Here is a 60,948-nt window from a genome sequence, read left to right on the forward strand (position 1 = left end):
GGTCACTTATGTGCTCTGTGTGCCTCAATTTTCTTCATCTTTAAAATGGGGATAATAATAGTACCTACCTCTGGGGGAATTGTTGGGGGTTTAAATGAATTCGTACAAATAAACCCTTTGAATATTGCCTGGCTCATAAGAAATGTTAGTGACTGTTAATTACTATTATTTTTCTGGTTTTTTAAAATTTTATTTATTTATTTTGAGAGAGAGAGAGAGAGAGAGAGGCAGAGAGGGAGAATCCCAAAGAGGCTCTGCACCCGCAGCATGGAGCCCAGTGCAGGGCTCAATGCGGGGTTTGAACTCATGAACCATGAGATCATGACCTGAGCCAAAACCAAGAATCAGGCAAACGCTTAACCGACTGAGCCACCCAGGTGCCCCTATTTCTCTGTTTTTTGAAGTCTTCCCTGTTTCTTCCCTCCAGTGAGGCTCTCTCTTTCACTGTCCCCAAATAGAAGGTTGTGGTACCCCAAAGTCATACTGCAAGTCCATAGGATTAAAACCCAGACCTCTCCCCCAAATCCAGTGCTGGCTCCAGGGCCTTGAGGCTCCCGTGCCTCCCCTCATCCCTGGTCTATACACTGCTCACTCTCTTCTGGCTCCTTTCTGCGATCCCAAATTGTTCCAAGGTTGAGCCATGAAACTCTTCATTTTCTAAAAATCCTAGCTTCCAATCTGAGCTAAATGTGCTCTAAGTGTTAGCAGCCGTTGTTCTGTTTCATGTTAATTTGTCACTCGGGGATACGGAGGGGACAGGAGAAGCCTTGAGCGCCGGGTAATGGATTTCTCCTGAGTTTGCCCCCAGTCTTCATCAGCACCCTAATTATTCCACACCTTTTTAATAGAGGAAGCATTAGCAGTCCTAAACTGCGCAGGGGTCTGATTGAAATAATGTCTCCTGAATTATCTTTTCATAAACTGAAAAAATAAGTAAATAAGTGTGACGCTTCACAGACACAGCCCCCTTCTGGGTTGGTGGCTGGCCAGGGTCTCAGGGGGCGTGTGAGGGGACAGTGCACAGGATGTGACTGCGTTTGACCCACTGAGGGTTAGAGATGTTGCCTGTTTCCTTCACCCCTCCTCCTCCTCCCCATCCTCCCTCACTGTGCTCATCCCTCATGGCCCAGTTTACACTACCCCCCCTCCTTCAGGAAGCCTTCCCTGACTTCCTGTCCTGGTTATGTGTGGAATATATGCCACCAGACCCGGTTCTTAATTCTCTCAAGTACCACTGCTGTTCTTGCCAGCTTGAGTGGGAACTTCTCAAGGACAAAGCCCTGTTGGAATCTCCTTTTGTCCTCCCTTGTGGCTGCCAGCACAAGCCCAGACCCTAGTAAGGCTTAGTTTATAGCTATTGACTTAACAGAAAGGAAGACAGTGTGCATCTCAGTGTATCCTGGCCCCCTCCAGCTGTCTTCCATTCCAACCACCTCTCTAGGTAGGACTATTCCAGAAGACTCAGCTAGTGTCAGTGAAATGCAGAAAGGAGCTTAATGAGCAAGGAAGATCATCCCAACAGCCAGTGGTCTTGGCAGGGAATGGGCTGTCTTGTAAGATACAAAGCTCACCATCTCTAGGAGCATCCGAGCCGCAGATGGGAGACCTTCCATGGTTCAAAGACTCTAAGGTTCCATGGCTCCAACGTCCCATGGTTCCAGGGTCCTGTGCCATTAGGGTTCCTTTCTGTTTCATGTCATTCTTTGCAGGGGGAAGACCAGCCCCTTTTATGAACTCCCAGGCCACGTGTTAAGAAGGAAATGTGTAGCCAAAACCCGCCACTTTGTTAAAATTGGTACAAACAGAACATCTCACATTTCGGAGCTGTCACTCCACTGAGAGTCATTCACATAAACAACAAGGTCCTCGTGGGTTTGATGGCAACACAAACACCACTTGTGACTCAATTAAGGAAGCAGTAATTAAAAAGGGGGAACAGCATGCAGTCTCTCCAATCATACCTTCCCGCTGGGGCCTGGCCCACTGGCTGTCGTGGGATCCAGGGTACTTAGGGGGTCTGCCCTGGGGCCTGTGCTCCTGGCCCAGGCAGAGCTCACAGGGTGAGGCGCAGAGGGAGGGAAGATTCGGGGATGTGCCTCAGGGAGCGACCCATGTCTCACACCAGCAAGTGGCGGAAGGTAATAAAAATTATTGTAAATTAACAAAGTGCATCCAAAGGGAAGCAGCGTTGCCCCCTAGAGATCAGTCACGATTCCTTGGTTCTCAGATCATCACAGCCAATAGTTTTTATTTTTACCGTCTGAAGAACTTGGAGGTATTAAGTCATACCATTCTCATGAGATACACTGCTGTTATTGGCTTCGTATTTGCAGATGAGGAAACAGAGGCACGGGCCCCAGGTCATTCAACGCGAAGAGGCAAAGCTAGGATTTAAATTCTGGAAGTCTGGCTCTAGAGTTCACTCCCTTAATCACTATACTCAGATGCCTCTCACCTTTACGAAATGTTCTTTCCTAGGCATGGGCCCCCCTCATAATAGTCGGCTTTGCCATTTGTTAAATGCCTACTCTGTTCTAGAAGCTATGCCGTGCAGTTGACATAAAGGATCTCATCTTATGAAATAGGTGTCATAATTAGCCCCGTTTTACAGATGGAGAAACTAAGGTGCAGAGAGATTAAATGCTGTCTTTTATCCAGCTGAATGACAGAGCTTGGAATTAAATCCGTATCTGCTTGCCTCCAAATATTCCATCCTGCTCTTCTTACTTCCCATTGTATTTGGGATAGAATTGGTCAAGGCCAAATAGTAGGTGAGCAGATGTTTTTTTCATTTGTATCCTGCTCGGCTATGAGCATGGGAAGAGAGGACTTAACAAGATACTCCTTGAGGGTTGCTATGGTCTGAATTGTGTTCCCCCCAAATTTGTGTTGAAGCCCCAATCCCCAATGTGACTGAACTTGGAGATAGGATTTTAGGAGGCAATTAAGGTTAGATGAGGTGATAAGGGTAAGGTCCTGACCTGATAGGATTGGTGGCCTTATAATTATGAAGGGGAAGAGAAAGAGATCTCTCTCTCCTCATGCACATGTACTGAGGAAAGGCTGTGTGACCAGGAAGAGAGGAAGCCAGGAAGAGGGAACAGAACTCAACTATGCTGGCACCCTGATCTCAGACTTCCAGTCCCCGGAACCGTGAGAAAATACATTGCTTAAACCACTGAATCTGTGGTATTTTGTTATGGCAGCCCAACCTGACTAATACAAGGGTCTCATAATCCTTTTGAAGCATTCAGGCCAATGAATTGCAAACAGGAACTGCAGCTGACCCATCATCCATCTTGTGAGTGGCTGAATGGCTGGATAGGTGGTTAGATGGGTGAATGAGTAGATGCGTGGATGGGTAGATGGGTGGATGGGTGGATGGGTGGATGGGTGGATGAGTGGGTGGATGTATATATGAATGGGTGGAAAGTTGGGTATACATGTTATTCACCCAGAGTTAGAAGCAATGCCCATGGACTAACACTGTTCTGACAGTTATTCCGTATTCATTTTGGTAGCTTTTCCACCATTTCTTCTCACCTTTCATGGATGACTGAAATCATGGAAAGAAGCCACCACAGGCTTTAAATAATCTGGATGCCTCTCAGTGAGCTGCGGCCCTGACTGCATGACCAGTGGATTAACATTGAGTTCTACCTCATGAGGCAGCTCTCAGTAGTATTCGTCACTAACACAAATACACTGAAAGACCACATTCTGAAATTACTCCAGTATATGCTTCTAATTCTATAAATCACATCCCCTGTGTCCAGGGCAAGATGTTGTTTGGCAAGATTAACTGCTGGGGGAACCACACTGGGGGCCCTGGGTCCAGGCTTAGCTGGGGGCTTGGCAAACATTTTCTGGACACCTACTGTGTGCTGAGCCCCTGAAGGGCTGCCAGAAACAGAGAGGTGAACCCTGTGCCTGTCTTGGAGGAGCACTTGGTCTGGGGGAGGCTTATGAAGCGTCCAGCCTCTATCCTCAGAAGCTCACAGGTTCATAGAGCGTCTGTTGACCTCCACCCCCACCCCTGCTCCACCCAGGCAAAGCAAAGGAAGACACATCTGTTCTCTGCCAGGGAACAGAGCACCAAACACAGTGGGACGGAAGGCAGTGTCCCTGAGTACAGCAGGCTGCACACCAAAGGGCGGTCTCCACGGTCACATCCAAAGGGCTGAAGAAGCAGAAGAAAAGTAAAAGGCAACACTAGAGTAGAAAATGAGAATGAGTTTTATTGGGGGAGGGGGATGGGATGGGGAGGTTAAGCGGGAGCAGAAGTGGGGAGGAGGGGTGCAGAACCCCCAGAAGCAAGGAGGCAGAGGGAGGGAGCTTTTGGGATGGCGGACTTGGGGTGGCCAGGAGGGCAGTTCAGCGGGGAAGGTGGCAGCCGCCATCTGCTGAGTACCACGTCCCAGGCACAGCGTGACATCCACACGCACAAGGTCAAGTCTGAAAATGCCTGTGCAGTGTTTAGTCCAGTGCCAGGTCCACGGAAGGAATAACTTTATGATATAGGTGGTATTCCCCCCCCCCCCCCATTTTTTCCCTGAAAAGAAATCAAAGGTCAGACAGCCAGAGCTTCGGTCCCCTGCTTCTGCCACAGAATGGCCAGAGCCGTGACTCCTGTTCAGGTCTCTGCGCCCCAATGACTGCACCCCTCATCTTCACTTCTGCTGCCTCCCCGAGGGGTGCTCTGAAACCGCCAGACCCTCCGCCACACCTCTCTGACACTTCTTTTTCCTTGTCTGTAAAATGGGTTGTTTGGGAATTAAGGACTGGATGAATCTATGTGACAGAGAAGCATGTGTCAAGTTTGTGGGGGGTGTGGCTGCTAAGCCAAAGTCGCACAGGGAACACAGTGGTACTAAAACAGTGCTCAGCTCTGACTCTGTGCCAGGAACTGCTCTGAGCATCCTTCATGGTATGAACTCATTCAGTCCTCAGCCCAACCCTATGAGGTAGGGACACTGGTCATCTTCATTTCCCAGGTACGGGGCACCGGGAAACCTTTGCAGCACCACACAGCTGCACGTGGAGAACACGCTCTCCCCCTCAGTCATCTGCCTCCAAGGCCCACGCTCTTTTCCTGTCCTGTCTGCGTGGCGGAGCCCAAGGAGTATGGGCCTGGTGCCCAGAGAGGCGGTGAGAAGCCTGGCTCTCCCTGATGGTTCTGTGCCCTTTGGCAACTCACTGAACCTCTCCAGGACGATTTATCTCCTAAATGGAGATTTAAATGCAAGTGCCCAGCTCACCGGGGCTGTTGGGAGGATTTCAGGACGTGATATGCATAAAACGCTCAGCCCCATGCTTGGCACATGCACTTGGAGGTGAACGGCAGCCACGATTACAGCCAGGAGGAGGAATAGGAGGAGAAGGGGAGCCGGATAAGGGGAAGAAGAGGAAGGAGAGAGGAGAATGAGAACAGAGCTTACCTGTTACCTGTTCCAACTCGCCTCTATTTCGGGCCTCCCCACTTGACTCAGGTGAGCCAACCCGCGGTAGCAGCTGTGGGCAAGAAGGGCAAGAAGTCTCAGTCACCAACGCAGGGGCTTCTCCCAATGCTGTCCTGTCTCCCCGAAAGTTCCTTCCTTGATTTCAACAGCCCCAGAGCCTGCAGCGCAAGGAGCCCCATAAACAAATATGTTTCAGGCAAGGCCATCATTTGGGCCTGTAAATCAATAGGCTTTCCTTGGCCATTTGCAGAATCAAAGGCACAGTCAGCTCTAGATAATGCATCATGCCAGAGGGGCCAGGGGGCGGAGCCGTCATCTCCAGGCAGCGAGAAGGAAAATCTATGTCCTCTCCAGGGGCCCAGAGCTGGCGTTACTGGGGGCTGCCCGTCCTGTTTCCTGCGTGAGCCAACATGGGGCAAGTGACATGGGACAGGTGACAGTAGCTGCTGCATGTGCATGTATGTGTGTGTGTGCGCGTATGGAGAGAAATCCGTTGGGTTTCTGTTTGTGTGTATGTGTGTGTGTGTGTGTGTGTGTGTGTTTTCCAAGAGGCCATCAGCATTCCGGCAGCGTCCTGAGAAATTCATCAAATTATTTAACCTTTGCTGGAATAAATAATACATGTGCTTTCTCAGGATTTATTCTGATTAAGCCGTTCTGGAGTGGTGCCAGGCCTGAGCCCGCCCCAGGAAAGGCAGGAAGGAGGCTGGTGGCACAGGATGGGAAATCAGGAGGCCAGCTGAGGGCTGGATGGGAGGGGGCCAATGAGGCCCGAGGGCTCGTGTGGCAGAGATGGACCCCTGTGGGCCCCTCTGGGATGGTGGGACAGGGAAGAAGAGGATGAAAATTCTGCCAGCCCTGTCTCTCAACCTGCAGGCTGTCTGCCTCCATCTGGGCACGAGGAGGGAGGTACAGTGGAGAAGGAGCTGGACTGGGGGCTCAGAGATGTGGCTCAGGCTGCCAGGGACGTCTGCGTGTCCAGGAGGCTGAGAACCAGGAAGCCTGGGTTTGAATCCCTGCACTGTTCTCTCTCTCTGCCAGGTGTGGCCTGGCCCTCTCTGGGCGTCTCCGTCCGTATGCACTTACCCTAGTGGCGTCTGTGACATGCAGCATCTAATATCTATTGAGTGTTCAACAGATATTCGGTTGGAACGTATGTAGCTGCAGCTTAAACCTGCAGAAGGACTGTGTCATACAGCTCAGCCCAAGCATTTGTGCAGTGACAATGACCATGCTTCCATAGAGGGTTTACTCTGTCCTCTAGTCTATGTGCTTTCAGTGAGTAACCTGATTTAACTTCAATCCCGTGAGGTCTGTACAATTATTACCATCCCCATTTTACGGATGGGGAAACTGAGGCCCAGAGAGTTACAGATGGGGAAACTGAGGCCCAGAGAGGTCAGTGAAGTTACTCAAGGCCACCCACCTGACCAGGGGGCTGAACTGGGATTTCAACCCAATGTAGCCCCAGAGTTCCTCTTGGTGATATGTGCCCCCGTCACTTCTGCTTTGCCGTCCCCTGGAGAATGCTGCCACGATGCATGGAGTAAGAAAGAGAGAAGGCTCTAGGTTTCCAGATTTGATTGCCTGCGTGGAGGATAAATGGGAGATAAAGATACACTAAAAAATCTGAGTGCATCAGTGACATGGAATTTGCAGAAACTCCATTTCAGTGAGAAACTCTAGATAAACTGCAGAGGCACGGAAGGGGGGAAGTTGTAATGTGTGGGATTTTTGTGCTCACAGTGGTGTTGGAGGGTCTGGAAAGGTTTTAAAGACGATCCAGCCATAGCAGACACATCTGTAGGAAAAGCCTGTGGATTCCAGGAAAAGGAGTCCGGCTGCCATACAAAATGCCACAGACTGGGGGCTTCCACAACAGAAACTCATTTTCTTGCATGTCTGAAGGCCAGACGTCCAAGATCAAAGTGCCAGCTGGTTTCTGGTATGACCTCTTGTCCTGGCTTGTAGATGACCACCTTCTCACTCTGTCCTCACGTGGCCTTTTCTCTGTATGCACACACGTCTGGTGTCCCCTCTTCTTATAAGGACACCAGTCCTGTTGGATTAGGGCCCCACCCTCATGACCTCATTTAACCTTAATCTCTTCCTTGAAGACCCCCATTTCCAAATACGGTCATATTAGGGCTTATGGCTTCAACATCTGAACTGGTGGGGGTGGGACAAAATTCAGTTCATACCGGTCAGTACAGAGGAAGGCTGGACAGAGCTGGTCTGACCCCAAGTAGAGGGGCTGGGGAGCCAGGCCTACCTCAGACTGGAGGCTCTGTGGCCCCAGACACTTTCCTCTGCTGCTTCAGTTTCCACTGCTGCTGAGTGGGATGGTCACCCCTCTCCACAGTCCCTCTGAGATGTAACACTGTGATTCTCGGGCGTCTGAACAGCCAGGGGGAGTAAGCTGGGGCTCTGGAGCCACACGCATGGGTTCAAATACAGATCCACCACTGAGTGCTGTGTGGCCCTGGATAAGTGACCTGAGCTCTTAAAGCTCATTTCATTATCTGCCACCACGAAGGTAATAGCAAATCCTACCTCTGGGCTGGTAGGTCTGGATTCTGTGGAGCTCCTGGCTGGCAGTGGGGACTCTGAAGTAGCAGCTGCTACCCTGGTGGTCTGGAAGGTCTGGGCAGGGCTGGTAGGAAGCTGGCCTCAGAACTGGGGAAACAGAGGCACCTGGGCGGCTCTGTTGGTTGAGCATCCGACTTCGGCTCAGGTCATGATCTCACAGTTCGTGAGTTCAAGCCCCACACTGGGCTCTGTGCTGGCAGCTCAGAGCCTGGAGCCTGCTTCGGATTCTGTGTCTCCCTCTCTCTTTGCTCCTCCCCCATTCATGCTCTGTCTCTCTCTCTCTCAAAAATAAATAAACATTAAAAAAAAAAAAAGAGTCAGGGAACAGAAGAGAGTGTGAGTCCTGGGAGCCCAGAGGAGTGTCCCAGGGGAGGTGGTGGCTGAGCCCCAAACCCACCTGGGATTCCAATCTCAAAGCTCATCAGGCAGAAATCCCAGCATTTCCATAACCTCCCAGTCCACTCCAGTCCCTTGCCCAGGAGCAGAAACCTGAGATTGGAAGGATTCACAATTGCCCACCGATAACCCCAAATAATCTCTCTTGAAACCACATATCATTTTCCTCTTAAAGAACCGAAATCTCTAATTAGAGTTTTCTCTGAACGTTTTCTCTTTGAAAAAAAAATTAAAAATGTATAAGCCCTCCTGTATCACGTATGTATATTTCATTGCTGCATAATTGGGATCTTTGTCAGTAACCGGGGTAGCGGGCGACAGCCTTTTAACGGGCTACAGATGCTAATGTGGAGAGAGACGTTTTCCTCTTCTTTGCTCAACTGTCCCAGCCACAGCCTAGAGTCCTCCCTAATAAGTATTTATGTCAAAATCCTTTTTGGGGAGTGGGGGAGAGAAAGAGCAGCTGTACCACAGTTGAAAGACGGGGCTCTGATTACAGTATGCCAGCAAAGGGAGGGGGGATCATTTTTAGAGTGAAACACTGTTAATCAAGTTAATCACAAAACCCGCGCTATAATTGCTTCTGCTCTCAGACAAAATTTTACTTTTATCTAAATTACGAAAGTGAGGAGAGTGCAATCCACTCTAATTTAGCTTTTGAGCTAAGGAGAAAGCGTGTGTGGAAGGCTGGAGAGGTTTTTAAACATCAGGAGAACTCATGCTATGGAATTCAACTCTCCTCCTCTCCCTGCCTCCCCCTCCCACTCCCTGCCTCCCTCTTCCCACCCTCCCTTCCCTCCTTCAAGATAGCTCAGCCCTGGAGTTGAAAGCTCACAGGTAGTCCTGGATCTACTACTTAAGCTTTGTTAGCAAGTTGCTTAGCTTTTCAGAGTCTTCAGTTTCCTCATCTGTGAAATGGGGCTGATAATGGTACCTACTTCAGAATTATGGGGCAGATTAAATGAATTAACAAGGATGAGGTACTTAGAACAGTGCTTGGTGTGTGAACACACACACACACACACACACACACACACCACAAAAAAGTATAAGTTGCTATTCTTACTCCTGTTTTTCTTCCTCTGCCACCTCTCCTCCTCCTCCCCCTCCTCCTGTTTCCCTCCTCCTCCTCCTGTCTCCCCCTCTGTCCTGATTCCTGCCTTCTGTTGCTAAGCACTCTCTCTGGAGGAGGCATGACCTGTCTTCAGGGAACTCATATTTTGGTTCTCAGTTCAAATACAAGAAAGAATGTGGGCATGAACTCAGGAGTATACAGAGAAGTTCTGGGGGTTTAGACCAGAGAGGACCTTTTCTTCCAACTGGGAAATCAAGAAAGTCTTCGTGGAAAAGGTGGCATTAAATGACACTGCAGACGTGGAGTTAGAGGGTGGAGGGTGCCAAGGACTGGGACCCTTACTCCAGACAGAAGGACCAGCCTCAGCAGAGGTCTGGAGGGAAACCTGCAGGCACAGCCAGTGAGGGATGCAGTCAGGAGGGACTCAGCATCCTGAGTCCTGGCCTTTGGAGCCCTCCCTGGAGTCTCCTCCAGGTCGTCTTCCTTTCCTCAACTTCCAGGAGACCCGGGCTGGCTCCTGTGAACCACACAACAGTCCCGTTGTCTTTGGCCGCCCTTCCCCACCCGCCCTCCACCAGCCTCACTTTTCCCCCGCAGCGGCCTCTGCGGGTCTTCCAAATTCATGCTTAGTCCAACGAGGAGCTGATGTCATCCAACTTGCCCGGAAACACAGATTAGAGAAAACACACACAGTCAATTTAACTGGCAATTAAACAGGCTCCCCTATGTAATTAGCGTCAAGACAACTCACAATTACTACAGGGCGCGCGTTCGCTGCCGAGGCTCCACATTTATATAGAGCGACAATTACTGGGCGCTAATATCTTAACAGGAAGCGGAGGGAATTTGTGAAACTGTTTTGAGGAGGCAGGCCATCCTGTCCCTCTGCACTGTAAATAACTCTTTTGTAAGTGCGACTGTAAAATTAAGGCGAGAATGCTTGAAACGAAGCAGCGGAAGAAAAGTATTTACTCTGTTGAAGGTAACCGACTGCTCTCTTGAGATGACTGATTACAGGAGACTAACCGGTTGTACCATGTTCTTAACACACGCCACTGATGGAGGGCCTCACTGTGGCAGGCCCATTATGTACCTTACCGCATCCAGGTTTCACAGTGACTCCCTTACAGAGAGGAGAACTGAGATCAGAGAGGTGAAGCAGCTTGCCCGAGGTCACACAGCTCACAAAGCCAGCAGCAGGACAGAAAACCTGGTCTGTCACCAACGCCTTTGTGCAAAACCACCTTACACATGGCTGCTCTATGCCAGCCGTCAGAGCTCACGTCCAGTCCCAAATGCTAGCTAGCCGTGGGGAGGCGGAAGCCTAGAGAGGGAGGAGCTAGCCCAGGGCCAGCAACAAGTCCATGTAACTTGACCAAAGCAAGAAACGCCTAAAAGCACTGACTGAACTGGGCACACAGAAAGCACCCTTCTCCCTCTTCCCTTCTAACCCTCTAGAAACACCCCTGAAAGGAATAGCAACCATCCCCTAAATTAAAATCCCAGCAATCAGGAACACTTAGGCAGATGTAATGCATAAGCTTAGCTCATCAGACAACTTTAGCAGCAAATCTGCGCATCCACACCATGATGGCCAGTTGGTGGATGTATCAGTCAGCCAGGGCTGTGTAACAAACCTCAAATCTCAGGCACTTAAAAATAATTATCTATTAGCACAATTATTTATGAACACATACCCATCTGCGGGTCAGCAGGCGTTTGGCTGATGGAAGCTGGTCTTGTCTGGGCACCTCTTCTTCTCATTGCAGGGGTGTGACTCAGCTAGGCAGTTCTGCCCTGTGCTTCTCCCAGGCTCCTTGGACCAGCAGGTTGGCCAGGGCATGCTCTTCTCAAGGGGATGGGAGAGGCTCAAGAGGATGAACAGAAACATGCAAGGAAGGCCTGAGATTGGTTCTGGTATGGACACTTCTGTCCACGTGTTATTGCCCAAAGCAAGTCACATGGCAAGGGTGTGGCTGCAGAGAGGAGTGAAGAATCTGGAGGAAGCCAAGCATTCAACTTACTGCAGTGCAGCAAACAACAACTAAGCCATCTCTTTGTTTAGAAATCAGTATTCTAAGGGGACAGAGCTGGCGTCCAAAGGGATAGGACAAAGCTCTCATTTCTGCCTCTGTAAAATGAGATAATGACAACTAGCTCACAGGGCCGCTGTGAGATTTAAGCGAGATAATCCACATAAATTGCCCGGCACCGTTCCTGTCAAGTCGTCCACACTCGGGTATCACCACCATCTCAAGGGTGACCAGCTTGTCCAGGTTCGCCCAGACCTGTCCATCTGGGAACCCTGCAGTCCCTGGCAAACCAAGGTGGCTGGTCACCCTAACTGTCCCCATCACTAAACTAATACAAGCTAACCTTCCTTTGCCAGGTTTACAGGCAGGGGTGGGGATAGACTTGCTCATCTAATCCCTGCAACCATTCTTCTCAGCAAGTAGCACCAGCTTGCCGCGGCTGCTGGACGCAAGACTCAGGGAACCCTAGGAAACAGGAGGGGTGAAAGATAAGTGGTTTAATGGACTCTTCCCTCAAGGGGCTGACAATCTAGAAAGAAAGAGAAGGAGCACATGTACAGTAACAATCGTAACACAAGGGAAAAAGTGGTTCTGGCAAATCCAACTTCCCCAAGGATGGTGAGGTTGAGATTTTTCAAAATTAACATTCGTGTTTTTTATAGCGACTCTGTCTTAATAGCCAAGGTTAAGAGCCTGGCTTTGGAAACTCTAGGAAAAATATGTCTGACAACAGTTTCCTTGACAAAAGGAATTTGACTTAGTTCTCCCACTGGGGGTCTTTTTCTAAATATATTTGTTTACAAATTGGAAAACCTTTAAATCAACCAAGGGTTGGTAGGGGCTGTTCAACCTTCTGTTCCCTGAAATCTTGGGAAAGAAGAGGAATCTGTATTCAGGGTGCTCTGGGTAATGTCAACACTCCCTCATTTTCTTAGAAATGGGTACTAAATCAAACTTATCAGTCCTGATCATTCATCTTTCTCCTTGTAGCTGGGCCCTTTAATTTTACATTTTCATTGTTTTAAAAAGTCATGGGTGAAGCACTATATTACTGGGAGCACAGCAAGCAAATGGAGTGTTATTGGAGGAAGCCAATTTTGGCCTCAGTTTTGGTATCTTCTGGAAGAGCCAAGCCCAAAAGGTATGACCAGGCACCATGTTGTGATTCTTGAGAATATCTTAAGGTGAGCTTGGGGGCTCAGTGCCCCATGGTCTTGCCCTTGTCTGCCAGATTTCAATTCACTTTCACTTAAGTTAGGTAGTGAGTGCTCACTTCCTGCCCCCCACAGACCAGAGCTCCAGTCCATTCCTTGGATCTCCAGGTTCATCCACCATCTACCAAACTTTCACCAAGGACTCAGTGGCAGAGATAAACCGATCAGTCTTGGAGAGACTAAACCAGACATGTGCATAAACAATGGCAAGGCAGTGTCAGCCTTATCGAGGTCCAAAGAGGGGGTCATGACATGTGTGATCAGGGCAAGGGGGTTGGGGGCAGGAGTCTAGAAAGACTTCTCAGAGGAGCTGGTATTTGGGCTAAGCCCAGCACACCCACAGCACCTTCTTGAAAGCAGGCATGGCACAGAGGAAAATTAGGCTCTGAATCCCAGGCCTGCTTCTCACAGCTGGGGGGGCTCTGGGCAAGTCAGCTCGACTTTCTGCGTTCAGTTTCTTCGCCGACAAAATGGGGGGATGATGATCGTACCTAATTCACGGAGTTATCATGAGAATTAACTAAGATAGCGTGTATTACACACTCAAAAAATTCAATCGTGTATGTAACCCTGACGTATCCAACACTAAATTGATGCTGGGCACTGTGCTGGGCAGGGGAATTCTCTGATAGGCAGAGGCAGACCCCAGCCCCACGGTGACTACAAAGTACCTTGGACATAGTTATGGGTCCATTAAATGGTAGTTGCTGTCTCTATCATTGCACACATCTTGACCCACGGAGTTGAAACAGGGCACAGAAGGAATACCATCAGATGGCCAGTTCCACAACGCCCGCTGCCCTCAGCTAGGAGGCACTGACTCAGAGTTTTAGCCCCGTCATCTCTAAATGGCAGTGAGGAAAGTGAGCTTTCTGAGGCCGGAAGTTAACCCAGTGTTCCGATGGCAAAACCCAAACACACGTCAAGTTCTCGGTTTCAAAGAAGTTTGGGGGCCCGAGGACCCAACTCATCACATTCCTCCCCCACCTCAGTGGTTCCACCACCTCCCTCGTGATGACAGGGGTGATGGCCACAGGCCACTGAGGGCTCACAGAATGCCAGGTGCTCACCTGGTCTGATGTGGCCTCCTGCACCCTGCGGGTACTTTATATCAGTGACTCTTAAATTTAGCAGGCATTACACTCCCCAGAAGGGTTTGTAAAACAGCTCCAGAGTTTCCAATTCCATTGGTCTGGTGTAGGATGGCAGAATTTACATTTCCGGCAAGTGCCCAGTCAGTACTAATGCTGTGGGCTCCAGGGCCACTGGTGTATAACATTCTCTTCATTGTACAATTGAGGAAACAGGTCTGAGGGGTAAGGTGACCCTCCCACTCGTGCAGTCAGAAAGGAGCAGGACTCCCAGTATGGTGCGTTGGCCCGATTTGCTTGGGAGTGAGGAGTTTTCAAAGACATGAGACTTTCAGTGTTAAACCAGGACAATGCCAGGCAAACCAGGGAACTGGTCACCCTGATTTCAACCCAGACCTGAAAGATTCCATGGTCATGTCCTAGGAGCACTGTCCCATGTGCAGTTTACAAAGGGCCTTTATACCCATTAACACTATTGTGTAATTATTAATAACCACTATTTGTTGGAAACTAATTATATATTGTCAGGGACTATCTTGAGTGCTTTGTATCAAAATAACTCTGGATTCTCAGAACAGCTCTGAGAAGCTGGAATTATTCCACGTTGCGGTGGTAAATTGGGGCATGAAGAAGAGGTGATTTGTTCAGGTCATATGGCTATTAAATGGCAGAGAGGAGACCCCATGCTATGCCCCAGGCCTCCCCTGGTGGAAGGGTGAGTCTGAGAGGCTAGGTGTAGAATGGAGTGTGGTGGTTCCCAGCCCATGTTCTAGAACCAGAGTGCCCAGGTTCAAGTCCCAGCACTGGTGTTTGTTGGTGATGTGACCTTGGGTAAGTCACTTAACCTCCCCGGGCCTCCATTTCCCCCTTATTTTCTTTTAAAGTTTATTTATTTTGAGAGAAAAAAACACAAGTAGGGAAGAGCAAAGAGAGAGAGAGAGAGAGAGAGGGAGAGAGAGAGAGAGATAGAATCTCAAGCAGGATCCCCACTATCAGCGCAGAGCCCAATGTGGGCTCGAACTCACGAACTATGAGATCATGACCTGAGCTGAAGTTGGATGCTTAACTGGCTGGGCCACCCAGGTGCCCCCTTCCCCCGATTTAAAATGGATATCATAACATCATAATGGGGTGTTGTTGGAGAATTGCATGGCTAAATCTAGATGAAGTCTGCAGACCAGGGCTTGGCACTGAAGGTATTATCATCAGCTATTATCATCTCCCTACCTTTACTGAGGGCAGAGGAGGGACTAGGGTCTGTCTTCCAGGGAAAGAGAAGCCCGCTCCCTGGACACAACCATTCCAGGGCCCTTGAACACAAAGCAATGAACACTCTGGTGGCTATATATCTATATCTATATCTATATCTATATCTATATCTATATCTATATCTATATCTATATGTATCTATATCTACATCTATCTCTATCTCTATATCTAGATCTAGATCTTAACAATAATTTCTATCACTGACTTTAATTCCTTCCTGAGCCCCTGTCAGTTTCCTACACCCTCTTTTTCTGAGGCTGGTTCTGAGTCCCAAGGCCCTTATGGAGTGCTGAGGTTATTATGGGTACCTGCCGGGGCAGCCATCCGTTCACCCCACCCTCAGCCACGCCCCACACCAGGGGCCACTGAGTCAGCTCCATTACCCCTCTATGAGAAAACCCCTCAGGGGCCTCTTCTTCTGTGCCACCTCTGCGGCACACCTTGCTGGGTGCAGGGGCCTCAGGGAGAAAGTTGAGGCCCTGCCTGAATCTCTGGGGTCCCCTCTCTGGGGATCCAACAGCCCTCCGAGGGTCCCCTTGGGATGTGAAGCCCAGGACCCATTGGTTCATGTCCCACACGTTTTGGGGTTTACCACCCACCACGCTTTTTATTTTTCAATTCAAGTTGTCACCTATTACGTTGACTTCATTGCTTGCTGATGGGTCACACCCCACAGAATACTAGCCAAGTTGACTGAAATGAGGAAAAGGTCGAGTGGTTAATGGAAATACTCTTCTAAAATATTCATTTCTGAGGCAACTGGGTGGCCCAGTCAGTTAAGCATCTGACTTTGGCTCAGGTCATGATCTCACTGTTTGTGAGTTCAAGCCCTGTATCAGGCTCTGTGCTGACAGCTCAGAGCCTGGAGCCTGCTTCGGATTCTGTGTCTCCCTTTCTTTCTGCCTCCCCTGCTCACACTCTGTGTGTCTCAAAAATAAATAAGCATTAAAAATAAATAAAATAAAATAAAGTAAAATATAATATAATATTCATTTCTGGGGGTACCTGGGTGGCTCAGATGGTTAAGCATCTGACTCTTGATTTCAGCTCAGGACATCATCTCACGGTGACTGAGATCGAGCCCCGTATCGGGCTCTGCACTGTCAGCACAGAGCCTGCTTGGGATTCTCTCTCTCCCTTGCTCTCTGCCCCTCCCCCCTCTAAAAAGTAAATAAATAAACTTAAAAAAATATTCATTTCTGTTTCAGAATATTGTCCCACCTGAAACAAAATAAGCTCTTCGTGACCACAGGCCCGTTTCGCGGCCACGGCACCGTGAGGCCGGGAGTGGAGGAGCACCTGTTCTCACGGTTGTCCACAAGTTCATAGCACTAACAAACTAGGATGGGCCTGACGTGATGCATCTGTGCTCTTAATAAAATTCCTATTTGAGAAGACTTGGTGCTCAAGCCACAGCTGACTTGATAAGATGAATAGGCCTTGATCTAGAGCAGGTTGGAGAGAAACATGGCCCATTCCTGTGTCCCCGTCACTCTGCCTCTCCCTTCTAGGGGGACCAACTGAGGCCTGACAAAGGAGGGGGAATTAGCCAGCCCAGAAGTGAGAGGAATGGGATGGAGGGAACAGCATGTTTAAGAGCTCTGAATCAGGGAGGAGTTGAGAGAGAAAAGATAGTCCAGAGTAGTAGGAAGGGAAGAGAAAGAGGCCAGAGGGGTAGGCTGGCACTGAACCCACAGTCTGTGGTTCTCTGTCAGGACTTGAGATTTTATCCTAAGGGCGATGGGAGCCATCAAAGGTTTGCAAGCAGGGGATGATAGGGTCTGCCTGAGAGCTGCTTTTTGTCTCCAAGGTACCTGGATGTTACTGGGGTGGAGGATGGGGTCCCTAGAAAAGGGTCCCTGGGTCCTTGCTTTACTTTTAGCCAGCTCTCCCAGGCGCTCAGGGTGGGGAGACTGAGGCAGCCCCCAGCAGGGGGATGATGTGCAGCAGCAGAAGGGCATTCAGGTGGGGGGAGAGCTGGAGAACCTGGAGCCATCAGATTCTCCACCACCTCCCTCCCCAGCCCCTCTGTCATCGGGCCTGGCCCAGGGATTGAGTTGTGGCATCTGCCTGTGCATGGCCAGTTATTGTAATTAAAGGTCTGTCAGTGTTTCCTCTGGAAAGGCAATTTTCCGAGGCATCTGGGTTTTTTTTCTTGCTTTCCTGGGTATAAAGGAGCCTGGGCAAGGCATACTGATTGTGCATGCGAGACAGGTCTTGAGGTCGTTATGTGAGTGTTAATGTTCCGTTACAATATACAGTAATGAATTGGGACTTTCAGAGTAATAGCAGTTTGTGCTATTGGCCAAAATGAGTGTATTCATCTTAATTTTTAACATCTATTGCCTTGGAGAAGCTTTTATAATTAAATGTTTGGTTGCACCAGCAAATAAAAGGAAAGAAGTTTCCTTCACTGGATAGGAAAGACTTTCCCACTCTGATCCAGCAACAATGCTGGCCCTATTGCCTTCCCCACGGATGTAGGGAGAGTGAGATTTCAGCCCATGATAAAGAGGAGCTTGATTATGACAATCGTCTGGCAATGGACTGAACTACTTTTTGAGATAGTGAGTCCCCCATTGCTGGTGGTATTCAAGCATAGCTTGTAAACTGCTGAGCTGTAAAGGGGATTCCAACGTTAGGGAAGGGATTCACGTTTTCAAGGTGCAGGGATTTGTGTATGGGACCTGCAGAGGGACACGTTTTAACAAGGGCAGCAAGGAAGGTTATGTGGGGAATTTATCACTAATTTACAGGATTTTAATGGCACCTTCCTGCTAACAGAATATGTCTCCTCTTAGATGACTCATCCACTCTGCTCTTTTCCGGTCACTCATTCCTGCAGGCCTGGCGATGTGAAGGGGTTTTCTGAGTCAATGAATATGGCTTCAGAGTAAGAGAGTTAAATCTTTTTTTTTTTTTTTTATGTTTATTTCATTTTTGAGAGAAAGTGTGAGCAGGGGAAGGGCAGAGAGAGAGGACAGAGGAAGTGGGCTCCGTGCTGACAGCAGCGAGCCCGATGTGGGGCTCGAACTCACAAACTACGAGATCATGACCTGAGCCGAAATCAAGAGTCCCAACGCTTAACTGACTGAGCCACCCAGACACCGCAAAGCTGAATCTTCTTCAATGTAATTCTAAACTTCAGACTTGTTGCTTCTCTGATTTGCCTTCTCAAAGAAAGTGGTCAGGAGAGCTAAGAAGGACTCGGTGGAGTAAGCCCCTTCTGTGTCTACTACAAGCAGTGACCTGACCTTGTCACAGGATTGGCATCTCTGCCTCCTTCTATACATCAGGAATCAGAATTGAACAAACATCCTGGAGCGGGGGGGGGGGGGGGGGGGGGGGGGGGGGAGGGGCAGGGGGGAGGGTGGTTTGGAGCTACTTCAGGGATTTCTGGAATTCCTTGTAGAAAGTTTGGGACTCTCGGTGGCTCCCTGGCTGAGTGTAGAAACTAAAAGGCAAAGTATGGCTCATTTGGGGAAAAGTCTCCATGATCCTATGCTGACCTTTGCTCAGGGGGCCCCAGTGCCCTCATCCAGTATATCCTCACTGAGCGCTGCTTCTGGCAGACCCTATCCTTGAGTGTCCTGCCTATTTCTTTCCTGTCTTTCTCCCACCAGACTGTGACTTCTCCACTCTCTGTGCCTCCACTCTCTAAGCTGCCTGGCTCAGTGCCCGGCACATGGTGCACATCCGCGAAACGTTGGTGGGATGAACCAATGAATGAATGTCAACAGAGGCCGGAGATCCCTGTCTCCTGAAGTCAGTCAAGACAGAGTTTTCCAGCTCCTTCTCCTCTTCCCCTTTAAAGGGCATCCAGCTGCCCCAAAGCCATAATGTTTGGTGTGTGTGCCACACTTTGTAGCTGACAAAACTCTTTCATATTCATCATTTCATCTGGCGTGCCCATTTTCAGGTGAGGAAACTGAGGCACAGAGCCTCCAGAGCAATAGATGTCAGAGGGAGGACTCTAAACCTGGTCCTCTGATTCCAAGACCCAGGCTCTGGCCACGAGGCATCTGCAGGTCCTGCCATTTCCAGGACGTGTCCTCAGAAAGTATCTGCCTCAGAGAGGTCCACCCCTCATTTCCGGCTCACTCAGACCACGCAGGCTTTGGCCCTGGCCTTCCCCTTCTGATGTCCTCATAACTGCTCCACGACTCGTTCATAAGGGCTTTTTCTCGGTAGGCAATTACCTGAGTTCATATGGTTAATTGAAATATTCCTTTTCCTAGAGTTTTAATTCATCCAGCGTGGTTTCAGGAGCCACAGATAATAAGACCTAATTTATAATTAGGGCTTATCAAGAATCAGCTAATTTCTAGACCCCTCATTCCCAAGGAGGGAGCTGGCAGGGTGGGGGCTTCTCTTCTCTTTCCAGGGAGTTGCTACCCACAAAGCTCAGAGAGGCACCAGGGAGACAGGAGGACTAATTGGGAGCTGGCCCTCCATCTTGGACAATTTATTAATTGGATTATGGGAAATCTCAGGCCCCAGGCAAATCCCAAGGAGGCGCCACTGCCTCCCCTGGTTTACTGTGAGAATATTCGGCACAAAGACATGAGCCCTAGGCTTCGCTCAGTCTTTCAGGAGATGAGAGTCTTTAAATAAGTCATTGAACCCTGTCTCACCTCAGTTTCCCTGTCTATACAATGGCCAGGATCATCTGCCCTCCTGGCCTCTCAGAGCGCTCTCCTGGGAATTTCATAAGGTGATGGGCAGGTGCATTTCAGGAGCTGTCATGATTTCTTCTGCGGCCTTTGTGCCTGAAAAACAATCAGACAAAGGTGTCCCATCCCAGGAAACTGTACCTCAGAGAGCCTGAGATGGGCCCAGACCCAACAGGCAGGAAGATTTGGGGCCTGCCTTTGACCCCAGCTATCCTTGTGCCCGGTTTCCTGGGCCTTTGCTGATGCTTGTATGTCTCAGGGGACTCGAACTCCAGTCTCCTTGTTGCTTATATACTGCAACATTCATTTCCCCTGGAAGCCACTCAAACATCCACTCAACCAGTTTCAGTGTCAGGAAGGGGCATCGCAGGCAGTGGAGTGAGTGCAACTTTGGAATCATATAGGCCTGGCGTCAAAGCCATATGCTGCCCTCTACTAGCATGTAAGTTAGGATTCTTTTCACTAAAAGAATGTGACATGAGACAGAAACCCAATTCAAATGATCTTTTTAAAAAATTTTACTTGAGAGAGAGAAAGAGACAGAGAGACAGAGAGAGAGAATCCCAATAAGGCTCCATGCTCAGCTCAGTGCCCAACCCGGGGCTCAATCTCACAACCCTGGGCTCATGACCTGAGTCGAAACCAGGAGTCGGACACTCAACCAACTGAATCGCCCAGGCACCCCCCAATACAAATGATCTTAAGCTAAAAAAATAAGTAGCTAATGAATCTAAAAACTGTAGAGGTCTGGCTTTAGGTATGGCTGGATCCAGGTGCTCAATGATGATGACAGAACTCTCTTTCTCTCCCTAACTCTTAGCTGTGATTTCCTCCATAGACTTCATTCTTCAGCATGGTTTAACCAGTGGTGGGAACAGATGGACATAGCCCATCCCTGGAGTGAGTGAGAGGAGGTAGAATGAACCTGATACACAGAATGAGTAGGATTTTCACCAAGCAGGGAAAAGTGGCTTTGCAAAGAGAGAGATTGGGAAGACAAAAAACCATGTAATCTTAAGTCATTCACTCACCCCATCTGGTCTTCTGTTTTCTCATCTGTAAAATAGTGCCAATAGCAATGTTGCAGGGTTAATGTACAAGATTAATGTACAAAAAATCAATTGTATTGCTGTATGTTAGCAATAAACAATCCAAAAAGAAAATTAGGAAAACAATTTCATTTATAATAGCTTTAAAAAAGTGTAAAATTCTTAGGAATACATCTAACAAAACAAGTGTAAGACTCATACACCAAAAACTACAAAAAATGTTTTTAAAAGAAATTAAAGAAGACGTAAATAAATGTAGACATTCTATGTTCGTGGAAGACTTCATACTGATAAGATGGTAATCCTCACCAGTTGAGCTACATCTTTAAGGCAATGTCTGCAAAATCCCACCTGCCTTTTCTTCAGAAATTGACAAGCCAACCCGAAAATTTATATGGAAATGCAAGGAACTGAGAATAGCCGAAACATCTGGAAAAAGAAAAAAGTCAGAGAGCTCACAACTTCAACTACAGATTCCCAATGGCAAAACTTTCTACAAAGCTACAGTAATCAAGACAGTGTGGTCCTGGCATAAGGAGAAACATATAAATCAATAGCATAGAATTGCGAGTGCAGAAAGAAATCCATACATCTATGGCCAACAGATTTTTTAACAAAGGTGCCAAGACAACGAAATGGGGCAAGAATAGTCGTTTGAACTTAGGGCACTGGGACAGCTGGCTATCTGCATGTAAAAAAAATGAAGTTGGGGGGGTGCCTGTGTGGCTCCATCAGTTAAGTGTCTGACTCTTGATTTCAGCTCAGGTCATGATCTCCCGGTTTGTGAGTTTGAGCCCCATGTTGGGCTCTGCACTGGCAGCATGGAGCCTGCTTGGGATTCTCTGTCTCTCTCTCTCTCTCTGTCCCTCCCCCACTCACATGCTCTGTCTCTCTCAAAATAAATAGATAAACTTTAAAAAAAATGAAATTTGACCCCCTACCTCACACAGTATTCAAAAATTAACTGAAAATAGATCACAGATCTAAATGCAAGAGCTAAAACTATAAAGCTCTTAGAAGAAAACAGAAATGTAAATTGTCATGACCTTGGATTAAGCTATGATTTCTTACATAGGGCACCAAAAACAAAAACAGGAGTGACAAAAGGAAAAGAATTTGGACTTCATCCCAATTAAAAACTTGTGCTTCAATGGACATCACCAAGAAAGTTACGGAGAGAATAGGAGAAAGTATTTGCAAATCACGTATCTGATAAGGGACTGTGTTAAAAAAAATCTCACAGTTCAACAATAAAAAGATAAATAACCCAATTAAAATTGGATTTTTAATCAGATATCAAAAGGTTTGCAATATACATTTCTCAAATGCGCACATCCTCAAAAGAAGGCATAGCAATGGCCAATGAGCGCATAGAAAGGTGTTCAACATCGGTAGTCATCAGAGAAGTGCAAATCCCAGCACAATGAGATACAATTTCACATCTGCTAGGGTTGCAGCCCTCAAAAAGATAGGCGGGGCATTTGGGTGGCTCAGTGGGTTGTGTCTGACTTCGGATCAAGTCATGATCTTGTGGTTCATGAGTTTGAGCCCCATGTTCGGCTCTGTGCTGACAGCTCGGGGCCTGGAGCCTGCTTCAGATTCTGTGTCTGCCTCTCCCCCGTTCACACCCTATCTCTTTCTCCCTTTCAAAAATAAACATTTAAAAAAATCTAAAAGGCAATAACCAGCACCGTTGAAGATGTGAAGAAAACGGAGCCTTCCAGTGTTGCTGGTGGGAAAAACAATGCCGCCATTTTGGAAAGCGATGTGGCAGTTCTCCAGAAGTGAAAGAGAGTTACCATCTGACTCAGCACTTCTGCCCCCAGAGATTCTACTCCCAATTTGAAGAGAATTGAAAGCACATGTCCACACCAAAACGTGTGTGTGAATGTTCACCACAGCATTATTGGTAATAGGCAACAAGTGGAAACTGCCTAACTGTCTACTGACCGAAAGTCAGAGAAACAAGATATGTTAGATCCACACAATGGAATATTATTCAGCCATAAAAAGGAACAAAGTGCTAACGCATGCTATAACGTGGGTGAACTTGGGAAACATCATGCTAAGTGAAGGAAATCAGTCACTGAAGGCCACATACGATCTTCCATTTACAAGCGATGTCTAGATTTGATAGAGGCAAATGGACAGAGGGTAGATCAGTGGCCACCAGGCGCGGGGGGAAGGGGGAATGCTACGTCTGCACAGCTTGGTAAATATGCGAAAGCCACTGACCTATATACTTCAAAAATGTGACTTGATGGTGTGGTGGCTAATTGCGTGTGTCAGCGTGACCAGGACAAGGTGCCCGGATAATAATAAACAGTATTCTAGCGTATCCGTGAAGGTGTCTCTGGCAGAGATTAGCATTCAAATTGGTGGACTGAGTGAGGCAGAGTGCCCTCCCCAGTGTGGGTGGGGATCATCTAACCCACTGAGGGTTTGACTAGAACGAAAAGGAGGAAGAAGGTTGAATTCTCTCTCTCTCTCTCTCTCTCTCTCTCTGCCTGACCTCTTGAGCTGACACGTCCATCGTCTCCTGCCCTTGGACCAGAACATAAACCATTGGTGCTCCTGGTTCTCAGGCCTTTGGAATGGGATTGCAGTTGCATCACTGGCCCTCCTGGCTCTGTAGCTGACAAATAACAGATTGTGGGACTCAGCCTCCATAATCATGGGAGCCAATTCCTTATAATAAATCTCTTTTTTTATATTTCTCTTAGATATATATATATCCTAATATATATATACATATATGTATATGTGTATATATATATATCCTAACGTATATATACATATATATGTATATGTATATATATATATATATTATATATATATATATACATATACATATATATGTATATATATGTATATATACATATATATATATATATATCCTATTGGTTCTGTTTCTCCAGAGACCCCTGACTAGTACAGATGGTTTGTGAATGATCCCTCAATAAAGCTGTTATTTTAAAAACTGGTATCAGAACGTCCACCAAAGAGGGTAATTGTGGAGAAGAGATGAATTGTCACATCTAAAGCTCCCAGCACAGGGCTAGGCTCAACACTAAGTGCTAAGTGTTCCTTTTCTTTCATTTTCAAATAAATCCTCCCTACTCTTCCCCCCACCCCGCCCCTACCCCTCTAAGCAATTCCACTCCCCACCCCCCCACCCCCGCTCCTAAGGTAGAACTTTGAGGCATTCCACAAAGAAGCCTGGGCTATGCTCGGCTACTCACAGAGCAGCCAGGGTGGTTATTAAGACAGCTGGGCTGGTCTTCCTGATATTAATGAATAAGATATTCATTTCCCTAAGAGTGCATCAAGCTCTCTAGCAATCCCGGGAACACAGGGGGAAGCTGATGCGGCTCTATTAATCCAAGCAGGCCTCACATCCACTTTGATTCAGAGGTTTCATTCCGGTTGGTTTCCATGAGGGGGATGGTTTATTAGTTGGCGATGACAGGCTAAGTGAACTCAGGTACGGGGTGTTTGGCTAAGGATGACGACGAGGCTATTTTAAGTCACTGGAGTTCAAGGGTACCTGCCTCAGCGCTTTTGTTTAAATTGATTTGTAGTCCTGCTCACTTGACCTTGCTGCATAAAATAGTTCCACGGGGGAAAAATAGAAGAGCGTAATTCTAGCCAAGGGAGCAGATGTGTCCCAGCCCGCCCACCCCTCCTACATACCAGCGAACCCACCGCCAAGCTGACCTTGAGTGTGGGCTTCGACTGGGATGTGGTCACCACACGGCAGTCATGGGAGTCAGAGAATGGCCCGGCAGGGTGGTCCAGGTGGAGAAGACCCAGAAAGAGGGGAGGGCTGTACAATGTTGCAAAATGAGTGAGAAAGTGGGATTTTAATCCAAGTCAGGGTAACTCAAACTCATCCTCTCAACTCTTATAAAAATATTTAATATTTATTAAGTGCCTACCACAGTCCAGTTACTCTCTAATGCTTTATCTACATTAACTCCTTTAGTTCATACAACAGCCAGTGAGCTAAAGTACTATTGGTATCCCCATTTTACAGACAAAGAAACTGAGTAATTTGACCAAGGTCACATGGCAAGTGAAATGGCAGAGACAGGATTTGAACCCACGGACTATGACACTAGGACCCGCCCCTTAACCATCACACCACGTCGCCTCTATTTGCTTATTACATTGTGAAAAAAATGAAATCAGACTCTGCCAGGGTCTAAGCTGGACAGTTCACCTGTCTGCATGGACCAAATTTACCTGACATTGTCACATTCCCAAAACACCTCAAACAGAATGAAGCTAGATGACGTTGCTTTGGAATCACGCCTCTGTCTAGGTTTTTGGAGAGCACAAAGAAAGACTGGCCAACCAGGATGAAATGTGCCGCACCTGACAGTATTTCCTGGCACTTCCCAAATAAGCTGTCTTGTTCCCCCTCCCCCCTTCTGATCAGTCAGAAACCTGCACCTCTACTCCTCTCTTTAGCCTTTAGCTAACCACCATGCTGGGGTTTGTCACTCTGTATGAGCTGAAGGTGCACTGAACTGGGAATCAGCGCATCCGTGTGAAAATCCTGTGTGTCCTTGAGTGAGTCACTTAACCTCTCTGACCCCCAAATTCTTCAAATGTAAGATAAATACAAGGATATCAGCTTTTCTCAGAGAGTTGCTCTGAGGATTCAGAGAACTTTCGTGACGGGTGGGTTTTGGAAGGGACCAAGCATTTCGAGGTAGAGCCCTCAAGAAGTGATGGGGTGTAATGAGAGGGAGTGACCAGTAGGTGGCAGTGCTTCAAAGCAGCCTTGGGATGCCTGAAGGAACTTCTATTAACCCTTCCTCATCAAGTATATGGACTCCCCCCCCACCCCCAACCCCATACACACATCCAGAAAAGGAAAAGCAAACCCCAGAGAGCAGAAGTGCCAGCTCCAAGGACCCATCATAAGACAGTAGTAGAACCAGAATCATACCCCAGGCCGAGGTGGTCTGTGAATGTCTTCTGTCCCTCAGCCCTATTTACTAGATTCTTGGCAGATACGATTCCTAGATTCCTAGCAGATACAAATGCTCTGTGCTCTGCCATGAAATGCATTGCCCCAGCCCGGGCGATTCCCAGCCCTGTCCCAGCTTTCATGTCTGTCCCGTCCCACTGCTTCCTGGGCCGTGCACACTGGGATGGGCACTCACCCAGCCTAAGCTGGATACTGGCCAGGAGATCTGGTTCTAGCCTGTTTCACCTCAAACTTGCTATGTGACCTTGGCCAACACCCTCATTAGTAGGTCATGACATCCATTCAGGGGGTGTTTAATTGGAAAAGAAAAACTTTTTTTAAAATACTAGCAAATATCTGCCATAGTACAGCTAAACATTTTATTAATTGTTCCAATTCTATATACACAGACACGTGGATATCCTGTGGTTCCTGGTGTATGTCCCTGTGTGTGTGTGTGTGTGTGTGTGTGTGTCTACTGCCCAAAATGCCTGATGTCAAAGGCGTTTTGTCTTCTCCATCATAGTCTCACAGTTCTGAGAACCCCATCTGAGGGGGATTCCGATTCCATATTCTGCTGTCCAGTATCCCCTGCCCTTTGCCACCTGCACATCTGCAAGCTGACCCCCACACCGCCCAGGCATCTCTACCCAGGTAGATTTGAACTTGTGGCAATCTGCCCCCCCAGCCGCATGAAAGGTCTACTAAACCCATACCTTCCATTAAGTGATATGCTGATAGCACGCACGACGCCATTTTATGTCGATGGTACCCCACCTACAGATGAGAAGGTGGAGGCCCAGAGGGAATGTGACTTGCCTGCCCCCCCCAGGCCTCACAGCTCGCAAATGCTGGAGGTGAGACTTGAACCAGCCTCACCCTGACACTTCCCTGACTCCGCTGCCTGGAGCACAGGGCCATGGACCCCTTCTCCAAACAAAAGTAACAACCGCTTACCAGTGCCTCCATTTCTCTTCTTCTGAGTCACTTTTATTTTCTCTCTCACTCTCAAGTTTGATTGAATTTACACTTAATGAATCCAACTTTGTCATTTAGGGGATGTCGGAGCAATAAGATCTGACAAGGGGTGAGTGATGATGCAATCAGCCGCTCTGGGAGCCTTGGCAGGCGCAGCCCGGAGCTGGGAGCCATCCCCGCTCCCTCCCTGGAGTGCTGGCCTCCCGCTCAGGCTCCGGGGTGGCAACCTGACGCCCTGCAAGAAGCAAGACTGGGTGTGGGGGTGTGTCCTTTTATTTAGGCGGAAAGAAGGGGAACCTTGTGGATTCGGATGGGTAAATGGCGTGGAAGAGGCGGCCAGCAAGGTGGGAGAAGGCGGTGCCAGCCCTGCCACTGACCTGCTGGCTCCGTGCCCTCGGGCAAGTCGCTTCACTCTCTATCCTCTACCCCTCCCTCTGTAAAATGGGACAGCAGCCCAAGGTTTTTGCTTTGTAAGTTGCATGGTGGGGGCTCAGGCTCTCCTCCGAATCTCAGAGGTGCTTGTTTGACAGTAAGTTAAGCTACTTGGAAGTCCATCTCAGTGCCCTTTCACTCGCCTGATGAAGGGCAGCCCACCATCCAGGGCCCGCCCAGGTGCTAGGCTGGCGGGAGGGCCCCTGGGAGAAGGGCACGTAACAATCTTTGATGAGGGAACAAAATGAAACATCAGAATTTTATTATGGTGTGATCTCCTTTTTGCTAGGAAAAACAATATATGCACAGAAAAAAGTGACTGGAAGAATATACCCAAAGTGTTCACAGTCAGGGGTAGAATCTTGTGGATTTTCCCCTTTGTTGTTATTGTTGTTGGCCTTTATTTTATTTTATCTTTCCCCCTTCTTCTTATCTGAAATTTTAAACCTTTTTTTTTTTTTTTTTTTTTTTGGTGAAAGGGCACACACATACAGAAGACTGCATAAATCATAAATGTGTAGTTGGAAGAAATAATTCTAAAGTGAACACTTTCATTGCCACCCCTTAGACCTCACAAGTGCCCTGCTCCACAAACCATTCCTGCTTCTGGACAGGCAGCTGATTGCCAATCGTCTCTCCATTTTTATTTTTCATAGTTTTACTCCCGGAGCAGACATCCCAAAATAAGAGCCCTTTTTTTTTTTTTTTTTTTTTTACTATTTTTGAAATTTATAAAAATGGAATTCTACGGTCTGTACTTCGTGCATATGCGTCTCTCTCCTTTAAAGCAAGATTATGTCTTTAAAATGTATCCTTGTTTTGCATGTGGCTGTGCTTCGTGCATTTTTATGTTAGGCGGTAGTAAATTTTGTGTCTCTATTACAATTCACCTACCCATTCCAGTTCTGGTGGACATCTGGGCTGTCTTCTTTCTACACTTTTCTACAATGGACGTGTCTTTACAGGTGGAGGGCCTGGCACATAGTAGGTGTTCAATTAAAATGTTTTGAACAAATGCATGAAGTGTGACAAGTTTTTTTTCTTTCAATTGAAGAAAAGTTTCAGTGGTACTACAAGGATTGAGAGTGAACAAAGATAGATCAAAGGGAGAATTTTCCAGATTTGTAGATTTTCCCTGGAGCTCAGAAGAGACATATTGGGTTAAAGCAGAAGATTGGTGGGTGTTGTCTCCATTACCTAGAAAAGCCTCAAGCATATTTGGGCGTCCCATTTAAACTACGAATGGAGTAATATTGAAAATGAAGAAAAATTCCCACAATCACCGCGTTACTTGTACGAGTAGAGAAAATTAAAATTTACAGGAAGCATTGCAGCAAAGCAGGCAAAGCACCTCACTGGGAATCAGAGGAGCTGAGTTTAATTCCCAACACCTTCATCAATGAGCAATGTGGCCTTGAATAGTCCTAATATCTCAGAGCCTCAGTTCTCCCATCTGTAAAATGGGACTAATTCCTCAGAGGGTTGGTCAAGTGAGATGGCGTTTTGTAAAGTGATTGCGTTTTGTGAAGGTTTCATGTGAAACCAGAGGACAGAGAGCAAACCTTTTAGAAGGTCCGTTTCCTGACGCAGAGCATCCACTTCCTCACTGCCTCCTCCACACCACCCCTACTCGGGATACAGAAGATACAGAAGTGTCTCGAGGAGACACAGCCTGCCTGTAAAACTGGAAGAAGAGACCAAGTTGAAATAAAAGTCACTGCCATGATTATTAGAAATCTGGGAACGCCAGGGCCAGGGGCGGGCGCAGGTGACTCCCTGGGAATCCCTACTATCCTGTTCACACTAGCAGGGACAGGACTCGAGCTCTGCCACGCACATAGCAGGCACTGCATTTTGAAAGAAAGAATAAAAGTGGCAGTATTTTTAAATCACATTTTGGAAGAACTCCCCTCCCCTTGTGGGTGGTATATGCCTTCAAAGAATTGGCAAAGTTCTCTAAATCCGTCCTGAAAGCCCACCGAGGTCCAGGAAGGCCCTGTTCCAACCATGCATCAGAGCAGAGTACCTGACCATTTTTGTTTTTTTGTTTTTGTTTTTTTTTTTTAGAAAGAGAGAAAAAGAGACAGACAGTGTGGGGGTTGGGGAGGAGGCAGAAGGAGACAGAGAGAGAAAAATCTCAAGCAGACTCCATGCTCAGCATGGAGTCTGACTTGGGCCTGATCCCACTACCCCAGGATCATGAGCTGAGCCGGAATCAAGTCCTATGCTCAACTGACAGAGCCACTCAGGTGCCCCCTTGACCATTTTTTTTGAGGCATTGACGTCTTTGACAGTCTGGGGGAGCCCACAGATCCCTTGTCAGAATAATGTTTAAAACATTTTTTTAAAACGTTTATTTTTGAGAGAGAGAGAGGGAGAGGGAGAGAGAGAATGAGTAGGGTAGGGGCAGAGAGAGAGGAAGACATAGAATCTGAATTAGGCTCCAGGCTCCAAGCTGTCAGCACAAAGCCTGACGCGGGGCTCGATCATGACACGAGCCTAAGTCAGACGCTTAACTGACAGAGCCCCCCAGGCACCCCAGAATAATGTTTTTAAATGGAAATAGTGTGTGTGTGTGTATTTAAGTGCATATGCATTTTTGATGAAAATATTTTGTAAGATAGCAAAGAAAATCAATTATATTGAAATACAGTTTTCAACATATTAAAAGAACAAATATGGAAAATAGTAATAGATAGGTTGCCTTATTAGCGCATTAGATAACCAGCTGTAGCAACGGGTCTAACAACTAACATGATTCTGAAATAATGATGGCTCTAAATGATATTTCAAGATGTGTGCAGCAACTGTATTGTGCTAGAAAGACTTCTGTGATTTTTATTGGTGGCATATCCTGGCACTGCTGATGTGACTGTGGTTTGTTGCCTATTTTCCGAGGGGAAGAAAATGCTATATTTCAGTTATAAAATTAGTGAAAGTAAAGAAAAATAAACATGTTTTTTTTTTTTCTTATCCAAGTTTAGGGACCTCCTGAAAAATTTTAAAATGTTTTATTTATTTTTTGAGAGAGACAAAATGTGAGCAGGGGAGGGGCAGAGAGGGAGGAGACACAGAATCTGAAGCAGGCTCCAGGCTCTGAGCTGTCAGCACAGAGCCCGACGTGGGGCTCAAACCCACAAACAAGGAGATCATGACCTGAGCTGAAGTCAGATGCTCAACCGACTGAGCCGCCCAGGTGCCCCGGAAGCTGTTTTTATTAGTAACAAAGTGTCCCATACTGCATCACTCTGACTTTTTAGGAAAGATTTCTCTTTTTACAAACACATGAACACAAAGAGCCAGCACCTATGGAGCCCAAGATGATGAAGGGGACACAGGGTAGGCATAAAAGAGTCCCTACAAGGGTACCTGTTTCAGTCAGATACCCTTACCACTCTGGTTGTGACACCACAGCCTACCGCAAGTCCCTACCATATTATACACTGGACCAACAGACTGGGTCCAAAACATGGCATTTTAAGATCATGAGAAGCAACTAGTTAGTACAAGGGATAAATTCTGTTTTAAATGCTTTTTAGATTAAAAAAAAATAAATAAAAAGACCAAAGCTTACTGCTTTAGATCTTGGAAAACAGATTTCCTTGCCCCACCCCCACCATACGCACAAACTTGAAGGACAACAGTAGGCAGGAAAGAAAGATAATAGCAGGAATAAACAAATTGGGAAACACAAAAATAGTAGAATCAGTAAATAAAACCAAAAGCTGATTCTTTGAGAGAGTTAATAGAAAAGGCCAACCTCTGGCAAATACAATCAAGAAAAAAGGCCCAAATGAAATCAGAAATGAGGAAGTGATTATAATGACAGGTCCAAAAGATTAATAATAGTGAGGGGGGACGTGGTACGTAATTCTTTAGCAAATTTATTTTGTTATCAATTAAACAGACAGGAGGTGACAAAAATATAAAATAATCCAGTTGCTACAAGAAATGTTAAGTTAGGTCAGCAAACAAGGAAGACTCAGAGAATGTGCATTTTATTTAAGAATGACCCTCCCCACCCCTGCCCAGGACATTTGTACCAACGCTGAAGTCTGTAGAGAAATCTATCCAAATTTTACAGGAGAGTGCATTTCCATGTTACATAAATTATTCTTTACCATAGGAAAAATAGGTTAAAAAAAACCTGCTAATTCATTTTGCAAGGCAAATGCAGTCTTGATTTTAAGCCCTGATACAAAATTTGTTTTAAAGGAAACAGGATCCAATATCATTTGAGAGTACAGGCCCAGCAAATAGCGTTCAGCAGCACATTAAGGGACTAAAACACCATAACCACAAAGGGTTTCTCCAGCAATGCAAAGAAAGTTCAGCACAAGGGTATCTATTAATACAACACATCAGATCAATAGATTAAATAATACGAACCATATGCTCATCCTAATGGTTGCCAAAAAATGCATTTCAATAGATGTCAAAACATTTTTAAAAATAGGAAGAGAGTGACACTTCCTTAACATAATAAGGATCTATTTAAAACCAAGCCAGCATCCTTTTTAATGGAAAAACATTACAGATTTTCCCATTAGAAAAGGGAACAAAATAAATAAGCTCTCTATCACCATTATTATTTAATATCGTATTGATAAATCTGGCTGATGTAATAAGACATGAAAAAGAAACCATGAGAGTAGTTATTAGAAAGATAGAAAGCTTCACTCGCAGATGATATAATTATAGCCTTTAAAAATCTGATGTTCTCATCTAAACTACCATTAGCAGTAATCCAAAAGTTCAATAACTGGCTCGCTATGGATACATGATAAGTATTTTAAAAATCAATAACTTTCATAAATAAACAAGATAGGAAACAAATTACAGAATGAGATCCAATTCATAATCAAATGTAACTGGGGTGCCTGGGTGGCTCAGTTAGTTAAGCATCTGACTCTTAATCTCAGCACAGGTCTAGATCTCAGGGTCATGAGTTCGAGCTCTACCCTGGGCTCCATGCTGGGTGTGAACCCTACTTTAAAAAAAATGAAGCATAATCAAATATAACCAATTACATACACAGCCATAATCATGGGATAAAAAAAAAAAAAAAAAAAACTTCAAAAATTTCCTGGAAAGCACAGTAGAGAATATGAGTAATAGAAAAACATCATGTTTCTCAAACAGAAAATCTAAATATTCTGATTTTCTGATTTAGTGATTCAGGATAATATCAAAATGATGCAAAAGGATTTCTTATGGAATTTGACAACATGCACTTAAAAACAATTTTGAATACTACAGGCAAAATGGCAAAGGATATTCTGAAAAAAGAGCAATGATGATAGATGACATTTAAATAAGTCACTGAAGGGGTGCCTGGGTGGCTCAGTTGGTTAAGCGTCCAACTCTTGATTTTGGCTCAGGTCGTGATCTCACGGGTCATGGGACCAAGCCCTGCGTTGGGCTCTGCACTGACAGCATGGAGTCTGCTCAGGATTCTCTCTCTCTCTCTCTCTGTCTCTCTCTCTCTCTCTCTCCCTCTCTCTGTCCCTCCCCTGTTCACACACACACACACTCTGTCTCAAATGATAAATAAAATAAACTTTAAAAATAAATACATAAGTCACTGAAGAACAATAACCAAAATAAAGATGCACTAGAGCAAAATTAGATCTAGAACTTGAAATGAAAGGTCCAAAAGCAGACAATGACAAAAGGAGAATTTAATGTGTAAAAAGGATGTCCCAAAATGATAGGGAAAGGAAACACCATGGAATAAAAGGGTTGGACAGTAGACAAGCAGAGAAATTAGTTTAGGCATATACTTAGAAGTAAATTCCAGATTTAGAAGGGATCAACTAAGAAATAGAGAAGACCCTGTGAAATACACAATGGTGTATTTATCCTATCTAAGAAATAATAATGATAGGCCAAGGATAGAAGAAATAGAGATTCAAAGAGGAAAAATTGATAAAGTAAGCTGTATCGCAATGCTAAATGTATGCAAACACAAACTAAAAGAAAAAGAAAAGGAATACACTAGGGAAAAGATTACAATCAAATGAGCTCTGAACCATTATTAAAAATTTGATGTTTTTGAGTATCTAAGGAAAGTTAGGACCCTTTCATGTATATATACAGACATGTGTACATACACATACATACAAAGACACAGGAATACACACATTCACTGACACTTGCAGACCTACACACACACAGATACGCACACACACAAATGGTAGGTATGCTTGTACAAGGCTGATGGACTTCCTAAGACTCCCTGTAGCCCCAAGATTAAGAATACCTCATCTAGGGGCACCTGGGTGGCTCAGTCCATTAAACAACAAACTCAGGTCGTGATCTTGCAGTTTTGTGAGTTTCCATGGATAGCGCAGAGCCTCCTTGGGATTCTCTCCCTCTCTCTCTCTCTCCCTCTGCCCTTCCCCTGCTCGCGCACATGGACACACACACTTCCTATCTTTCAAAATAAATAAACTTTTTTTAAAAAGACAATACCTCCTCTGGACAGAATAGAGTACATTAAAATATGTAAGAACACCCCTAAGCCAAATAAATGGGCAGATGACAGGACCAAACAATTCACTTAAAGGGAGATGGAAATAGTAAACTCAAGGACAAATGATCAATAGGCATAAAATATGCTCCAATTTTTGTCTACTAAATTATCAGATTGGTACGAACTGATTTTTAAAAGCAAACTAATGTTGATGAGGTTTCAGGAAAATTGCCACATTGCTGGTCCCTTTTGAAAAGTAATTTAAAATATCTAACAAGAGCCCCACAACATCAATAGTTTCTGACCTAATTGTCCTTTTTCTGGGAATTCATGAAATAAATTTCAGGAATAAATCTCCTCAAAGACTTTCATCGCACCATTTATGAATTGTGGGAGTGCAAAAGTAGAACTCTCTGAATAGTAAAAGAAAGGACAGAGGACAGCTAAACAATTTGGGAGGCAACACAATGGAATGATATATGGCCATTAAAATAAAAGTGATGAAAATCTAAAAAGGATTATGATATGTTGAATTAAAAAGTAAAATAAAGTTGTATAGCTTTTATTACAAAAATGATGGTGGATGATACATTTATTTTTTTAATTGCCCTTAATGTTATACATGAAAAGTTTTATTTATGCTAACTATGGAGAGGGCATCATACTACAGTAGAATATGAGAAAGGGAGGGATTATAGAGACGAATGGGGCTGCCATGCAAATCCAGGACCTCCAACATTGTCTAGTTGTACACATGAGCTATCTGGGAAAGTAGGGTCCTAGGAACTTCTATGATGAACTTTTGGTTCCTTATCCTCCTTTCTCTTTTCCCCCTTTTTCTTCTTTCCTTCAACTGGGTGATTCTTTTACTTCATAATCATGGTTTGAGCTTTCTGCCTCCCCGAATCCTGTCAAACTCATAAAGCATTCAAAACATCTGTGTCAGCACTAGATACAAAGATATTTTAAAGTAATGTGATGTACATGAGCTCAAGTTGAGGGAGATAAAAGTCTCCACATCATATAATGCAACCCTTCTCCAGAATGCAAGCTCCATATCTGTCTTCTTCCACCTCTGAATCTTAAGTAAGCATCCAGAACATATTTGGCACATCATAACTGCTCAAAAAAAAACAGATGGTTGGATGGATGGATGGATGGATGGATGGATGGATGATGGATAGATGGATGGGACAAAAAAAAATACCCACCTAAGAAGCAAAGACAAACAAGCTTGAAAACCCTAAAACTGAGCAAACCATTGTTATGGAGGACCACATGGTGATCAAGAGGGGCAAGTCAAAAGATGTTTGGAATTGCTGCAGGCCCACACTCGGGGCGCTTGGCTGCAGCCTTTCCTCCATCTTTCCCATAGGCCACACTAAAAGGTGGTGCACTAAGTCAAGATGGATAGTCAGACTGGTTAGAGAAGAAGCCTGTATCCCCCACTAACTCAAATGGTAAAAGCAAAATATGCTTAAGTGAACCCTGAATGTCCCTGATCTATAGGGCTCTTTAGTAGAGACCTTTTCCAATCCTCACTGGCATCTGGACCTAAGACTTCACCCAGATGCATAGAATTAGGGCCTGGCATTGAGAGTGAGCCAAGAGGCAGTGAGAGGAGAGTTAATCTCAATACCAAGAATGACTTGGGCTACTGTGTCTGCCCGTGCCCACACTCAGAGAGGAGGAAAGGACATGCTCCACAGAGAAATGAGCTTCATTTAGTAGGGAAGCTATTTGTCTTACAAACAGTTACAACCTACACCGTGTGGTAAATTGAATGCCCTGACCAGCCAACCAAACCTTCAGAAACATAAAATTTTTCTTTCTCCTTGTCTGAGATCAAAAGAACTGAACTTGCTCCTCTGACATACTTTCTCTGCAAACCCAGACCTGCCTCCGAAGGGTAAGTAAAACAAGGGCAAGCATCAAATTGTTACTTTCACCCAGAATTAAATCAGATATATAAGCTGAACAAATGTTTCCCTATGAAACAAACTTACTCCAAGGAACAGAAGGGGAAATTTTTTAAATAAAATTTATATTTTCCATGAGAGTAGAATATATTATATTTATGAAAAGATAATCATCTGAGATAAGACAATTTTACTTTAAGATGAAAACCATGATTACAGAATTTTTAAATGTAGTAGGGGCAGTGAAGAGCATATTAAACATTGAAGAAAACGGAATTAATAATTTAAATTGTCTGTTAAAAAAAGAAAATCTCCTAGATTTCTGAGAGAAGCATAGCGAAATGAAGGAAGATGAGAAAAAAACATCAGAGCAAATCTCTAAGTGGTGATAAAGGTTTGAGAAAAAAGCACCCACCAGGAGCAGGTAAAATTAATTAAGAGTATACATCTAGACACATCCTGGGGAAATTTCCAAATGTCAAACAAACAAGAAAGGAGTCGAAGATGAATAGAATTTGAATTTTAAAAATAGGATCAGCCAAAATAAAAATAAGAGAATACCCAATAAAAAAATTTAAAAAAAATGAGAAAATACACAAAACTCCTGAAGGAGTAGAAACCGAGAAAGTGAAAAATGTGAACACTATAAGCAAAGATTGGGAAAGAAAATAAGAAACACCATAAAAAACCAATGACAGAATTAAGAATATATTAGTCATCACAATAAATAGATCAACAGACCCAACCTCTCTATCAAAAGACTAAGATCATATTGATTCTAAAAGCAAACTCAGAATGATAATGTTTCAAATAAAAGAATGAGTAAAAAGATATAAGGCAACTGTTGGTCTGCAAAAGAACTACAGGGACAATATTAATATAAACAGTTAAATTCAAACCAAAATTTTAAATAAGATAGGGCTAAATTGCTTTGATAAAGGTAAAATTCTCATTTATGATGTCATGAACTTTAGGCACTAAAAATAACATGACATTACAGTAGACGGAGCGAATATTCACAATGAGAGGCTTTACAAACACTACCGACACTTTCATTTCTGACCGTGATGGAGTAACTGGAATCAGACCAGCCCTCCTTCCATCAATATCTAGAAAAGTGAACAGAATACATGAGGCAACTGAGTTCAGGCAAGTCTGAGGTCAAAAAAAAGAAAATCACCAATCATGAGGGCACCTGGCTGACTCAGTCAGAAGAGCCTGTAACTCTTGATCTTGGAGTCGTGAGTTCAAACCCCACATTGGGTGCAGAGATTACTTAAAAATAATAAGGGGCACCTGGGTGGTGGTTAAGCGTCTGACTTCAGCTCAGGTCATGATCTCAGTCTGTGAGTTTGAGCCCCACGTCGGGCTCTGTGCTGACAGCTAAGAGCCTGGAGGCTGCTTCAGATTCTGTGTCTCCCTCTCTCTCTGCCCCTCCCCTGCTCATGCTTTGTCTCTCTCTGTCTCAAAAATAAATAAAAACATTAAAAATAAAATAAAATAAATAAAACTTTAAAATATTACCAATAATGTAAAAAAACAGAAAAATACAAGCAATTAAAGAAGAGAAAAATCAATCAATTGAAACTGACCCAGAAACGATATACATGTATGTACAAGAACATTAAAACAGTACTATAGCTGTTATTTCATATGTTCAAGAAGCTAGAAAAGGTAGAGCAAGTTAAGTGCAGACACAGTAGATACAAAAAAATGACCCAAATAGACCTTCTTAGAGATGATAATTACAATATCTGGGATGAAACGTACTACAGTGGTTGGGGTTAACAGCAGATTTGACATTGTATAGGAAAAGATTAATGGAGTTGAAGACGTGACAATAGAAACTATCAAGAAGGAAACACAAAGAGTAAGTAGAAGGTGGGGAAGATGGAATAGATGTAGTTTTCCTTATTTCTTCCATTAAATGTAACTAAAAACCCTAGACATTATATCTATATCTATAAACTATATATATGATAAATACACTATTGTGTATTTCACTGGGTCCCCTAATGTCTTAAATCAATTTAAATCAATTAAATCTTCTAAATCTGGAATTTATTTTTTAGGTTTAGTTTCTCTGCTTGTCTCCTGCCCAAACCCTTTATTCCATGGTGTTTCCTTTTCCTATTTTGTGATATCCTTTTCATATATTAAATTCTCTTATGCCATCATGTTTTTGGACCTTTGGTTTCATCAAGTTCTAGATCGTATTTCCTCTAGTACCCCTATTTTTTTAGTTATTGTCCTTTAATGACTTGCTTAAATGTCATCTATTATTATTGCCCTGTTTTTCAAGAATATCCTTTGTGGGGCACCTGGGCATCTGACTTGCTGCTTTCAGCATGGAGCCCACTTCACATCTTCTGTCCCTCTTTCTCTCTGTTCTTCCCTCACTCATGCACTCTCTCTCTCTCAAAAATAAATTTAAAAAAAATTTTTAAATTATAAATAAATAAATACAAATGCTACTTTCCTGGTGAAAATATTTTTAAAAAGAATATCCTTTATTATTTTGCCTGTAGTGTTCAAAATTATTATAATCATGTTTAATTTTTAATTTAAAAACTTTAAAATATTTATTTACTTTTGAGAGAGAGAAAGACAGAGCATGAGGAGGGGAGGGGCAGAGAGAGAGGGAGACACAGAATCCGAAGCAGGCTCCAGGCTCCGGGCTGTCAACACAGAGCCCGATGCAGGGCTTAAACCAATGAACCATGAGACCATGACCTGAGCTGAAGTTGGACGCTTAAATGACTGAGCCACCCAGATGCCCCTAATTTTTGATGTTTTTAATGTTTATTTATTTTTAAAAGAGAGAGAGAGGCAGAGAGAGAGGGAGACAGAGGATCCAAAGTGGGCACTGTGCTGACAGCATAGAGCCCAACGTGGGGCTTGAGCTCACAAACCCAATCATGAGATCATGATCTGAGCCAAAGTTAGACACTTAACCAATTGAACCACCCAGGCACCCCTCAAAATTATTTTTAAGTGCATGTTGTCAAATTCCATAAGAAATCATTTTGTATTATTTTGAGATTATCTTAAATCATTAAATCAGAAAATTAGTTTTGTTTTCTTTAGTCAGAAGACTCTGAAAGGCTCTAGAGTGGCAAGAGATCTCAGATTCAAAGAACAAGAGAGCAGTGAGTTCCCTCAGTTTTCTTTTTGCCACATCTACACCAGACTGGGTGCTGGAGTAGGTGGCAATGTGGAAACATGAATGGAAGCAGGCAAAAAAAGGCCACAACAAAAACTTTCTTCCTCTAGCCAAAGGACCAGGAAAAGGGCAGCCTAGGCTGATAGAAAACTTTTAGAAAATTACTACTTGACTACATCGCAACATCAAAGAAAAATCTGAAGCCCCACTGTAACACAGTCTAGGGAAGGACAAGTGGAGAGCTTAGACTTCCATCCTTGTCAAGCTGTCATGAGGAACCTCAATACTTCCACCAGGGTGGTGTCAGAAAAGGCTCAGATGGATTTTCATCCCTGTCAGGTGGTAAAGAGGCACCCCTCCATTGCATCAGTGGATAGGAAGCCTGGACTCCCACCCCTACCTGGAGGTAATGAGGTGCCCTCTCATAGTAGGATAGTGTCAGAGGAAGCTGAGTGGGAAGCAAGGACTTTTGCCACTACTCAGCAATAACAGGGCCATCCCTTCCTGTAGTGCCAACAGAGGTCATGTGGGGAGCAGGGAGAAGGCATTCCTAACTCTTCCAGCTAGGAAGGTATTAGTGGAGGCCTAGCGGGAATGTGGAATTCCCTTGTAGCCCAACAGTAATGAAAAGTGCCCCACCTTGGGTGTCAAAAGAGGATGAGTAGGAAATTTGGATTACTACTATTACCTGGCAATATCAAGGCAGTATCAGAGTAAATCAGGTAAAACATAAAGTTTAGGTAAAATAAAAGTCTCATAATATGCCTAAAATGTCCAGCTTTTAATAAAAATCACTCATCATTCCAGGAGCCAGGAAACTCTCCAACTGAAAGAAAAATCACAATCAGTATATCCCTACACTGAGATGCCAAAGATGCTAGAACTCTCTGACAAAAATTTTAAAGCAGTCAAAAGAAAAATGCTCCAATGAGCAATTACAAACATGTTTGAAACAAATGAAAAACTGGGGATTTCCAAGAAACAGAGTCTCAGAAAGAAATGGAAGATATAGGGGCACCTGGGTGGCTCAGTTGGTTAAGCGTCCAACTTTGGTTCAGGTCATGATCTCACGAATCATGAGTTTGAGCCCTGCCTTAGGCTCTATGCTGATAGCTCAGGGCCTGGAACCTGCTTCAGATTCTGTGTCTCCTTTCTCTTCCCCTCATCTACTCATGCTCTGTCTCTCTCAAAAGTAAATAAATACTAAAAAAAAAAAAGAAATAGAAGATATAAAGAAGACCAAATGAAACATTCGAACTGAAAAATACAATAACCAAAATAAAGGACTCAATGGGTGGGCTCAGGAGTGGAATGGAGAGGATATGGGAAAGAAATCAGTAAATTGGAAGTCACATCAATTGAAATTATCCAACCTGAATAACAGAGAGAAAATATACTGAAAAAAAAAATGAACAAAGCCTAAGGAACCTGTGAGGCTTTAACAAAAAATATAATATTTTTGTCATCAAAGTGACAGAAGAGGAAGAGAAAGAGGTCAGAGATGAAAAAGTACTAAAAAAAATAGCTGGACAGTTTGGCAAAAGATATAAACTTTCAGATTCAAAAAGCTTTAATGAACCCTAAACAAAACACCAAGAGTTTCATCGTCAACTTTCTGAAAACTAAAGACAAAACAAGCAAACAAAAAACAACTTGAAAGCAGTAAAAGAGAAATAACACCTATCTAGGGGCAATACAATTAGGGTGACAAAGGAGTTATTATTGGAAACCATAGAGGCCAGAGGGAAGTGACACAATATTTTTCAACTGTTCAAAGAAAAGAAATATCAACTCAGAATCCTGTATCCAGAGAAAATATCCTTCAGGAATGAAGAATAAATCAAGACATTCTCAGATGAAGGAAAACTAAGAAAATGTGCTGCCAGAAAACCTACACAAAAGAAAGACTAAAGAAATTTCTCTAAACAGAAAGGAAACAATAAAAAAAGAAATCTTGGAACATCTGGAAGGAATAAAGAACACAGTAGGCAAAACTATGGGTAAATACAAGAGACTCTCCTTCTGTTGAATCTTCTAAATTGTATTTGATGGTTGAAGAAAAAGTATAGCACTGTTTGAAATGCTTTGAATTTTCTGTAGAGGAAATATATCTGACAATGATACATAAAGAGGGGAGAATAAAGGGACATAAAGGCAAGTAAGATTTTGAACTGGTAAAATGAGAATACCAGTACACTGTGATAAGTTATATATACAAAATACCTATAGATAGCTAAGTAATGCTTAGAGCAGCCACTAAAAATCTATACAAAGATATACACTACAGACAATACGAAAGATAAGTCAAGATGGAATTCCAAAAATGTTCAAGTAACCCATAGATGATAGGAAATAGAAAACAGAGATATGAAAAACAGAACAAACAGCAAGCAAAAAAGTAAAATGGGAAACTTAAGCCCTAATATATCCATAATTCCATTACATGTAAATGGTCTAAATATATCAATTAAGGGACAGATATTGACAAAATTGATTAAAAGACCTGACCAAACTACAAGAAACCCATTTTAAATACAGTGATATAGACAAGTTGAAAGTAAAAATATATGAAAAGATATATCATGCAAACAAACATTAATCAAAATAGACCAGAAATGGCTATATTAATATCAAGTAAAGTAGACTTTAGAGGAATGAAAGTTATTAGAGACAGAGAGAGACATTATATTATGATAAAAAATTAATCCACAAAGACAATACAGCAATCCTTAATCTGTATGCACTAAAATATGGGTGCCTAGGTGGCTCAGTTGGTTGTGTCTAACTCTTGATCTCAGCTCAGGACTTGATCTCAGAGTTGTGAGTTCCAGCCCTGTGTTCCGCTCCCCACTGGGCATGGACACTACTTACAAAAAAAAAAAAAAAAAAAAAAAAAAAAAAAAAAAAGCTGCAAAATGTGAAGCAAAAACTGGTAGAACTTAAAGATGAAATAAGAAAAGTCTCACAATTGGAGTGCCTGGGTGGCTCAGTTGATTAAGCCTCCGACGCTCGGTTTTGGCTCAGGTCATGGTCTCACAGTTCATGAGTTTGAGCCCCACATCAGGCTCTGCATTGACAGTGTGGAACCTGCTTGGGATTCTCTCTCTCCCTCTCTCTCTACCCCACCCCACTTTTTCTCTGTCTCAAAATAAAGAAATAAACTTAAAAAAAGGTTATCTTTGAAAAAAAAAGAAAAGAAAAACCCACAATTATGCTTGGAGACTTCCACACTCCTCTCTTAACAATTGGTAGAACAGCTGGACAGAAAATCACAAATATGTAGAAGAACTCAACACCACCAACAACCAAAAGTATTTAATCAACATTTATAGAAAATTCTATCCAAAAAGAAAAGAACATACATTCTCTTCAAGTGCCTACAGGAAATATGCCAAGATAGACCACATTTTGGGCCATAAAAGAAATATCAACAAATTTAAAAGAATTGGAATAATAGTGTGGTCTTCAAGCACTTGGAATCAAACTAGAAGTCTATAACAGAGAGGTAATAGGAAAATCTCCAAAATCTTGGAAACTAAACAACACTAAATGACTTCTGAGGAGCGCCTGGGTGGCGCAGTCGGTTAAGCGTCCGACTTCAGCCAGGTCACGATCTCGCGGTCCGTGAGTTCGAGCCCCGCGTCAGGCTCTGAGCTGATGGCTCAGAGCCTGGAGCCTGTTTCCGATTCTGTGTCTCCCTCTCTCTCTGCCCCTCCCCCATTCATGCTCTGTCTCTCTCTGTCCCAAAAATAAAATAAGAAAAAAAAAAAAAAAAAAATGACTTCTGAATAATCCATGAATCAGAGAGAAAATCTCAAGGAAAAATTTTTAAAAAATACAATTGAAGTGAATGAAAGTGAAAATACAACATATCAGAATTTGAAAGACACAACTAGAGAAGGGCTAAGAGGAAAATGTATAACAGTAAATGCATACAGAAAAGAGGAAAGGTCCTAAATTAATAATATAAGCTCCCATATCAAGAATCTAGAAAAAGAGAGAAATAAACTCAAAGCAAGGAGCAAGGAGATAAATATAAGGACAGAAATCAATGAAATTTTAAATTGAAAAACAATAGAGATAATAAATGAAGCAAAGGTCTCATTCTTTGAAAAGATCAATTTGGTTGAGAAATATCTAGCAATATTAGTGAGAGAGAGAGAGAGAGAGAGAGAGAGAGAGAGAGAGAGAGAGAGAGAAAGCATCTTTACCAATATCAGCAATAAAACAAGAAGAATCACTACAGACTGCAGACATCAAAAGTTTTAGGGAGTATTAAAACAACTCTACACACATAAATTTGAAAATATAGATGAAATGGACTAAATTCCTTGAAAAACACAACCTACCACAACCCAATATTAAATAGATTATTTGAAAATGCCTATAACATAAGAAATTTAATTTGAAACTTAAAAATTCATCCCAAAGAAATCATTGGGCCCAGAGAACTTCACTGGAAAATTCTACCAAACGTATAAAGATTTCACACAAATTTAGTACAATCTCATCTCAAAAAGAGAAAAGAAGGGGACACTTCAAATGCATTTTATGAAGATAGTTTTACTCTTCTACCAAAACCAGACAAAGAAGTACAAAAAATAAAATAAAAAAAGAAAGAAAACTACAGACTGATATCAGTCATCATACAGAATTATAAAATCCCTTAACATATATTAACAAATAGAATTGGGGCGCCTGGGTGGCTCAGTTGGTTGGGCGTCCAACTTCGGCTCAGGTCATGATCTCGCGGTCCTTGAGTTCGAGCCCCGCGTCGGGCTCTGTGCTGACAGCTCAGACCCTGGAGCCTGTTTCGGATTCTGTGTCTCCCTCTCTCTCTGACCCTCTCCTGTTCATGCTCTGTCTCTCTCTGTCTCAAAAATAAATAAACGTTAAAAAAAAATAAAAAAAAAAACAAATAGAATTTAGCAATATATTAAAAGAATTATTCACCATGATCAGGAGGAGTTTGTTTTTAAAATGAAGACTGATGCACCAAATGTCCATTGATGGATGAATGGATAAAGATGTGGTATATATGTACAGTGGAGTATTATTCGGCAATCAAAAAGAATGAAATCTTGCCATTTGCAACTACATGGATGGAACTAGAGGGTATCATGCTAAGCAAAATTAGTCAGAGAAAGACAAATATCATATGACTTCACTCATATGAGGACTTTAAGATACAAAATACATGAACATAAGGGAAGGGAAGCAAAAATAATATAAAAACAGGGAGGGGGACAAAATATAACAGACTCTTAAAAATGGAGAACAGAGGTTTATTGGAGGGGTTGTGGGAGTGGGGGATGGGCTAAATGGGTAAGGGGCATTAAGGAATCTACTCCTGAAATCATTGTTGCACTATATGCTAACTAACTTGGGTGTAAATTAAAAAAATAAATAAACATGGTTAAAATTAAAAAAACAAAAAGGTGGTGCAATATTTAAAAGTCAATCAAGGGGCACCTGGGTGGCTTAGTCAGTTAAGCCTCTGACTTAAGCACAGGTCATGATCTCACAGTTCCTGGGTTCAAGCCCCATGTCAGGCTCTGTGCTGACAGCTCTGAGCCTGGAGCCTGCTTCGGATTCTGTGTCTCCCTCTCTTTGCCCCTCCCCCACTCATTCTCTCCCTCTCTCTCTCTCTCTCCCCCCCCCAAATAAATAAACATTAAAAAATAAAAAATAAATAAAAGTCAATCAATGTGATCTACCATATTTATGGGCTAAAGAAAAAATCACATGATCATATCAAGTGATGCAGAAAAAGTATTTGACAAAATCCAACACCAATCCATGATTAAAACTTTAAGAAAAATAGGAATACAGGGAACTTCCTCAGGTTGATGTAGCACATATACAAAAAATCTGCTGCTAACATTATACTTGATGATAAAGGAATGAATGCTTTTTGCCTAAGTCTGGGGAAAAGAGAAGGATGTCTGCTATGTCACTCTTATTCAGCTTAGTGCTGGAAGGCCCAGCCAGTGCAATAAGACAAGAAAAAATACAAAGGATATCACTCAGAAAGAAAGAAATAAAACTGTCCCTCATTACAGATGACATAATTGTTTATGTAGAAAATCCCAAGGAATCTACAAAAACATCCTATAACTAATAAGTGAGTTCAGCAAGGTCACAGGTTCTAAGATAAAAAAAAATTGTTAATCAGTTGCATTTCTAAATATATAACAATAAACATGGCACAAAAATTGTAAATGCAATACCACTTACAATTGCTCAAAATAAAATAAAAAACTTAGGTGTAAATCTAAAAAACATATACAAGACTTGTATCCTGGAAACTATAAAATGCTAATGAAAGAAATCAAAGAAGTTCTAAATAAATAGAGAGACCTATTATGCTCATGTTTTGGAAGAGTCAATATAGTAAAATATCAGTTGTCCCCAAAATTGATAAGCAGGTTTAATGCAATTTCTATCAAAATCTCAACAAGATTTTTTGTAGATATATACAAGAGTTTTTAAAAATCATATGAAGAGGCAAAAAAACTACAATAGCTGAAACAATTTTGAAAAAAAGGAAGTGGAAGGAATCAATCTATTGAATTTTAAGATACACAGTAATCAAGACCTAAATCAGACAAGAAACCTGTATCAAGAATATATAAAGTGGAGTGCCTAGCTGGCTCAATCAGTGGAGAATGTGACTCTTAATCTCAGGGCCATGAGTTCAAGTCCCATGTTGAATGTGAAGCCTACTTAAAAAAAAAAGAAAAAAGAATATATAAAGAATTCTAACAGCTCAAATATAAGAAGGAAAACAACCCAACTGTTAAAATTGGCAAAAATTGAAACAGATAATTTCACAAAAGATGATATAAAGTGACAATACACAAGTATCATCAATCATCTGGGAAATGGAAATCAAAACCTCAATGAGATATCATTACACATTCAGTTTAATGGCCAAATTTTTTCTTTTTCTTTTTTTTGCCTTTAGAAGAATGTGCCTTCTTTATTAGCTTATTTCCTGGTTATGTTATAGATTTTGTTACTATTGTGATAGTTTTACTATGTAAAGAATCATGTCTTTTTTTTCTCTTTTTTTTGGATTTATTATTTATCTATTTATTTATTTATTTTAATATAATTTATTGTCAAATTGCCTAACATACAGTGTGTACAGTGAGCTCTTGGTTTTGGGGGTAGATTCCCACGGTTCATCACTTACATACAACACCCAGTGCTCATCTCAACAAATGCCCTCCTCAATGCCCATCTCCCATTTTCCCCTCTTCCCCAACCCCCAACAACCCTCAGTTTGTTCTCTGCAGCTAAAAGTCTCTTATGATTTGCTTCTCTCCCTCTCTGTTTGTAACTATTTTTTCCCCTTGCATTCCCCACAGTCTTCTGTTAAGTTTCTAAAGTTCCATATATGAGTGAAAACATATGATATCTGTCTCTCTCTGACTGACTTATTTCGCTTAGCATAATACCTTCCAGTTCCATCCACGTTGCTGCAAATGGCATGATTTCATTCTTTCTCATTGCCAAGTAGTATTCTAGTGGCCAGAATTTAAAACACTGATATCAGTGACAATGTGGAACCTCTGAAACTCCTATGTTGCTGATGAGAATGTAAATTGCATGGCCACCACAGAAAAAAAAGTTTAGTAGTTTCTTATAAAGTTACATGTACACTTAGAATACAACCCAGAGAAATGAAACTATAGGTCACATGAAGACTTGTACACAAATATTTATAGCAGCTTTAATGGTTGTAGCCCAAACTGGAAAAAATCCCAATGCCCACTAACTGGTGAGTGGATAAACAAATTGTGGTATATCCATACAATGAAGCACAACTCAGTAACAAAGAGGAATGAACTAGTGACACTAACAACTACTTGGATGAATCTCAAAATATTATGCAAACCAAGAAATCAGACACAAAAGAGTATAATATCTATTAGTCCCTTTATATGAAATTCTAAAGAGGCAAACCCAATTCCTGGTAACAGGAAACAGAAGAGTTGCTGTTTTGGATCAACATTGAGGGGAGAGGGAAGAGGTTGGATTGGGAAGGCCACAAGGGAACTTTTTGGAATGATGGAGATGTTCCCTATCGTGACTGGATCATGGGTCACACTAAACAAAATGCACACTTAAAATGAGTACATTTTAATGTATGTTTTTATTTTATACACAATTAGGTTTTGTTTAAATCAATAAAATTGACTTAAAAGAAACAATTCTCAGCCTTTGATAGATCCAAGAAGGAAATAGAGGAAGTGAATAATATATTTAATTATGATAGATGAGAGAAAAATGAATAGAATATTCTATGCATATATTATTCTCAGAACAGCTTTTAAATTGATGATCTCATAGGTTACCAAGAAAAAAATTAATCCAAAGAAGGAGGATTTCATTGATATGTTCACATACTGAAATGCAATAAAATAAGAAATGGATTGCAAAATAATAAATAAGCATCACTTGGAAAATTAAAAATGCCCTCATAAATAAAGCTTAAGTCAAAAACAAAATAAGATTGCAACTATAGGCTGGAAAATAATTATGATAACACTGTATCAAACTTATGAGATGCTAAGGTAATGCTCAGAGGATAATTCATAATTTTTAATGTTATTTACTGTGAAACAAAGAAGACTAGAAATAAATGAACTAAACATTCATTTCAAGAAGTAAAAAAGGAAATTTTACTAGACCTTCCTAAAGAAAGAGAAAATAATGAATAAGGTTAAAGTTGATGAATTGAAAAAAAAGGAAACCAAGAATTAAGCCTACATTTTGTTTTAAAAAATAGTAACAATAAGACAGAATTCTGGCAAAATTAATAAATAGAGAGGGATAAGAAAGAAAAACTAAATTAACATATTTGGGTTACATCAGTGAAAATGGCAAGGCAAGGCCATTCAGAAATTCGCTCCTTCATAAAAACAATGAGAAAACTGGCAAAAGTGGTCAAAATCAACGTTTTCAGAACTCTGGAAATTTACCAGAGGCTTGAAGTTATGTGGGAAGTGTTTGTTCAAGGAAAACAGCTGAATCTCAGTAAGAACATAAAACTTTGTGATATTTTAATTGATTTAATCCAATCTACATTCTCCAGATCTTCAGTATACTTGAAAACTAAGAGTCTGCCTTTGGGGTGAAAAACAGTAGCCTGGTGGCTAATAGACTGAGCAGAACAGTACTGTACCTCCTTCAAAGTTTTATTTCCCATCACTTTTCATGATCTGACCTATCTTGTGCATCCTTGGAAGACTCCATGTTCAATGCTATCTTCATTTGACCTGGTTGAGTGCTTGCCCAGTGCAAGAAACCTCTTCCCTAGAGGTGTTTGTCTAAAACTATTACCAGCAATTGTTTAACTTCCTGACTCCCTGAGATGGTAGAAAATAGTTGGACCAAGCAATAGACAAAACAAAAAAGCTTAATGAAAGAATCTGGGGGAACACCTGGGTGGCTTGGTTGGTTGAGTGTCCAACTCACCGTTGTGGGATTGAGCCCCACATTGGGCTCTGTGCTCACAGCATGGAGCCTGCTTGGAATTCTCTCTCTCCGTCTCTCTTTGCCCCTGCCCTGTTTGTGTGCTCTCTCTCGCTCTCTCTCAAAAATAAATAAATAAATAAACTTAAAAAAAAAATCTGGGGAATGAGATATGCATTGGGCTTTGCAAAATCTCTGAAATTACATTAAAATTTCAGCTTTTTTTTTCTTCAGAAATCCACAAGCTTATCCTAAAACTCACATGAAAGTACAAGGGACTAAGAATAGCCAAAACAACCTTGAAAAAGAAAAAGTTAGAACACTCCAATGTCCCAATTTAAAAAAGTTTTTTAATGTTTATTTATCTTTGAGAGAAAGAGCATGAGTGGGTGAGGGACAGAGAAAGAGAGAGAGAGAGGGAGACACAGAATCTGAAGCAGGCTCCAGGCTCTGAGCTGTCAGTACAGAACCCAATGTGGGCTAGAATTCACGAGCTGTGAGATCATGACCTGAGCAGAAGTTGGACACTTAACTGACTGAGCCACCCAGGCACCCACCAACTTCCCAATTTTAAAACTTAGTACAAAGCTGCAGTAATCAAGACAGTGTGGTAAAGGCATAAGAAGAGACATGTAGGTCAATGGTATAGAATTGAGAGTCCAGAAGTAAGTAAAGCCATGTATCTATGGTCAGTCAATTAATTTCCAATAAGGGTGCCAAGAAACTTCAATAAGGAAAGAATAGTCTTCTCAATAAATGGTGCAGGAATAACTGACTATCCACATGCATAAGAATAAAGTTGGACTCTTACTTCACACCATATAGGAAAATTAACTCAAAGTGGATCAAAGGTAAAACACAGACTAAACTTATAAAACCCTTAGAAGAAAACTAAATTTTAATTTGGATTTTTAATTACACATTATTTTCTTTGATATAACATCTAAAGCTCAAGCAACCAAAAGGGGGAAAGAGATAAATTGAATTTTCCCAAAACCTAAAACTTCCTCTTTTGCTCAGACACATGGTGCCGGCAGCATGGGCAAGTGGCCAGGTATTCATACTGCCAGGAAGTTCTGTAGCCACTGACGAGACTAGAAGTGGCATGATGAATAGTACGAGAAAGCCCAGTTGGGTGCAGCCCTGGAAGCCAACCCTCTTGGAGGCACTTTTCATACCAAGGGAATTGTGCTGGGCAAGTAGAGATGGAAGCCATACAGCCAAATTCTGCCATCAGCAAGTGTGTTAAGGTCCAGCTGATCAAGAATGGGGAAAAAAGTCACAGCCTTTGTACCCAATTATGTTGTTTGAATTTTATTGAGGAGAATCATGACGTTCTGTTTGCTGGATTTGATCACAGAGGCCATGCTGTTGGTGATGTTCCTGGAGTTCACTTTAAGGTTGTCAAAGTAGCCAGTGTCTCTCTTGGCCTTATACAAAGGCAAGAAGGAAAGACAAAGATCATGAGTTTTGATGGTGAAAACATGATAGCAATAAATTTCATGTTCCAAAAAATTTTTTTTAAACTTGAATGCTTTAAAAGAGACTATCAGGGCCCCTGCGTGTCTCAGTTGGTTGAGCGTCTGACTTTGGCTCAGGTCATGATCTCGAGGTTCATGAGTTCAAGCCCTGCATCAGGCTCTGTGCTGACAGCTCAGAGCCTGGAACCTGCTTCAGATTCTGTGTGTGTGTCTCTCTTTCTGCCCCTCCCCTGCCGACACTCTGTCTCTTGCTCTCAAAAATAAACATTAAAAAAATAATAAAAATAAAAGAGACTATCAAGAAATCGAAGCACTGTCAACAATAACCAAACCACGGAAAGAACCCAAGTGTCCTTCAACTGATGAATGGATAAATATACATATCATATATATATGATATGTATATATACGTGTATGTTATATACATATATATACATATGTATACATATATACATATATATACACACACAATGGAATATAATAATAAATACATACACATAATTGACTATTACTCAGCCATCAAAAAGAATGAAACCTTGCCATTTGCAATGATGTGGATGGAGCTAGAGTGCATTATGCTAAGCAAAATAAGTCAGTTAGAGAAAGACAAATATCATATGATTGCACCCCTATGTGGAATTTAAGAAACAAAACAGATGAACATATGGGACGTGGGAAGGAAAGAGAGGGAAACAAATCATAAGAGACTCTTGATGATAGAGGACAAACTGAGGGTTGATGGAGGGAGGTGGGTGGGGGATGGGCTAGATGGGTGATGGGTATTAAGGAGGGCACTTGTTGGGATGAGTACTGGGTGCTCATAAGTAAGTGATGAATCACTAAATCCTACTCCTGAAACCACTATTACAGTATATGTTAACTAACTAGAATTTAAATAAAAATGTTTTAAAAAGACATTTAAAAAGCTGAAAAGGCAGTCCATAAGATGGAAGAACATATTTTCAAATTATATGAGAATCATGTATCTGATAACTGACTTGTATCCAGAATATATAAAGACCTTCTACAACTTGACAATAAAAAGACAAATAATTTAAGATAACCCAATAGGCAAAGGATATATATGCCTTATGGAAATGTAAATAAAAACCACAGTGAGATACCACTCCACACCCCCTGGGATGACCATAATTTAGAAGATAGACAATAAAAGCTGTTAGCAAGGATGTGGAGAAGTTGGAACTCTCTCACACACACTGCTAGAGGTAATGTATAATAGTAAAGCCGTTTGAAAACCTGTTCAGTAGTTCCTCAGAAGGATAAACATAGAGTTACCCTATGACCCAGCAATTCCACCTCTAGGTATATGCCCAAGAGAATTGAAAATACGTGTTCATACAAAAACCTGTACCTGAATATTCAGCATTATTCATAATAGCCAGAAAATGGAAACAACCCAAACACTCATCAAGGGTGAATATTATTCAGCCATGAGAAGAAATGAAATACTGATACATTTTATAGTGTGGATGAATCTTGAAAATATTGTGCTAAATGAAAGAAGCCAGACATGAAAGGCTGCATATTGTGTGATCCCATTTATATGAAATGTCCAGATGAGACAAATTCATAGAGACAGAAAATATATCAGTGTTGCCAGGGGCTGAGAGGGAGGGGACGGAGTGACAGCTTAATGGGTGCCAGATCTCTTCTTGGAGTGATGAAAATATTTTGGAATTAGACAGTGGTGATGGTTGTAAAACCTGTAAATATATTAAAAATCAGTGAATGGTTCACTTTAAAAGAGTGAATTTTATGATATGTGAATTATATCTCAATACAAAAATTTATAACGTTGGGAATAATGAAGGAGTTTTAGCCAAAGATCTAGACAGAAAAATGTTATTTGTAAGCACATATTACATAGAAATTACAAAAATGCTCTATACTCCAAAAACTTAAAAAAAAAAATTTTTTTAAGGGGTGGGGGGGAATCCCAAGCAGGCCCCATGCTCAACATGGAGCCTGATGTGGGGCTCAATCACAACCGTGAAATCATGACCTGAGCCAAAATCAAGAGTCAGTTGCTTAAGTGATGGAGACATCCAGGTACCCTCCAAAATTAAAAATTTGAATGAACTAGATTATTTTATGAGCATATATATTCCCACAATGGACTCAAAAAGAAATAGAGAATGTGTATAGACTATAAATCATCGCTGAATTCAAGATGGTTGTCAGAGAATTGTACCAAAAGGCATTAAATCTATATTATTTCATCAGTAGATCTCTCAAACTCAGGTCTGATAACACTTATATACACACACAGAAAAGAAAACTAATAACGAGTCATGCTTTGGGTTATGGATATAAAATTTCTTTAAAAAAATAAAAGAATGATTGGATCCAGATGTACATTAAAAAATCATACACCACCACCAAATAGGGCTCATTATGAGAATAGAAGGTCAATTCAATATTAAAAGTCCACTATTATAACTAATCATATTAATGTCAAAAATGGGAAACCATATTAAGCTCTTTACATACCAAAGATAATAGTTACACAATTTTATGTGTTTTAACCTACATCAAATCAAATGTCTAGAAACATTGTAATTAAAATCAGAAAGAAGACAAGACCCTCAACCATCAATGTTACTTAACTTCATTATATAAGTGCTTGCCAACACGATTAGATAAGAAACTTTACCAAACCCATGGGCAACATTTAAAATATTTAACAAGGAGATAGTGATATAAACTAATACATTCATTAGTTAGAATTTAGTCTCTTTTGCTTTCTAAGAAACTAAGATATATCATAAAATTGCCAATTAATAAAGGTTATAGTTAATTTTTTTTTCAACGTTTTTTATTTATTTTTGGGACAGAGAGAGACAGAGCATGAACGGGGGAGGGGCAGAGAGAGAGGGAGACACAGAATCGGAAACAGGCTCCAGGCTCCGAGCCATCAGCCCAGAGCCTGACGCGGGGCTCGAACTCACGGACCGCGAGATCGTGACCTGGCTGAAGTCGGATGCTTAACCGACTGCGCCACCCAGGCGCCCCAATATAGTTAATTTTTTTAATCAGATCATTCTAAAATTTTTTTAATGTTTCTTTATTTTTGAGAGAGACAGAGCACAAATAGGGGAGGGGCAGAGAGGGAGGGAGACACAGAATCTGAAGCAGGCTCCAGGCTCCGAGCTGTCAGTACAGAGCCCGATGTGGGGCTCAAACCCACAAACCACGAGATCATGACGTGAGCCAGAGTCGGATGCTCAACTGACTGAGCCACCCAGGCATCCCTTAGATAGATCATTCTAACAACTTCCAAACCATTTGTTGATTTTTAGAAATTGTCGGTACAGTTTTGTAAAACATAGACATCCTAATTAAATGATGCTGTCTCTGAACTGTAATGTAACACCTGAATTGTACCAGATTCTTTAAATGATTTACCATTCCTTGGTGGTCAGTGAGTGGTTTGGTTAAATGCATGTCTCTTAATGTCCAAAACACTGTTCACAGTGCTGACTCACCTCTCAGCTTCTGCTGGAATTTTTTGGCCTTTAAAATATTTGGGATTTTATATATTTAATTTCTATTAAATAAGACATAAAATTATTTACTATAATGTATTTAATTTTAAAAGTCATTTATTAATCTTCATTTACTTTCAATCCATGGGGCTTCATAAACACTATTTTTGGTCAAATAATGGCCAAAGCAACATTAATTATTTAATAAATTAAAGAACACAATTTATTAAAGAAAAATAAAAGAAATTTAAGAATTATTACTTTTTACTTTTGTCATTAAATAACAAATATATTTCTGATAATTTACCAATTGAATATATTTTCCTTTTGAATCAGTACTTTATCTTATTTAAAAGGGTATACTCGTGGGGCGCCCGGGTGGCTCAATTGGTTAAGCGTCTGAATTCAGCTCAGGTCATGATCTCACAGTTCGTGGGTTTGAGCCCTGCATCGGGCTCTATGCTGACGGCTCAGAGCCTGGAGCCTGCTTTGGATTCTGTGTCCCTCTCTCTCTCTATCTCTCCCTCACTTGTACTCTGTCTCTCTCTCTCAAAGATAAGTAAACATTAAAAAATTTTTTTTAAATAATAAAAGGGTATACTCTTTATTTCTATAAAATTTCAATTTTTCTTTCGTTTTATATATTTAAACATTTTTAATTTGGGAGCATTTAGTTTTTAATTTGGGAACATTAATTGTCCCATATACTTAGTAAAGCTTTCTATTAAGCTAAATATATCATTGATATATTTATTATATATTATATTATATATGTTATATTTAGCAGAGAGAGAGAGAGAGAGAGAGAGAAAATCTTAAGCAGGCTCCTCGCATGGAGCCTGTTGGGGGGCTCGATCTCATGACCCTGGGATCATGACCTGAACTGAAATCAAAAGTCATACACTTAACCGACTGAGCCACAGAGGCATCCCTATCATCGATATTTAAATTAATGGATAGTTTAAAGTAAAATCTCTTTTTAAAAAAGAGTAATTTTTAACCTTTTGCTTCTATGACACAATTTTTGTTCAATTGATAAACTTGAAATGAATTTCAAACTGCTTTTGTAATTCTGACATTACAGCCAAGCATCCTAATTTTCATGGTCTCAATTCCCAAATCTTCAGATATATTATAAATTTTTCCTGATCTTACATGATGTATGGTAATAAATTAAGAAAACCTTTATAATTACTTACTTGGTTTATATATTTTATTGCATCATTCAAGGGTAATTGAATTCAGTGACTTGGACAGTGCCAAATTAAAACATTCAAAAATTTCCCTAAATTTTGGCTGAAACTGCAGACTCTCTCCCTTGCTAATCACAGGCACTGTGTGTATAAAATCAAATAAGGTTTTCATGAGAATATTTCTCATTGAAACCATTTTTCTCATGTGTCAACAATAAATTTTGATAAATTATTTCAGATGTTGTTCCTTCCTGCTTCATGAGATCAACAAAAACCACTAAATTATCTTCAAAGTCTTGAATTTCACATTTTAAGTAAATTATTAAAAACTAGTTTATATGAAACAGTTGAAGCTTCATCAATAATGATTGAAATTTTACTGCCTTGATTTATACATTTTCCAAAAAGTTGTTTTCTCATATGAGCAGATAAATATTTTGCACAAACAACTCCATAAATTTAGATTGCTACAGTAAGCCCATATTGATATTGCTCTTTTTTAAAGTTCTATTAAATATTTTATGTTTGACAATGTTCAATTATTTTTTAACCATACAGATGGTGTTTTCATTTGCTGTATCAATACTGTGATGCATTTTTTCAGAGGTTTTTACTATTGCCAGTGGTTTTTATATGAACCTGATTTATAACCTTTTTTATAATCTTTATATATGGTTTTTATATGAACCTGATTTATAACCTTTTTTATAATCTTCCTCATTGATGAGGGAACTTTTTCTTTATTTAAACCATGAATTTTGGGGTGCCTGGGTGGCTCAGTTGGTTAAGCGTCCGACTCTTGATTTCAGCTCAGATCATGATCTCACAGTTGTGAGGTTGAGCCCTGTGTCGGGCTCCTCGTTGGGTGTGAAGCCTGCTTAAGAGTCTCTCTCCCTCCTATAGATGCTGGAGAGGATGTGGAGAAACAGGCAGCCTCTTGAACTGTTGGTGGGAATGCAAACTGGTGTAGCCGCTCTGGAAAACAGTGTGGCGGTTCCTGAAAAAATTACAAATAGATCTACCCTATGGCCCAGCAATGGCACTGCTAGGAATTTACCCAAGGGATACAGGAGTGCTGATGCATAGGGGCACTTGTGCCCCAATGTTTATAGCAGCATTTTCAACACTAGCCAAATTATGGAAAGAGCCTACATGTCCATCAACTGACGAATGGATAAAGAAGATGTGGTTTATATATACAATGGAATACTACTTGGCAATGAGAAAGAATGAAATCTGACCGTTTGTAGCAACGTGGATGGAACTGGAGAGTGTTATGCTAAGTGAAATAAGTCATACAGAGAAAGACAGATACCATATGTATTCACTCCTATGTGGATCCTGAGAAACTTAACAGAAGGCCATGGGGGAGGGGAAGGAAAAAAAAAGTTAGAGAGGGAGGGAGCCAAACCATAAGAGACTCTTAAAAATGAAACTAAACTGAGGGTTGATGGCAGGTGGGAGGGAGGGAAAAATGGGTGATGGGCATTGAGGAGGGCACCTGTTGGGATGAGCTCTGGGTGTTGTATGGAAACCAATTTGACAATAAATTTCATGTAAAAAAAAAAAGAGTCTCTCCCTCTACTCCTGCCCCTCCCCTGCTCTCACTCTCTCTCTCTCTCTCTCTCAAATAAACAAACAAACAAACAAACCATGAGTTCTAACCGAACATAAAACATTTGATGAAAGTATAGCACTTTCAAGGTTTAATTGTAAACAAGTTTTGTACCGTGATCATCTGAGTAATATTTACACGCTAACTATAGAGAGTCACTCATGTTACTTTTGTTGGAATAACTGAGTTGTTTTCATTCCATGTGTACAACTTCTTTATTTTATTTTGCTCTGTTTCTTACGCAGCATCAAAAGATGTCCTGGGTATTGGTTTCCACTTGGTATCAGAAGCTATCCCAGAGACGGCTCGTTATTAACATTAACATATTAACATATTCTTCCTTGTTCTTCCACAGCCAGAAGATTCATGTTTATAATATTTGTTTGTTTGTTTGTTTATCTTTTAGAGAGAGAGAGAGAACGCAGGTAACGCACTCGTGTGAGTGAGGGAGAGGCAGAGGGAGACAGAGTATCTTAAGCAGCAAGGATTCGCACTCAGCACACAGTCGGACTTGGGGCACGATCTCACAACCCTGGCTGGGATCAGGCACTGGAAGCAAGAGTCAGATGCTCAACCGACCGAGCTACCCAGGTACCCCTTTGTTTATAATATTTTAAAAGAACATGAAGAAACTTACCCAAGCTCTACTGTGTCTTCACTCTGGGTTTCATTTTTAATATTTTATTATTAGGTTTATAAACCTCGGAACACTGCACTATGACACAAAGAATTATAGTATATAATTATAGTATACTATAGTATACTAACTGTATACTAACTGTATATATATACTAGTATAGTATACTATACTAACTGAAATATTTAGAGGCAGGGCCAATTACATAATTTGGGTGTAATAATAAATTTTGAATTCTCCCCACACAGTGGTTCTCAAACTTTTTGGTCTCAGAATTCTTTTACAGAGTTAAAAATTAGCTAGGGCAGCCTTAAATCTTTTGTTTATGTGGGTTACATTTATCAATACTTACGGTATTAGAAGTTACAATTGAGAACTTTTCATTTGTGTATTTATTCAGTAAAAAAAAATAACAATAATAGCCTGGGGAATGCTAACAAAGAATTTTTTATGAAAATAATTGTTTTCCCAAATAGTGAGAAGAGCACCATTGTTATACATTTTTGCAAATCTCTTTAATGTCTGGCTTAATAGAATTCAGCTGGATGCTGAGGGCCGCTTCTGCCTTCAATCTGTTGTGATATCGCTCATCACGTGGCCTCTGGAAAACTCCGCTTACACTCAGGGAACAAGAGTGAAAAAGGCAAATGATGTGGTGGTGTCATTAGATGTTTTCTCCTCAGAGATTCCTGAAGGGGTCTCAGAGAACCTCAGAGGTCACTAACCCACAGGCTGGGAAGCACTGTCCTCAAGTACAGAGTGCTTCTGAGAGCGTGTGCCGTGAAGTCATGCTGCCTTCCACGAAACAGGCCAAGCTGGCAGGGAATGCTCCAAAATTGCTCAGATGTCACTGTGACGGGAGACCCGCCCACTGGCAGTTATCGCGTGCTACAGCCATCAGCGTGAACTAATGGGTTTACATTGGAATCTATATCATTAACTGATTTTGCTGTACCTTGCTGTTACTGATACACTATTTACCAACTGGTAGGCATGTTTTTCAAAATTTGAAAATGAGTAGATCATACCGGTACCTACCACGGAATATTGGCTCTGCTAAGAATTATACATTAAAAAAAATTTTTTTTCTTAATGTTTATTTATTTTTGAGACACAGAGAGAGAGAGGGAGCACGCACATGCGCGCGAGCGTGGGGGAGGGACAGAGAGAGAGAGAGGAAGACACAGAATCTGAAGCAGGCTCCAGGCTCTGAGCTGTCAGCACAGAACCCGATGCCGGCCTCGAACTCACGGAGTGCAAGATCAGGACCTGAGCTGAAGTCAGACGCTTAACCGACTGAGCCACCCAGGTGCCCCATGAATTATACATATTTTAGATGGAGAGTTATAATTGTCACTCTTGGTTGGAGATGTATTTTATTTTTTTAATGTTTTATTTATTTTTTAAGAGAGAGCATGAGCAAGGGAGGGGCAGAGAGAGAGCGGGGACAGAGGATCCAAAGCCGGCTCCATGCTGACAGGGTGACAGCCGCAAGCCCGATGTGGGGCTCAAACCCATGAGCCTCAAGATCATGACCTGAGCCAAACACATAACATGACCTGAGTCGGACACATAACTGACTGAGCCACCTTGGCGCCCAGTCGGTGATGTATTGACATCTGAAAGCCAAGAAAATTAAAAAAAAAACATTGACAGTAATTAGGGCATTCTGTAAGAAAACCTATTGCAAAGTAAAAATGCATACATATCTGTGTGTGTATCAACATTTATATCGATTTACATCTATATCTACCTTTCCTATACAGCAAGGACCATTCAAACTTACCAAATATATGTAGAACATATATGAAGAACAGAATTTGACTGGGGACATAAGAGAAGCTGTATTATTACCCTAAATGAGAGGGTTCAATATTGTAACTCTTCCCAAATTAATGTATATATTTAACATACCTCTATCAAAACAATGCTATTAACACTGAACTTGATAGAATCATTTTGAAAGTGTTTATATAGGCTTAAATTTGATAAAAAAAATTTAAATGTGCAGGGGGAGCAAAACAAAATCCGGAGGAAAAGAGCAGGGTGGGAGTATTGGGTCTGTTTGACTGAACGTTAATAATGCATTAAAAATGTGCAGTATGGGGCTCCTGGCTGGTTCAGTTGGTAGAACGTGTGACTCTTGATCTTAGAGTTGTGACTCCAAGCCCCATGTTGGCTGTTGTAGACCTTACTTAAAAAAATTTGCAGTGAAATTTGAAATATGAACATAGGAAAATAATGTCGTTTTGAGGCTAGAATAAGCATATTATTGAAACAGTAGAAAGTCACCCAAACACCCAAGGTGTATACCAGCTTAGTGTGTAATAAGGGGGACATCTCAAATTCATAGGAAAAAAAGGGTTAGTCAATAAGTAAATGGTGGTACAATTGGCTAGTCATTTCGGGGGGGGGAAGTTAGATGCCTAACTCACATCACACACCGAGATAAGTCCCAGTAGCATTGAAGATTTAAATATCAAGGAGATATATTTAGAGCGGTTAGAAAAAAAATGCAAAGAAATATTTATATAATCTTGAAACAGAAAAAGCTCTTCTAAGCATAGAAAAAATTTGACCACACCGTAATTTAAAAATTGCATTAAAATAATGAGTAAAAAATAAATACCAAAAAAGTCAGAAAATGTTGAATATTCTGCTAGAAACATGGACAGCTATAGCAGATTGATGAATACACAGGAGTGGCCAGGAGGCACAAGAAAAGATGCTCAACTTGCTTGTAATCAAAGATGGAACCTAAGAACAAGGTATCAGTTTCACCTCTCCCATTGGTCAAGAGTTTAAATGAATCACGAAATCTACTGGTTAATGTGTGAAGCTGGGGCAATGGTTTGGGACGGAGTGGAGGTGGATTTGGAAGTATTTAGGTAAATTCTTCAAATGATCATAATTTTGATGCAGCAATTCCATTAAAATTTTTTTTCAGGGTGCGCCTGGGTGGCTCAGTCAGTTAAGGGCCCGACTTCGGCTCAGGTTATGATCTCAGGGTTCCTGAGTTTGAGCCCCGCGTCGGGCTCTGTGCTGACGTTTCAGAGCCTGGAGCCTGCTTTCGGACTCTGAGTCTCCCTCTCTCTCTGCCGCTCCCCCGTTCGTGCTCTGTCTCTCTCCCTCTCAAAAATAAATAAACATTAAAAAAATTATTCAGGAAGGTTCATAACAAGGAATGTTCAAGAAGCTCTTCACAACACTGTCTCTATCGATGAAAATATCAGAAACAACCTAAATGGTCAATAATCAAGGTCTGGAATATTTGTATATACAATATAATAAGGGCTTGGCATATTCTGGTATACCATGCATTGTATCATATGTACCATATAATAAGGGTACAGCGTATTCATGTGATGAAATTTTATGCTACCATTAAAATGGTATAAATATTGGCTTGGAAACCAAGCCAATGATTGGTTCATGATACAGTTGTAAAAGTACCATCCCAGGCAGCACGTAGAATCTGATTTCATTGTTCTTAAAAGCTTACTATTTACATACTCGTATTATATATGAATGTAGAAAGTATGTGTCAGGCTCTATGGGGAAATACTAACACTCATTAGCTTTAGTGGGAGGCTTAAAAATGATTTTACTTTTTTTCCGTTTTTGCTGATTTTTCAACACCAGACATGGACGACTTTCGCCAATAGTGTTTCTTTTTTTTTAATTTTTTTTAACGTTTATTTATTTTTGAGACAGAGAGAGACAGAGCATGAATGGGGGAGGGGCAGAGAGAGAGGGAGACACAGAATCCGAAGCAGGCTCCAGGCTCTGAGCCATCAGCCCAGAGCCCGACGCGGGGCTCGGACTCACAGACCGCGAGATCGTGACCTTAGCTGAAGTCGGAAGTTTAACCGACTGAGCCACCCAGGCGCCCCGCCAGTAGTGTTTCTTTTAAAGCATGCTTCGGCTGGCGCCCAAATAGGTTTGGTCCTTAAATACTTTAGAGACTACACTCTGTCAGCTCCACGTGGAGGGAAATCCAGGGGACTGGTCGTGAAGGACTGGCGAAGACTCTGAACGTCTGTTGTTGGCCAATACAAATAGTATAAACGTACGAGGAGAGAAGAGGCTGCCAAGCTGTGTGGGTGTCTGGAGAGCTGGAGCCCGTGTGCGTCTTCCTCAGGCTGGAGGAAAAGCTCCCTCGAAAGCCCCAGACTCTCGGACAGTGAGGAGCGATCTGCGTGTTGCCTTGCCCCATGTCACAAATCTGCAGCTTCTGTCC

At 42.2% G+C, this 60,948-nt stretch overlaps 1 pseudogene; it reads left to right on the plus strand.

The window, feature by feature from the left end:
- Window positions 1-49,314: 49,314 nt before the first annotated feature.
- Window positions 49,315-49,743, plus strand: LOC109270205 (40S ribosomal protein S23-like; annotated as a pseudogene).
- Window positions 49,744-60,948: the final 11,205 nt, after the last annotated feature.

The sequence above is a fragment of the Panthera pardus genome, unplaced genomic scaffold, assembly GCF_024362965.1.
Source record: "Panthera pardus isolate Hobbes unplaced genomic scaffold, ASM2436296v1 HiC_scaffold_20, whole genome shotgun sequence".
NCBI classification, from domain to species: domain Eukaryota; kingdom Metazoa; phylum Chordata; class Mammalia; order Carnivora; family Felidae; genus Panthera; species Panthera pardus.